The sequence below is a fragment of the Ovis canadensis genome, chromosome 22, assembly GCF_042477335.2.
Source record: "Ovis canadensis isolate MfBH-ARS-UI-01 breed Bighorn chromosome 22, ARS-UI_OviCan_v2, whole genome shotgun sequence".
Classification (NCBI taxonomy): domain Eukaryota; kingdom Metazoa; phylum Chordata; class Mammalia; order Artiodactyla; family Bovidae; genus Ovis; species Ovis canadensis.
In genome coordinates, this window is record NC_091266.1 from 60,408,377 (window position 1) to 60,469,324 (window position 60,948).

Genomic DNA, 60,948 nt, shown 5'->3' on the forward strand with positions numbered 1-60,948 from the left:
CCATCAGCCAATTAGGGCCCTTGGAGCAAATTAGCTCTCTTTTCCCATTGGCCAGAGCAGCTGCAACTTGTGCACGGACAGCCTGGGGTCGGTCCAGCCAGCATCTCCTACTCTGGCCAGTTGTTGCTGGCATCCAAAAAGGCCACCAGGAACAGTCAGCCCCTAGTTTTAAAAAACTGCCTTGCTGAAACCCCTCGGCTCAATTCCCAGGAAGATCCCCACGGTCATCTCTGGAGAGCAGGGTGTTGTCTAAGGTAGAATAATTCCAGCGGGTGGAATAAATAGTTCTCAGTGTCACAACCCTCCCAGAGTTGTCCTCTAGAGAGGAGGTCTCACTCTCAGGAAGGGAGCCGTTAGCTACAGGCCCTCCTTGAGGCGAAATCAATGAGACTGGTTCAGTGGGAAATCCACAAGAACGAAAGCTGACTGCTTGAGCGGCAGACAGCACAGCGCTGTGCTCTCCACTTGGAGGTTGCCTTCACCATCGAGTTTAAAAGAAAGTCATAGGAAGCATCGAACCCTTAAAGACCATTTCATCTGCAAGGAACAAAGAACCACTGGAGCAGAAAGTCTCATCTACAAAGGTCAGCTCTTGGCAACACATGCCCCGCTGGGCAGCCAGGAGCATTTTAGACACTGTCCAACGACGCTGCCAGTATTGGCATCAGGACCAAGAATTAAGAAATTACTATTGGCAGCAAAGAGTAATTTGGTTGCAATAGCTCCCCCAAAGCCTTAAAAATATCCATACTTATGATCTAGTAATTTTACTTCTGAGAATTTACCCCAAGAAAACACCCACACATTTGCACAAAGATGTGTCCCTAAGTATGCTCATTTCAGGATTTGCTAGAGAAAAAAAAATTGAAACATAAAGTTGAACCCAATGCAGTCGTGAAAGACATAGAAGAATGACACAGAAAAACATTTACACTGCATTGTACAGTCAAAAGGAGAGGTAAACACTTCTATAGGATGATCTTCTTTTGTAAAATCATATATACACACTCATGGAAAGTGGAAGGTTACACCAACATTTTAGGATTAATTGAATTTCCTATTTTCTTCACTGGCCTTTTCCAAATTTCCAGAGTGGTGGTTTTAGTCATTAAGTTGTGTCCGACTCTTGCGACCCCTGGACTGTAGCCCTCCAGGCTCCTCTGTTCACGGAATTTTCCAGGACAGAATACTGGAGTGGGTTGCCATTTACTTCTCTAGGGGCTCTTCCCAACCCAGGGGTTGAAGTCGTGTCTCCTGCGTTGGCAGCTGAGTTCTTTACTGACTGAGCTACCATCAGGAGCATGTATTGCTATTGCGGTCAGAAACAAAACTGAAAGAATTATTCATTTATTATTTGTTTGAAGAAGATCGGCTCTGCTGGATCTTCGTTGCTGCATGGGTTTTTTCTCTAGGAGCCACGGGTGGGGGCTACCCTCTAGATGCGGGGTGCAGGCTTCTCACTGCCGTGCTTTCCCACTACAGAGCACAGGTTTCAGGGCTCGCGGGCTTCCGTAGTTGTGACTCCTGGGCTCCAGAGCACAGGCTCAGTAATTGTGGCGCATGCGCTTAGTTGCTCCGCAACTAAGGGAGCTCCCCGGATCAGAGATTGAACCTGTGTCCCCTGCATTGACAGGCAGATTCTTTACCACTGAGCCACCAGGGAAGCCCAAGAATTTTGAAAAAGGAGGTATAGCAAGACAAGTCATGCGTAAATCAATGTCTTGCAAGAGTTCAAGACCCAGACAAGGAGAAGGGCATGTAAATGAAGCTATAAAACATACGGAATCAGCAATGTCTGCTGAGCATGGAGAGTGCTAGATGGACTGTGTTCAAATCATGAATTTACATGTGTTCCAAGAAAGTGTTTTATAGGCTATCCACCACATTGTACTAGATACTGATGGTACCACAGTCAGTTATCAGTGGTTCATACTCTAGAGGGCCCATGGCCTGAAGGAGGAATATTTCCACATTGCCAAAGAAGCATTGCATTCCACCCTGGTGGCAGGCAAAGTCCCCCGCCCCCATCAGCTCCCATGGAATCCACTCTAATAAGCTTTGCATTGTGGAACATACAATCATATAAAGCTTAAAATCTGCAGAGGCATGACATCTGGCCTTAACCCAGACTTTTAAGAGTCAGATCTTGAAATCAAACAAGGAGGAATAATGAAGTTCCAGCCGTAGCCCTGCTGAGATCTTTAAGCAGGAAGGCTAGGATATGCTAAAATGTCTTCAATATCTTCCGAATACAATCTGAAATTTTCAATGCTTCCAACCTCAGGAATCAGACCCTGAAAATGTAGATGAGGTTGATGTGGGGTAGCCCTTCTCTCCACTATTGAAAAGTTTTTCCATGACTTCTTTGATAGCCAGAGTTAATTTTTGTAGTAAATAGACCACCTGGCAGACTTCCACCTGACAAGGGGCTCAAGGCAGGCCCCAAGGGCACTGGCCAAGTGAGTAAGATCGAGTCTCAGTTCTCAGGAGCAGAGTTGATAAATTCCATACCTAGTTTATTCCTTTATTAATCACCCTATCAATATGATTAACATAAAATTACATATTTTTCTGTTAAAAAATAGGCAATTTCATTTTGTATCTTTGTTGACCATGTTTTCTGGATTTTAGTACGGTCGGACTCTTTAGTCTGAAAAAAATTGCCAACTTCTATTCTAACCCAATCCAGTTGGAGTAAAACAGAGTTTTTAAAAAATTTTAAGTGTGTCTGGAAGTGCACCACTTCCATCGTGGTCCAGGGGTTAAGACTTCGATTCCAGTGTAGGGGGTGCTGGTTTGATCCCTGGAAGGAAGCTAACGTTTCCACATATATGGCCAAAAAAACTATGAGACAGAAGCAATGTTGTAACAAATTCAATAAAGACACTTTAAAAAAAAATAGTCCACATTTTAAAATATCTTTAAAAAGAAGTGTATCTAGAGTTACCAGTTGTCTGGTCTCTAAGTCAAACTTTAAAGCAAAAGCCACTTGAATGCTAACACCTCAATATTTCCCTGTATTTCTCAATACTCTCAATATTTCTCTGCAGGACAAAAATCCCAACACTTAGAAATATACTGTTGTTCAGTCACTAGATCACATCTGACTCTGCGACTCCATGGACTGTAGCCCACCAGGCTTCTCTGTCCTTGGGATTTCGCAGGCAAGGATACTGGAGTGGGTGGCCATTTCCTTCTCCAGGGGATCTTCCTGACCCAGGGATCAAACCCACATCTCCTGCACTGGAGGGCGGATTCCTTACCACTGAGCCACCAGGGAAGCCTGCCTGCCATGTAGTTAGGTGTAAATAAACGTTAGCTCTTTTGTGACTATATCTTACCGGTCCCCTAAAGTGCGTGAATTTTGTCAAGAGGCCCCTGGGACCTCAGTGGTGATGAGGGCTGAAGGAGGAGGGGCCTAGGAAGTCAGAGGGACCAGAGCTAAGCTTAGCAGGACCAAGGCTAAGGACTGGCTCTGAGGCTCTGGAAGTCTGTCCAGACAGTAGGGGCTTTGAATGTAAAGGAGACTGTGGCAGAGGCAGGTGTTCCCTAGGCCAACCTGAAAAGCCCACCAGGAAGATATCCTAATTCCCAGGCTTCTCTGGGACTCCTCCAGGCCCTGACCTTGGATTCTGCCTCCGTCTCTTCCTCGGCTCAGACATCAGATCGGCGGCTGTGTTGGCATCTGTTCTTCTCGTGACTTGGAGGTGGTGGGCCTGTGAGGGGGCTGAGGAGTACCGAGCAGGAGGGACACCAAGCACCTCTCCAGGAGCCTGGAAGCCTCAAAGGCAAGTACAGACTCTGTACAGCTTTGCTAATGGAAAGCCTCACTTCAGTCTGAATTGAGGTCTTCAAGAAAAATCACCAGTGATGACAGGCTCTTCAATACAGGATCCAGCCACAGGCCAGAGATCAAGCTTCACTGAACCAGAGTGAGGGGAAAAAGTGACAGTCAAACATTTTCTTTTTCCACACACAGACTGTAATCAGCTCTCCACAATGTCATCCTGGAACTCCAAGGACGGTCCGGACCCCTCCTGGCTCTCCCCAGTAATGGACAGAGGCAATGGTGCAGATAATCCAGCCAAATGGTGGGTAATCCGAAAGCCATTTCCATTTGGCCTCGGGAGAACTTTCCATGCTCAGGCTGAGTGTGGGTGTATGCGAGGCTCTCTGCCAGACCTGGGATGCACATGGGGTCTGGGTGCATCCCAGGATGAGGCTGCACTCGGGGACGGCATCTCCCAGCAGCAGCAATGTAGAGCACAGGCGACGAGGCGGGCCCTTCAGACGGGGTTCTGCACCTGCTCCTCTTCCCTGGTCCGTTCTCCATTCCTGTCTGACCTGTCCAGAAGACCGACCCCACCAACGGTATCACCCGAGCTCTTTTGCCCTCTGGCTTCCTGGCAGGTTGAGCAAGAGGACTCGGGAGGAGAGAAAGGAGAGAAAACCCGGGATGTCTCTTCCCCGCTTCCTTCCTGCTCGGGCACAATTTCTCAGGCAACCTCTACTCCCCTCTACCTCCACCCAGCTTCTGATTTTCACTGTGCTCCAGGACACCACTCCATCCCATGGACCTTCAGTCCCCCGCTGGTGGTGATGAAGCCTTATCCTCCCACATGGGCTCTCAGCCTGCCCACACCTCCATGAGTGGTCTTATCATAAAGCATTACTGCTAAATTGTCTTGAGCAAGCTCTGCTTCCCATTGAAGCCTGGCAGATAGAGGGTGGAACAGGATGGGGCTGAAGTTGGAGCTGGAGCTGGGGTCCTGGGGGGCGGTTTAAACAGAGAGGCAGCTCAGTACCCACTCAGAGCACAGCTCCTCATTAGATCTGATGGAAGCCCACTGCTCCTTTCTGAGTAGAAGCCACTTGGCTCTGCCTAGCCTGCCTCCAGACCAGTGGCATCAGGTACAATCCACCTGGACAATCCTGTGTTGGAGGCCAACCCATGTCTTCCTTGTGGTCATCTAGCACAACCAACTTCCCTTGGAAATGGAGTAATCACATTTAAAAGAGGCAACTTACCCAACATCCTTGAATTTTCCTTCTCCTGAGCCCCCTTGTCTAATCTTGTCCTCTTAAAACTGAGATCAGGATTGTATCAAGGACGTTTGGTTGATCACCCATTCCTTGACCATGACCCTGATCCTGTTTTCTAAAATCACGACCCATGTTCTTTCTCCTTAGTCTGCTTGACTTTCTGGCTTTCCTGTTGGTTGAAGTCACAGCTGCTCCAACTCTGCCTCTCTGACAATCCATTTGCTTGTTCTTCTGCTGATGGACAATTCAGTTTCTGATAGTTCTAACATCTAGTTATTTTGCAGAGTTTCTGGTCCCTGTGAAAGGACTACCATCCATTCATTTCCACACACAGGAGACTTGTTCCATTCTCTTCTCTGCTCCCCAGATCCAAGCCATCCCTGAGTCCTGGCATATCTCTCTAATTCGTCCACCTCTCACAATGTGTGCTTCCAACAACCTGATGTAACCGACGCTATTTCACAACTGAGTGACTTCCTCCTTCCAGGAATCCCAGCATATACCCTGCCCTTCCCACCAAGCCATCTTGCATCCTGTGGGCTTTGAAAACCTGAATCAGACCATGCCAACTCTTAAAATCCCTCAGAGGCCTCCATTATGCTGAGAACAAAGACAGCCCGTACTGGGCCCAAAGCCTCCTGTGGCCCCTGCCCTTGCCTCTGGCGGCATCTCTCACCCTCTTTCCCTCCCTTTCTGCATTCCATCCACAAGCCTTACTCTCTGTTCTCACTGGCCTTTGTGCAACTGCCCTTCCCCCCATCCACCTTGCCCCTTCATCTCCCTGACTCCTGTTCATCTTCAGATCTTAAACATCACGTTCTCTAGACCAAGTCAGTTAGCCCAGGAAAGTGTAGAAACCTGAACCTTCCTTCAAAGCTCCTGTTACAGCTGTTAATGGGTCATGGGTCAACATGTCTCCTCTAGACTATCAACTCCATAAACCCAGGAATCATCTCTCGTCTTGCTCTGACCCCCACATACAGGTGCGTGGCAGGTGCTCAATAGTCTTAAAGAAACAGTAGGTTTTCTTACTTAAAAATATGCTACAGAGAAATTTCTGGGTCAACATGGCCAATTTACCACACGATTCTATTTCTTCTCCTTCTGGAATCCCACCAATAAAGAAACTTTTCAAAGGTGCAGGCCCACAGGACAAAGAGAACTAAAGGAGAGACAATAAGGAAAGAAAAGTTCAGCATATTTTTTGGAACATACAAAGCAGATGGGGAAGCAGTAGCCGAGGCAATGAGGAGCAGCAGCTACATCACAGGTGCCAGTAGAAGTCGAACTAGGCGACACCCACAGAACCAGGAACCCCAAGACCTGGAGACACAAAAACTCTGGAAAGTGGGGGCAGGGAAAAACAGGGGCTGAAAGCAGAGAATTGCTTGAAAATATATAGATGGAAGGATTAAACCCTTGCCCCGTTCCCACCCTGTTTAGCCAAGCAACTACTCCCGTCTTCATTCTGACATCACCAGCAGGCAAGCAGAGGCTCATCCTTGACATGAGACATGAAGGTGAAGAAGCACAGGACTAACAATGCAGTGCAGCTGGAGGCTGATAATTCATAGTTAATCCAGAGAGATTAGGGATGCAGGGATCCTGCACAGGGGTGCAGTTTCTGGCAGTTGCAAGTTGGCCAGAGCTCGCTGAATGATCTCAAGACACGGGCAGGGCCCCGACAGAGTCTATTACAGTGGACACTTGTGATGTGACTGGGTCAGCAAAAGAAGCAAGGCACCTATAAGTGATGATTTGAAACCACTGGGGAATTCAAATGCAGACTCTATATTGGATTTTATTTTATCAGAGTTGAATATCTTGCTGTGACAGTAGTGGTTTAGCCACTAAGTCATTTCCTACTCTTGCAATCCCATGGACTGTAGCCATCCAGGCTCCTCTGTCCATGGGACTTACCAGGCAACAATACTGGAGTGGGTTGCCATTTCCTTCTCCAGGAGATCTTCCCAACCCAGGGACTGAACCCAGGTCTCCAGCTTTGCCTGCAGATTCTTTACCTACTGAGTCACCAGGGAACTCTATGCAAGTACAGATGAATGTCCTTGTTCTTAGAAGAACTGTGCTGAAGTATTTAGGATGGCAGCATTGTGATACCTATACCTTTCAAATATCCAACAAAGAAATTAAACTCATACAGCTATATATGTGAATATACACACAGAAAGATAGATAGAAATTTAGATGGAGGGATGGACTGACTGACCAGGAGAAAGAAAGACGAATTCAGAGGAAGTTGACGTGGCAAATTGTTAACAATAATGAGGCTAGGTGTGGAGTGCTCAGGTGCTTTGTTCTGTTCTTCAGGGTTTTTCTACAGTGGTCTTGAAATTTTTCAAGATGAAACAAGAATCCAAGTAGCATAAATATTTATCAGCAGCGGCACTGAAGCAAAAACCAATAACAAGGGTGCCCTATATGATACTGGGCAATTTTTCAATCCAGCTTTCTATTCCCAGCCAAACTGTCTACCCAAATAGGGAGGGTAAAACAAATATATATTTTTAAAATTTATTTATTTTAATTGGAGGCTAATTACTTTACAATATTGTAGTGGGTTTTGCCATCCATTGACATGAGTCAGCCATGGGTGTACATGTGTCCCCCATCCTGTACCCCCCTCCTACCTCCCTCCCATCCCATCCCTCTGGGTCATCCCAGTGCACCAGCCCTGAGCATCCTGTCTCATGCATCGAACCTGGACTGGTGATCTGTTTCACATATGATAATATACATGTTTCAATGCTATTCTCTCAGATCATCCCACCCTCGCCTTCTTCCACAGAGTCCAAAAGACTGTTCTATACATCTGTGTCTCTTTTGCTGTCTTGCATACAGGGTTATCGTTACCATCTTTCTAAATTCCATATATATGCATTAGTATACTGTATTGGTGGAGAAGGAAATGGCACCCCACTCCAGTGTTCTTGCCTGGAGAATCCAAGCAATGGGGGAGCCTGGTAGGCTGCGGTCTGTGGGGTCGCACAGAGTCGGACACGACTGAAGTGACTTAGCAGCAGCAGCAGCAGCATACTGTATTGGTGCTTTTCTTTCTGGCTTACTTCACTCTGTATCATAGGCTGCAGTTTCATCCACCTCATTAGAACTGATTCAAATGTGTTCTTTTTGATGGCTGAGTAATATTCTATTGTGTATATGTACCACAGCTTTCTTATCCATTTGTTTGCTGATTATTTTTAACACAAGCAAGAACTCAACAGTGTTATAGCTCATGTGCCTTTTCTCAGGAAACCACTGAAAAATGAGCTTCAGACAACACAGATGGGATGAGGGAAGCAGAAGAAGAAAGAAAGACAGCCACAGGATGCCGAGGTGCAGATAACGCCCACTCTAGACTGGAGCAGGAGGATACTAGGCTTCAGCAGAAAGAAGAAAAACCAAACAAAAAGAACTGTGTCTGCCCCAGTGGAGCTTGTTATTGGTAAACGTGTAGCAGAGCATTAAAGATAATTTAGTGATGACAGTACATAGAAAACTGAGCTAATGCAAAGCTGATGTCACTGTTAACTCCAGAAAAAATAAAAGTGAGTATTCCAGAAAGTAAGCAAAGGACTAGAGCATATCTGGTTCAGCAGCTGACAACATCTGTAAAGTTACAATAGAGAAAGCACTGGTTTTTTATTTAACCAAAACTGTGTGGGATAGGGATAGGGAGTATGTAGAAAGAGAGGGAGTTGGTTATAATTAAGTCCCCACCTGTCTGATTTAACATATCTGGAAATTAAAAGATACTGTAAAAAACAGATAAATCAAGAAACAGCTGCCCCCAAGAATTGAGAGCAGAGGCTCTGATGGGTATTTGGATACCCGTGTTCATGGCGCATTTGCAGTTGCCCAAAGGCAGAAAACAACCCAATGTCCACAAGAAGATAAATGGATAAATGAAATTTGGCATGGACACACAATGGAATATTATTCAGCCTTAAACAGGAAGACCGTTCTGACACATGCTGTAACACAGATGAGTTTTGAAGAGTTTATGCTCAGTGACATGCTGACTACAAAAGGACTAATACAATTCTACCTATATGAGATACCTAGAACAGGCAAATTCATAGAGACAGAAAAGAGAGATTACAAGGGGCTGGGGCAGGAGAGTGGAGAGCTGTTGCTTCAAGAGCACAGGGCTTCCCTCTGTGCTTTTTACCTTCCGTTTGAGAAGATAAAAAATTCTGGAGCTGGATGGTGGTGATGGTCCCACAACACCGACGGTGTGCTTAATGCCACTGAATTGCACACGTAAAAATAGATGAAAAGGATAAAGAGAAATACCTGGATAAGAATAATATTGGGGGACTTCCCTGGCAGTCCAGTGGGTAAGACTTCATGCTTCCAATGCAGGGGGCCCAGGTTTGATCCCTGGTCAGTGAACTAGATCCCACACGCCTCAACTAAGAGTTCACATGCTGGAACTAAAGATCCCACGTGCCACAGTTAAGACTTAGCACAGCCAAATAAACAAATCTGATGTTTTAAAGAACCCTATTTGAAGTTCTGTCGGTAACCAGCAGGAGAGATAGCCGCTCGCCACAGGGAAGGGATATGAGGGGATGGGAGGGACGTGGCAAGAGACTGTTCCTTTGCATCACAGTCCTTCTTGCACTGTTTTACTGTAAAAAGTCTAGTGTTAACCTTCCTGCAGTGCTGACTGTGCTCCAGGCCCCTTTACATACTTTCTGTATATGCGCATTTAATCCTTGTATCGCTGTGCGCTGGGAGTCTGTTCCACATTTCAGAGAATAGGAAACAGATCCAGAGGGGCGGGGAGGGGGCATCCAGCCCAGGCAGGCTGGCTCCAGAATCACTGCTCTGAATCGTTGGACTTTGCTGCCTTTCGTGCACGTGTATTACTGTGACACAAGTGAAAAATTAATTTTAAAATATGCTTATATTCACATCTCAGGTGTGAGAGTATCAGATTCCTGGGAGTGAAACACCCCCAATTTCTATGAAAGATGAAACATGGCATTCAGTCCATCGTGCGAGCATGAAAGCTACTCAAATAACACTGACATTATGCTCATTTCATTACAGAACTGAAGTACTGAAGCAAACAACTTGTCTTTGTGTTTTAATTTTTACCAGGTCTCCCTGGTTTTTGCAGCCCCTCCCCAGTTTTCCCTCTCAGCTCCCCTGTCCCAGTATCACCGTAACAGTACCTGTGGAATAAAGCACAAGAAAAATGAACACTGAAGGAGTACATCAAGCTTCCTTTAGAAATAGAGGAAAATGAGTTTACAGTTAGAAAGAATGTTGAACTATCACTTTTACAGTGAAAACAGTTACATCACAATTTTAAATTACATTTCCATTCGAAATGGAGTCGATTTGCACCACCTACTGGAATATACAGCTCTCTATAGTCAGAGGTTTCAAAATGATGAACCGCTTTTAAAATTTTAGCGTTAACATGTCTAGTTATCTTCAAGAGACCAGCCCCTTTGACATGCTGGAGATGCCAAATGCTAATTTGCTTTGGGGACCAGTTTCTAAAACAAACTTTCTTTAAAAGCCAAATGTAATCATCTAGCTAAATTAAAAAATTGTACAACTGCTTATAAAAATAAAATGATTAAGCCAAATACATCTACCAAAGAGATAAAAATGTAAATTAGAAGCAAAGCTGAAATCAATACACATTATCAGTTGCTAACTCACCATTTAAAAAGAAAATTCAAGCAGACAAATGGAAAATGGCAGGAAACATAAGCAAAAAGGATAATAAACAGAACATAACACAACATTAATTAAAAAAAATTCACCCAATGAAAATTTGATAGTGTTTATATCCAAAGTAATAATCATTGTCATGGCTTAATTACAGCTGAACATCAACATACAAAGTATTTGTATTTAGGGGTGGGTTTTTTTTGACATTTTAAAGGAAACATCAACAAACATTTTTCATTTTTCATGGCAAACTACTCCAAGCAATAAATTTCTGAATATATAGTGGCAACATTTATTATTGTGTAATTGACAGAGATTCGGGAAAAATCACATATACAATATCTACTCTTCTAGATGAGATTGGCTTAGACTAGAAGCCTAAATATATTACGTTTTAATTTCTTGAAACCTATTATCGCATTTCACTTATTTTATGGGTATTTTGTCTGAAAATTGATTTTATTTTTATATGTCAACTAAATTAGATGTCAGCTAAATTAACTGGAGCATAAAATATGCCAGCAAGATATATTTACAAATACACACGGCAGAATGATGTGCAAGTAACAGGAATCTGATTTAAAGTCATAAGCACAGAAAGACTCTGTGCGACGATGACCCAGTCATCCATAATCCTCTTTGTGTTGCAGTTGATTTGTGCACGACAAGCCTGTTTACAGTAACAAATGTCATGAGCAAGGTGGCTGGAAGCTTTTTCTTTCTCATTATAGTTCACTGCTGGGGTGATTTCTTTCTTAAGGTTCTCATCTGCTTTGGAAAGCTTGGGTTGCTTAATTCCTACCAGGTGAGCAGTGTGTCCCCAGACATCACATTCATGGACCCTGACCCTAAGGTTAAGGTCGGCTCATCACCTCCATGGAGAGATGACTCCCACACTGAAGTCTGCAGCTCTGATCCCTTTTTACAGCTAGAGTGGTGTACCTTGAAGCCTGCTGAGGGCCATCCTGGATATCCCAAAGGTAGCTCAAACCTATACATATACATATATGTATATATATATATATATATATATATATATATATATATATATATACACACATATACAGAGACAACTCATGACCTCCTATCCAGCCTTATCTTTTCTCAGTTATTCCAGCTCATCCCTCCCATTTATCCAACAGATGACCCTAATACCTATTTCCTACTTGCCGCTGATCCAATCCCCTCAAAGTCCTGGCCATTGTACTTTCTAAATCTCCCTGGAGCCTGTCTGCCTTTCTCCATCTCCATCACCACCCCACTGGTCCAAAGGACCATCATTTCCAGCCTGGACCAATTCAAGGTGGTGTATCTTCATTTACCCTCACCAAAGCTCTTCACTGAGGATACTGAGAAATTTCTTAACAAGGTCACAGCGCCCTCCCCTGGCCAGTGCTCACCTGCCTCCCCGGCCCCATCTCTCATCTTGAGCTCCTGGGGCTCTGTCCCAGTCTCCCCACCACTGTTCTGGGCCTCTCTCCACTGATACCTTTGCCTGGCCTTTTCCTGTTGCCTAGAATTCTCTTCTCTCCCCTTGTTGCCAGGTTACCTTCTCTCTGACTTTCCCAACTGGGTCGATTCATAGTTGCAAATTCACTTTTAGGGAGGAACATATTTGAACGCTTCTGCATGCCCCCAGTAAGCTGTCTTTGCTCACCTCTGTGTTCCCAGCATGCCACCTGTACATAAAACCATGGAATGATTCACTCAACTCTGGGCCCGAGGAGTGCCCACTCTGGCTTCCCTCTGGCAGGGAGACAGGTCCATCTGGAGCTCCAGGGAGCCTGCTCTAATGGTTTCAAGCCTGCTTCAGGGCCCACACAGGCTGCTTCCCAGACCTGGCTCCCAGAGGACCTGGTGTTTTCACCCCTGTGCCCAAGGGGTGGCCAGAGGGCCTCTGTGCAAGGGTCAGATGATAGCACGTTTTAATAGATTCCAAGGGGTGGCTGTTTCAGAAAAAACATCTACTTCTACTTCACTGACTATGCTAAAGCCTTTGACTATATCAGGATCACAACAAACTGTGGAAAATTCTCCAAGAGATGGGAATATCAGAGCAGCTTACCTGTCTCCTGAGAAACCTGTATGCAGCTTAAGAAGCAACAGTTAGAACCAGACATGGAACAATGGACTGGTTCAAAATTGGGAAAGGAATACATCAAGCCTGTATATTGTCACCCTGTTTATTTAACTTTCATGCAGAGTATATCATGAGAAATGCCGGGCTGGATGAAGCACATGTTGGAATCAAGATTGCTGGGAGAAATATCAATAACCTCAGGTATGCAGATGATACCACCCTTATGGCAGAAAGCAAAGATCCTCTTGATGAAGATGAAAGAGGAGAGTGAAAAGGCTGGCTTAAAATTCAACATTCAAAAAACTAAGATCATGGTATCCAGTCCCATCACTTTGGGGCAAATAGATGGGGAAACAATGGAAACAGCGAGACTATTTTCTTGGGCTCTAAAATCACTGCAAATAGTGACTGCTGCCATGAAACTAACAGATGCTTCCTCCTTGGAAGAAAAGCTGTGACAAACCTAGACAGCATATTAAAAAGCAGAGACATTACTTTGCCAACAAAGGTCCATACCATCAAAGCTATGGCTTTTTCAGTAGTCATGTCTGGACGTAAGAGCTGGACCATAAAGAAGGTTGAGCGCCGAAGAATTGATTCTTTTGAACTGTGGTGTTGGAGAAGACGCTTGAGAGTCCCTGGACTGCAAGATCAAACCAATCAATCCTAAAGGAAATCAGTGCTGAATATTCATTGGAAGGACTGATGCTGAAGCTGAAGCTCCGATACTTTGGCTACGTGCCAAGAGCTGACGTTAGAAAAGACCCTGATGTTGGGAAAGATTGAAGACAGGAGGAAAGGGGACGACAGAGGATGAGATGGTTGGATGGCATCGCCAACTCTATGGACATGAGTTTGAGCAACCTCCAGGAGATGGTGAAGGACAGGGAAGCCTGGCGTGCTGCAGTCTGAGGGGTCGCAGAGAGCCAGACACGACTCAGTGAGCAGCAACAAAAAGTGGCTGTTGAGAATGTGAGTCAGTCAAGGAAGGAAGACAGAATGGATTTCATTCAATAGTTTGTTGGCTCAATATATACCTTAGATGGGCTTCCCAGGTGGTCCTAGTGGTAAAGAATCCGCTTGCTAATATAAGAGACGTAAGAGAGAGATGCAGTTCAATCCCTGGGTCAGGAAGACCCCCTGGAGGAGGGCATGGCAACCCACTCGTGTATTCTTGCCTGGAGACTCCAATGGATGGAGGAGCCTGCTGGGCTACAGTCCATGGGGTCGCTAAGAGTCGGACACGACTGAAGTGACTTAGCACGAATATGCCTTAGATATTTAGCCATATCCTATGTAGGCCTCCATTTATAGTCTTCCCCAGGCCCTGAAAAAAAAAAAATCAAGAAGCAAGCCTAGGGCTGGTTTCATGCATATCTGAGAATAAACTTTCCTCTCATTTAATATCAAGATGATCTCCTTTCTCATCTGCAGTCAGAGTTCAGAGATGAACTGACTTTGAAAGTCAACAGAGACAGAAATGCTAAACCCAAAACCTGAGAGCACAATGAATGGGGGGGAGGGGGCAGAGGTGAATGATTGTCGGCATTCAGGATTGAAAACATGTTCCAGAATCATGACACCAAAATATTAAAAATTGTGTTCTTTGGGTAGGGGGACAATACATTTTCTTGCCTTTGTGCACTTTGCTATTGTTTGAATTTTCCAACATAAATGATCCTATGTTTGTAATGAAAATTTTATTCTTTCAAAAAATCAAGTTTCTATTCTGTTTCATTTACAAAACATGAATATTTTGCCAAAACTCACCATCTCCTTTGCAATCCCTTCCATGGAAGCAATGCTTGGAATTTTCTGTCCACGTATTTATTTCACTGGTGGAGACAAAAAAAAAAAAAAGTTTTCTCAGAACTCAGCAGAAAAAGACTGCAGCTATACTTACAATTTATGTAGTGGGGAATCACTATAAGCCTCACTTATAAGTTTTAAAAATGCACTGCCTGGTTACTGGAAGCAGGCTCTGCTTTATTTCATGCAGCTCCCAGAGTTTTCTCATACCACTGCTACTGCCTAATCTCCATGAAGCCCACCTTGACTCCCTTCAATTTCCTGAGTGGTCTGGAGTTTGCTTTCCTAGCCTCGCTCTAAACATCCAGTTTGGGAACTTCTCTGGTGGTTCAGTGGTTAAGACTCTGTGCTGTCAATGCTGGGGCAGCGGGTTCAACTCCTGCTCAGGGAACTAAGATTTCACATGCTGTGTAGTGTGGCCAAAATAAAGTAATTTCAAAAATCCAGTATTGGTTTCCCTTACTTAGAAGTGAGTATTATCTAGTTCCCAGGTGGCTCAGTGGTAAAGAATCCACCTGCCAACGCAGGGGATGTAGGTTAGATCCCTGGGTAGAGAAGATGCCCTGAGAAGGAAATGGCAACCCACTCCAGTATCCTTGCCTGGGAAATCCCATAGACAGAGGAGCCTGGCGGGCTCCATGGGGTTGCATAAAAGACAGAGATGACTTCGCCACTAAACAACAACCGTTATTAACCTGCTGCTGCCGCTGTTGCTGCTGCTAAGTCGCTTCAGTAGTGTCCGACTCTGTGCGACCCCATAGATGGCAGCCCGCCAGGCTCCCCGTCCCTGGGATTCTCCAGGCAAGAACACTGGAGTGGGTTGCCATTGCCCTCTCCAATGCATGAAAGTGAAAAGTGAAAGTGAAGTCACTCAGCCGTGTCTGACTCTCAGCGACCCCATGGACTGCAGCCTACAGGCTCCTCCGTCCATGGGATTTTCCAGGCAAGAGTACTAACCTGGGAAGACCCAACTGCTCTCCTCCCCCACCCACCCTTCATTCCTAAATCTCTCCCACCAAGCCCCTTGCAACTTGGGTTCCACCCAGCCGGAGGACACTCTTGTCCCCACGTCCCCTTCAGAGATTCCCACCCCCACGTTTTGTCAAGTGTTATTCCTTCACTGTCCCAACCCCCACCCAACCCTCCAAGTCCCTCCTCAACACCTCAGGCTCCACGGCCCTTCCTGACCTCCTGCAGCCCTTAGCCCTTCCAGCTCAGGGTGTTCATCTCAACCTGGAATGTCCCCTTCCTCTGTGGTCACACCATTGGTCACACACTGTAGGTCACCTCCTATACTGAGTTCTTGCTACAGCCCTTGTTCTCTGCCTAGAACTGGATCAAAGGCCCTTGAGATGAAGAAGCCTGTCCTGCTGGGATCCTTAACCCACTGTGGAGCATAGGGCCACACATGAGTCTGTTGGATGGAATTGAATTAAGCCTACGTCTTTTGGTCAATCTCAACATTTCTCCCAGAACAGCTTAGGACTCCCTGGAGCCATCGCCAACCCAGCAGACTGACTTAAGAGCGGTTGACAGAAGAAAATGCCCAGAAAAATGCAACAGGGAGCATTAAATTAAAAATGGTTCAGTTCAGTTCAGTTCGGTCGCTCAGTCGTGTCCGACTCTTGGCGACCCCATGAATCACAGCACGCCAGGCCTCCCCGTCCATCACCAACTCCCGGAGTTCACTCAGATTCACGTCCATCGAGTCAGTGATGCCATCCAGCCATCTCATCCTCTGTCGTCCCCTTCTCCTCCTGCCCCCAATCCCTCCCAGCATCAGAGTCTTTTCTAGTGAATCAACTCTTCGCATGAGGTGGCCAGAGTACTGGAGTTTCAGCTTTAGCATCATTCCTTCCAAAGAAATCCCAGGGCTGATCTCCTTGCAGTCCAAGGGACTCTCAAGAGTTTTCTCCAACACCACAGTTCAAAAGCATAAGCTAATTTCAGTAATCATCTGAGGAAGAGTAGGGTCTCTGGAAGGAGACAGAATGGTGTTGATACTTTTTCAAAAAGCACAGTGGCAATGGGCACATGGAGGTTTGTTTTGCTGTTCTCTCTGCTTAGGGAGGGCTTCCCTTGTGACTCAGCTGGTGAAGAATCCACCTGAAATGTGGGAGACCTGGGTTTGATCTCTGGGTTGGGAAGATCCCCTGGAGAAGGCAAAGGCTACCCACTGCAGTATTCTGGCTTGGAGAATTCCATGGACTGTATAGTCCATAGGTCACAACGAGTTGGACATGACTGAGTGACTTTCACTTTCTGCTTAGGGATGGGCTTCTCAGGTGGTGCTAGTGGTAAAGAACCCACCTGCCAATGCAGGAAACATAGGAGACACAGGTTTGATCCCTGGGTCAGGAAGATCCCCTCAAGGAGGAAATGGCAACCCACTTCAGTATCTTTGCCTAGGGAATCCCATGGACAGAGGAGCCTAGCGAGCTATAGCTCATAGGCTTGCAGAGGGTCGGACATGACTGAAGCGACTTAGCATGCACGCATGCACTGCTTAGGTATGGATTTGAAATGCTTGGGATGAAAAGATATGAAGAAGGCGGCAAAGGAGGAGGAGAAGCGGCAGCTGGTTTGCAGACTCAGAGGGGACCCTGGGTGGGGTATAAGGGTCTGGGATATGGGTCTCTGTCTCTTTCAGAACCATCCCCCCTGGTGGCAGCATTCTTTCCCTCCAAGCACCTCTCTGCTTGTATCCATACACGGCCCCCACTACTCATTTACACACCCTCATACACAGACCTTTGACTCAAGAAACACCAACCCAGGCTCAGTCTCTTGGCTAATGCTCCTTGTTCTAGAACATCCCCAGGTAGGCATGGGAGCCCCTCAGAGCCAGGCTCTACTTCGCAACTGCTACAGTTGGCAAACGCTCATGCTGTGTGTGATGTCACATATTGAGATCCGGGGCAGAAAGTTCTTGATGTTTCATGTGTGTGTTAGTTGCTCAGTCGTGTCTGACTCTGCAATCCCTGAACTGTAGCCCGCCAGGCTCCTCTGTCCATGGGATTCTCCAGGCAAGAATACTGGAGTGGGTTGCCATTTCCTCCTCCAAGGCATCTTCCCGGTCAGGGATCTAACACAGGTCTCCCGCATTGCAGGCAATTCTTAACCATCTGAGCCACCAGGGAAGCCCTTGATGTTTCTTAAATCACAGCAGAGCCCCTAAAGAAAGGACCTGCCATGGGTCACAAGGGCCATCTTGTTGGTGGAAATTTCTCCACTCCAGAAGCCAGTGGAGAACTGACCACCCTCTGCTCACAACAGCTCCGCTCTAAATGACCCCTCAGAAGGTCTTCCCTGTGTCTGTGATGCTTATATGAGTCACTGCAATCAGATAAGATACATTCATTGCAGCCAATATGCACAAATCACTGTGTTGATCTCATACTGAGGTCTTTCCAAAATAATTCACGACATCCACAGCAATTACGTCCAACCATTAATGGGAAGAAACCAGCCTGAGACCCTCCAATGGGAGAGCTCACTCTTATGCAGTCCCTCTGCTACTTCCAGACCATTAGAGATATCTGTCATGTAGATGAGGCCAGTCCTTTTGCACAAAGTTGACAGACAAGAGGAAGATTCCAGAGAGAAATGCCACAGCAGCAAGTGAATATAAATGATACTTTTCCACTCTGTGCTTACAAAATGCCTTTTGTACCCAAATCTCAGAGCACTCCAGGACGCAAGGCTTGACTGGCACTTCCACTCAGGGTAACCATGAATGGTCAGAGCTTCTCAAGTCATTTGTGATAAGAAAGAACGAAAGTCCAGATACTTTTAAAATGCAATATTCTCACCTTCTGGGTAGTAAACAAAAGTGTGCAGATGGATAAGGACATCTGTGGATTCTGGCTTCATTTCCCAGATAGGAAATATAAATGAGTATGCAAAAGTTGTCATATGTAGATAACACCCATGGTCCATCCAGTAGTTCACATTCTGCCCAACATTCTCCTGCAATGGATTCCATTCCTGGGTACAGCCTTGTGACTGTATTATACTGAGAAGGTAAAATAGATTTCTTCAATACCCACAGGCAGGCCAATAGAGAAATGTTTAGTAAAAACGTCCAGTCAGTGGGTTTGACCCAGAACACTTCTGCACTAAGCAATACCATCCTTCCGTTCTCTCCAATGGACGCTTGCTTGGAAATGCGCAATGGCTAAACGATTCAATAGGGTCTGCAAAGGCCAAGCCCTTAACTGGAAAGGCAGGGGCCTGCCTGAGGGATTGATTTGAAGGTTCATTTAAGAATTCTCTTCTTACCCTCTATTTAAGGTGCTTCCCAGGTGGTGCTAGTGGTAAAGAACCTGCCTGCCAATGCAGGAGACATATGAGATGCAGGTTTGAGTCCCTGAATCAGGAAGATCTCCTGGAGGAGGGCATGGCAACCCACTCCAGCGTTCTTGCCCAGAGAATCCCATGGACAGAGGAGCCTGGCGGGCTACCGTCCACAGGGTCGCAGAGTCGGACACAATTGAAGCGACTTAGCACGCACAAGGTGCAGACACGGCCTGAGTCACTACCAGTGCTCCGGCCACCAACGAGGGGCCTGTTAGGAACTTTGGAACTGTTCCTAGGATTCATTTCAGGTAATAATCATCTTCAGATGATGAAACTCACCAAGACTCTGAGGACATTTCTGCTGGGAAAGCAACACCTAGCAGAGACAAACTGGCCCTCTGATCACTTGCACTGGATTCTGGAAGTCGAAGCTAGTAGCTCGGGAATGAATCTGAGTGCACTGAGTATCTGGAAAAGGAACTCCTCCAAATGCAGTCGAAATGATTTCCAAATAGTTTCAAGAACGTCATTAGTCTACGGAACAACCATTAAATAATTATCAAGAATAATGACATAAGGTATCCTGTAGTTGTAACCAAGCGTTAGCCTTGCTATTACACTGATCAATCGCACAACAAGGTTTGCATTATCTTATACTCTAAAAATTTTCTACTCTGGTCAAATTAAAGTGTAAAGGAAAATACAGATCATTGCTTGATTGATAACTGTTCTTGAACTAAAGAGTAGCTAGTATGCAACTTTTGGTTCTAAAAGCAGTGGTCTATAAGCTTTTTTAAATGTAGATTTCTTTCTCACTTTTTTTTTTGCCAAGCCAGGCAGTATGTGAGATCTTAGTTCCCTGACCAGGGGTTGAACCTGGGCCCTCTGTAGTGCAAGTCTGGAGTCCTAAGCACTAGACCATCAGGGAAGGCTCTAAATTTTCTTATCATACACTTAATTAGTTGAAAAAATTCTGAACATGTAGCCCCCATATATGCATATAAATTTATTTGCAAATAATATACTAGCAGTAATACATTAGCATAAAACAAAAGTAGAAAAAGTTCAAAGTCTAAAAAAAATAATAATTTTATTTAGTGGCTGCAAACTATTTAATAGTTCTGTTCTCCCAACATTTTTTTAAAGAGAGTGAAGCGGTCAGATAGGTTTATGTTTGTGACTCTTGGCTGGAAACTCTGTGACATAATAGTTTGAAGGGTCCTGAGGTTCAGTTCATTTTGAAACTTGGCTTTAATGGCTGTCATCCCTTAAAATATCTCGGGAGATAAGTAAGCCAGCTAGGAAGAATCACATGTCTTAGCAAGTCACACTGCTCATTTCAGATGTATCCACAAGTTATACAAAGGTTTTAACTGAAATCTGGCTAAATTTCCAGCTTCTCTGAAGTCTATCAATCTTCCTTTTAAAAACCAATTATATAATGTCAAGGAATAATTCAGATATACTTAGCTAGTTGTTTCACGAGCACTTCACTTACTTGTGCATAAGAAGAAAGGTCAATTGACTGTTGTCATGGAACACAATTAAAAACAGGATGTATAAAAGAGAGGAGAGAGGGAAAACCCTGCTGGCAGCTAGCAATAGTGAATCTTACAGGCACATTTTGGGGTAAACAGATCAGTTGGAGACTGACAAGGAGATCAGTCTGCGTGTTGTGAGTAGGCCAAAATTAAAATATGGATTCAAAAACTCTTCATCTGGGAGATTTTTTAAAAGACGTGAGAAATTTCAGTTTGTAAGTTTTGTGCAGGTATTAGTTTTTTTTTTTTAAATAAGCGATACATGTCATTTTCAGCAACAAAATCACAAACATTGGAAAGATTTGCAAACCTCTATTTTCAAAAATGCTCTCTCCATGAGATTCAGTTCTTTTGGAAACCAATGACTTTCTCACTCATTGTTAAAAGATCACTGTTATCTTGAAGGAACAGGTTAAGTCTGTTTATTTTTGTGAAACTCTCCTACAGCACCTTCATGACAGCTACCAGTCATCACGGAAAAGACAAGGAAATGTGAAATATTTTTTTCCAAAAAACTACTGTCAAACTTGATTTTTAAGTATTTTGCCACAATAAATTCTGTGATCTCTGTGTGGTACATGAGATTTTCAAGGTCACCCCTCACCTTATCACAACACTCTGAAAGACTCTCCTAAAGGCCTTGTTTTGTCACCAAATTTTACCATGTGGATGGCATCAAGTGGCCCGCCCAAGCCACCATATGCCATGGTAGACTGCAAAATGGTCCACGGACACACAATGACCCTCCTTAGTGGACCACTAGTCTGTACCTCCACCCAGATGCTAAGCTTGCCAAAATGTATCATTTTGACCAAAAAAAAAGTGAGTGGCGCTGATGTTTGTGACTTCTGAGCAGGTGCTTCAGGAGCCAGTTGGTGGCTCACCAATCTCTCTGTTTCTCTACCACCCCCACTGGCAGAGCTCCAGGTCCAGGTTGCTTCATCAGCCTGGGTCCTCGAGCAAAAACTACCTGGACTAGAGAAAGCATGTCCCAAACGTCACATGGGACGCCTCTACTAAATATTTGGGCATTCTCACCCCAATGTTTTTTCACTGTTCACCTGAAATTTGTTTTATCTGGCATCCTGGGTTGTAAGTCACTGATGTTTGGGGATTGTTTGGTTTGGCTGCAAACCCAATTTTACTGAACTGATACAGCAGCTGACCACAGCCCAAGGAAGGCCAACTGTGTCAACTTGTATATTAAATATATTAACAGTAAGGCTTTGTTGTTGTTATCCAGTTGCTAAGTCGTGTTCGACTCTTTTGTGACTCCGTGGACCCTAGCCCGCCAGGCTCCTTTGTCCATGGGATTTCCCAGGCAAGAATACTGGAGTGGGTGCCATTTCCTTCTCCAGGAGATCTTCCCCACCCAGGGATCAAACCTTCATCTCCTGCATTGGCAAGTGGATTCTTTACTACTGAGCCACCAGGGAAGCCCATAAGAGTATGATAGTTGCTGTCACGTCTGACTCTTTGTGACCCCATGGACTGTAGCCTGCCAGGCTCATCTGTCCTCGGAATTGTTTGCCCCTACTTTTCAGATTAAAACACACACACACACACACACACACACACACACACACACACCAGCAGCCATAGTTTTCCCTGCACCCCAGCCTGCCAGGCTCATCTGTCCTCGGAATTGTTTGCCCCTACTTTTCAGATTAAAACACACACACACACACACACACACACACACACACACACACACACACACACCCCAGCAGCCATAGTTTTCCCTGCACCCCAGGGAATTATTTTAGGAGATCGCTGTTCTAAGGTGTGGTCTGTAGGGCAAGGTGGTCAGATGCTAGTAACTCACTAAAAACACAGATTGCTCAGTACTGCCCCAGTGATACCATCTTAGAATCTGGAGATGGTAGAGGATCTGCTCACTTAATAAGTTCCTTGGGTGATTCTAAAGCAAATTAACATTCCACTGGCTGGTGTTTGCAATTCAACTTTTTTAAAGGCTAACAGTACTAACTAGTACTCAGAGACCTGGGTACTGGTCCTGTCTTTGCTATTTACACGAGCTTTGTACGATGTTCAATGGGTCAATTCTATTCTCCTTTCTGGATGGCATTGCTCTCATCTAAAGAGGAATGAGACTGACTCAGACACCTCAAATCTCTCTTCCAGCTCAAAGTCCAGGAGTGGAAGTCAGAAAATCAGGGCCTTCCAAGGTCCAGCAGGCAAAGGACACCGTGAGGCTGCGGAGGTGTAAGACACTAGGTCACGGAGGGGCCCTTGGCAAACAGAAGGGCCCAAGCCCATCTCAGTGCTCCTTGGAATTTTGTGTAGGCACAGCTGCGAATTCGGGAATTCCTAGGGCCATAGGCATACCTGCCTTACATATAACTGTAAAAACCTGGTGAAAGACTTCTAATTTTGCTTTGGTAAATACTGTGTTCCACAAGTAACTAAATGAGTTTGTGATTGACTGACATGTCTCTGAAATCATCATGCGGGCCGGGAGGATTTTTGTAAGCAGAGAAAATCGAATGTACCATTATTCTAGAATGGGACAAACTGTGTGAATACTAACTTTAGTAATTCAGGACATTGACAGTGCGATATACTGGAGACACACTTTCATTAACATTTTTAGCTTTCTTCTGCGAGATTATATATATCTTGGAGCCAACAAGGTTTTCATGTCTGAAACATTTCGATAAGCATTTTAAAAGCCTGTTGGCACAGTCATTTGATCTGCATTAGCTTAAGGGCTAAAACACTCGTGGGCTGATGCTGCTCTGGTACCGGTAAAACAGAGATGATCAGACAGGACATTATTGAGGAGCTTGTTCAGCAAGGGAGGCAGACACAAATAAGTAATTTTTCTATAGGCTTCCCTCGTGGTTCAGTGGTATAGAATCTGTCTGCCCTGGGTTGGGAAGATCCCCTGGAGGAGAAAATGGCAACCTACTCCAGTATACTTGCCTGGAGAAGAAAACGGCAACCCACTCCAGTATTCTTGCCTGGAGAATTCCATGGACAGAGGAGCCTGGTGGGCTACAGTCCATGGGGTCGCAAAGAGTTGGACATGATCTAGTGACTAAAGAAACGACAAAAATAACAATTTTTCTGTTAAGGGGCAAGTGCCAGATAAAGCTGCATACAAGTTTCAGGAACAAACCCCATGAGATAAGGAGAGGGAGCGAGGTGTCACAAGAGACTTATTAGGGATGACACATGCGACCGAGAGTCTTCACGAATAAATTAGCCAGGTGAGGAAGGGAAAGGTACTCCAGGCAAAGGAAAATCACCAGCAGACACAGATTTATGGGACAACGTGCTGAAGCAGCAACGTCGCATAACTGGTGATGGCATCAGGCACTGGGGAGGCAGGTAAACAGGTGAGAGCGCTGACTGGTTACAAGGTCCAGGATGCGGCTCCTGCAGGGCAGAGGCGGCCACAGAGGGTGAAGTGTACTTGAGGGGCTGGCCGCTGGGGGCAGGGAAGGAGGGGAAGGCAGACACTGGGAAAACGTAACAATGAACATACATGTCTCAAAATGTCAAGTTCTGGAAGTTATGGTCCAGGTCTTCCCACATTACATTTCAATCACACACATTAAAAACGATAATAACTTAAACCCAAAGCACATAAACATTTTCGAAGCGGGAAAAGAAAATAATAAGCACTTAAAACCAGCCATCAGGGATCCTCCTCCCTTAGTACCTAAACCTCTCTAGTCCTGCCCTGTTAAGAGACCCCAGAAACCCGGCCCCTCCTCAGGCTTCCCTCCACAAACCGTTCCTGGGCATCCTCAGTTCCCCCGGCCCGAAGTCCCCTCTGGGGACTCTCATGGTCCCCTCTGCTGCTGACTCTCTGTGTGCTGAGTTCCTGGTTCTCTCTCTGTTTGATTCTTTGCCTTTTCACAGGCTGTTTCCAGCACATTTTCTCCCTAGGCATCATCAACATGGGTTCAAGCACTTAGCTCTCCAGTACTTAGTCGCTCAGGCGTGTCCGACTCTTTGCAACCCCATAGACTGAAGTCCGCCAAGCTCCTCTGTCCATGGGGATTCTCCAGGCAAGAATACTGGAGTGGGTAGCCTTTCCCTTCTCCAGGGTATTCTCAAGAGGCATGCAATATATATGAGTCTTAAAAAAAGAATTACAGTTACCTCAGGAAATCCCTTCTTACAAACTACAGAACTATATAATAAAAGAACAGAATTTAAGGATCATTAGATGATAAATTATGTATGTATAAAAGCTTAATGATGTTTTACTATAAAATAATGCATAATAGGAAATAAAAATAGGAAAATGAAGCTTTAAGAATATTAAATCACTTCATTTTACCCCTCAGAGATACATTTTTTATTGACATTGACACAGAAATAGATATGTTTGTAAAATCAAGGTCTTATCACAGGCGTGCTTTAGATTCTTTTTCTCACTTAACATCATGCACAATTTTATAGTACAGGCACCTTTAACAGAGCCTATGGAGTTTACATGTTCTTGAAAAATAAGTGAATTGTTGCACAAGTTAATGATATTATGTACCAAAAGTAGACTTCACCATTCTCCTAATGTTAAACATTTGTATTCAACTTACTACAATGTAAAATAACAATGTATTATGGGCAAAAACACAAAGCAGTGACTGCAAAATCCAAACAGAAAATTATAAATATCAAAACCAATACATGTTGACTTAAGGGTCTACACAATGTACTATACAATACAGTTATATTTAATTCATAAAAATATTGTTATAATTGAAACAATTTGTAAATTGTTTGCTAACAGACACAAGGACTTCTAAATCTGCAATTAGTGCCTTATCAGCACCTGATGTAAATTACAAATTGAGACAAATAATTGCAAAGGCAAAACTAATTTTTTAAAACCACTCCCAACATTTTACTGCAAAATACAACAGACATTTTAAGGAAGGCTGCAGCTCCATTTAACTACATTTGATAGGTTAGATATTGAGTATTCCCTCAAAGCTCAAGTTGGTAAAGAATCTGCCCACAATTTAGGAGCTGCTGCTAAGTCACTTCACACTTCTGTGTGACCCCACAGACGGCAGCCCACCAGGCTCCCCCATCCCTGGGATTCTCCAGGCAAGAACACTGGAATGGGTTGCCATTTCCTTCTCCAATGCATGAAAGTGAAAAGTGAAGTCGCTCAGTCGTGTAGGACTCTTCCCGACCCCATGGACTGCACCCTACCAGACTCCTCCGCCCATGGGATTTTCCAGGCAAGAATATTTAGGAGACCTGGGTTCAATTTCTGGGTTGGGAAGATTCCCTGGAGGAGGAAACGGCAACCCACTCCAGTGTTCTCGCCTGGAGAATCCCATGGACACAGGAGCCTGGCAGGCTACAGTCCATGGGGTCGCAGAGTCAGACACGACTAAAGTGACTAAACCGTCACCATATTGAGTGCTGGCTCAGAGGCTAACTTGGTTTTGCTGTTTCTCCACCTTTTTGCAGCTCAAGGGACTGGCATTATCTCCTGGGGTCTGGTAGAGATTCCAAATCTCAGGCTCCTTCCAGACCAACTGAATCAGGATCTGCATGCCAACTAAAACCCCAGGTGTCTCCTGGGCCTTTTCAGGCTGGAGAAGGCCCTGAACCACTACAATACCCTTTGCTAAATCCCTAGATCCTAAAGGAAATCAGTCCTGAATACTCATTGGAAGGACTGATGGCTGAAACTCCCAATACTTTGGCCACCTGATGCGAAGAACTGACTCACTGGAAAAGACCTTGATGGTGGGAAAGATTGAAGGTGGGAGGAGAGGGGGACGACAGAGGATGAGATGGTTGGATGGCATCACCCATTGGATGGACATGAGTTTGAGTAGGCTCCGGGTGTTGGTGATGGACAGGGAGGCCTGGCGTGCTGCAGTCCACGGGGTGGCAAAGAGTCGGACACGACTGAGCAACTGAACCTAACTGAGATCCCTGGGGGGCGATAAATAAGGGGGCTCTCCGTAAATGCTCCACTAAGTCACTAAGTAGCAAACTGCACCTTTGGCAGGGGTAGGGGTGGGGGGGGGGGTGCCACCTCCTCTGAAATCGATCTCCTCCCCTCAGCAAAGGCGGAGGGCCTCTTCTACGCCCCTCTCCCTGCACTCGGGCCCGCGAGGCCCATGCACACATTGTGATGCGCCGGCAGGACGCCGAGTCCAGGAGGGCCTGACTCTGTGGACGGCCCCTCACCTGAGCACGTCTTTCCCTTCCTGGGCCTGAGAGCCCGCCGGGAAGCCGAGGGGTGGGGCGCACTGGAAGCTGGGGAGGGAAGAGGGCTACCGCTACACTGCTTTACGTAACAGGAGCCGCTGGTTACACCTACGGCAGCTTTCCTCCGCCCAAACGCAGAGAGGGACGGGGAAAACCCCGACTCTATCCCGAGCCCAAGTCCCAAGGACTGTTTGCCAACAAAGAGGACCGGCGTGCAAGGGGCGGAGCCTGGGAGTCGGATTACCGCGAGACGTAGTTTCCGAAGAGCCTTTGACAGGCGCAGGCGCACTACAGTTCCCGCCCCCACCCCTACCGCCTCCGCGAAGGTGGCCGCCACCGGGGGAGGCGGGGCCGGGCCTCTGGCACGAAGCTCGCGAGATTTGAACGCGTCCGCGCTCGTTCTTCCTGTCAGAGGCCGGAAGTGCGGGGCCTCGCTAGCGCTCCCTCCGCTGTCTGCGGCGGCGCCGCTGGGCCCCTGGTATCCGTCTCGGCTCCTCGGGTCGAGCTTCGCCTGGCCTCCCCTGGAACGAGCTGATGGCGGACTCTAAGGAGGCCGGGGCCGAGGCTCCGCCGGCCGGGGCCGCTGCTCGGGGAGGGCTCAGCCTCCTGTCCCAAGGGGAGTCTGAGGAACCTTCTGCACAGGTGAGTCCTCCGTGGGGGCGGGACCTGCAGGGCTCCGGCGGGGGGCTGCGGGTCGGCTCGGCCCGGGAGGGATGTCATGGTGCCCGGCGGCTGGTGGAGCCTTCTCCACGCTTCCCCGACGGGGCCCCTGAGGGAACAAAGTCCGTGTGCCTGTGGACAGGTACTCTCGTATTTACCAGGCAAGTCATGTATGTCAAAAGCGACCCTGGCCTCCCAGTCCATGCTAGCCCACAGGTGAGTTTGACACGATCCCTTCTCTCGAGGAGGAGCGCAGGTCGGAATCAGTTAAGTTCAGTCGCTCAGTCGTGTCCGACTCTGCGATCCCATGGACTGCAGCACGCCAGGCCTCCCTATCCATCACCACCACCCGGAGTTTACTCAAAACTCATGTCCATGGAGTTGGTGATGCCATCCAACCATCTCATCCTCAGTCATCCCCTTCTCCTCCCACCTTCAGTCTTTCCCAGCATCAGGGTCTTTTCCAATGAGTCAGTTCTTCTCATCAGGTGGCCAGAGTATTGGAGTTTCAGCTTCAGGATCAGTCCTTCCAGTGAGTATTCAGAACTGATTTCCTTTGGGACGGACTGGTTCGATCTCCTTGCAGTCCCAAGGGACTCTTGAGAGTCTTCTCCAACACCACAAGTGGCTCCAGAACTGACCCAGCCTTGCAGAGCTGGAGGGGGACAGAGAGTGCGTTCACTGAGATGGGACTGAGCTAGTATTTGAAGGGCGCAAACTGTTTGCCTGGCTGAAAAGGGACTGTGTGAGACAAGGTTGGAAGAGTTAACTCAGACCCTGAGCCTTCTTGGAGGTATGTGGGTGAAATCTGTGCAGATCCCCCGGTAACTTGCCTTGCTGTGAATTTAGACATTCAGAGTATTTGTGTAACAGACTGACCAGTGAATTACTAAACACTTAAAAACGAAGAAGGCCCAAATATTACCACAAACCACTTCCTAAATGATGCATGCTATTGAAATTAAAATACATTTAATATTGAACTGAGGTTTTATTACGTTTTGCGTTTAGTTACTGGGGTATTGTTTACTCCCTGGTTTCTGCTTCTGCCCTTATGGATGTTTTAAAAGACAGTTTGATTGTCCTGTTTCCTAGCTAATAACCATAACCATGATACTCCTTGACTCATCTTTTTTCTTTGAAATTATGTGAAAAAGAGCTAAGTAAATTGTACAAATTTATGCTCCCATTTATCAACTGCTGCTAGTTACATGTAGCATATTCTTGTAAGCCTGATGTGGTAGGGTTTTTATTATTATTATTAAGATGGGATTTTTTTAAATTCCTAGTAATGTAAATTAAAGTTTCATTTAACATGTTAATCAGGGATCAGCTTTATTTCTCGGAGGCAATGAAGTGAAGAGCCGAGCTGTGGTGAAATACTCTTCTGCCCCTCCTCGGACGGCATTCGCACGCCTCGAAGAGAAAACAGACTTGAAACTCCCACCTGCCAACTGGTTACGAGAGAGTGCCAAGCTAGGACCGGCAGGAACTACCATTCTTGGCAACAGTAGGAAAAGCAAGCCATTTTCCAGGTAAATATTAATTAATGGCATTTTTACCTGTTCCTCAACCCTCCACCGTAAAACTCTTAAGACTTGCTTTTCAGCGTAATTTATAATGCTCATCAACATGCCAAGACTTCGCTTTAGAAAAAGATTATATTTGACTTTCATTGTGCTTTTTCACAATAATAGGATTCTGTTAAAATATGAAGATATCAATTGCATATGCTTCTTTCAAGTCTGCATCATGTTATTAACAAAGATGAATTTTGACCACTAAAATTCAAGTAGCTAGTTTCATTTTAGCCAGTTTTCATACCTTTTGATTATGTGAATATGGAGTCTCAGGGGGGAAACCCTTAAAACTGCCTAACCTGTCCCGTGAAATTTTCCATTAAATGGTGGTGGATTGTCTGGTCTGAAACAACAGTGATGTAAAAACACAGCATGTTTAGATATATACCCTTGATTTTGACACTTGCTGGAAATTCTGCTGGTGGTATTTAAGGTTGAGAAAGAGACCTGGGTCTTACAGAGAAGAATGTACTGATGTCCATATTTTTATTGACCTTTTAATGTGGGGGGTTCCCTTTTTCCCTCTCAGTGATTGAGCCTAAAGTATTTCCACATAAATACAGAAGGAGCCATAAATATATTAATACCTTATGTGCCAGTGATTTGGAAGTTATCCTGATGCCTCAAGAGGTAAAAGTTATGTTTGCAAAATGTTGCTTGTATGTAGCATTCTTTATACTAGCAGAAAAATGGCAAATAATTCGCATGTCTTCTTTTAGAAAAATGGCTTAATAAAGCAGAATTAAATGTTATAAAGTGATTTGGCTGATAATTATATTGACAGTGTACAGACACTGCTGAGTACTTTTTGTGCTTATCTCGTTTCATTCTGTCAACAGCCTTTTGAATTTGGTGCTGTTAACTTTCCTGCAGAAAAGTGAGACTTGGAAAGGTTAAGGGCTTGCCTAGCCCATGTGGTAAATCATCAGCATACTTTGAAGTGAGGCAGTCCTATATAAGTGTTCTGACTCTGCCACCTCCTCACTAAAAAATGGTGACGGCAGCTGCTTTCCATGCTTGCAGATTATAGATGTGCCTCATGTGGTACCTGGCACAAGTTTGGTGTTCAGTGAGCTATTTTTTCTCCTTCTGGTTGAATTGGTGGTGTGTGCATTTTTTTCTCATACATTTTTAAAAACGGTACTAGTGTATATATCACTGGGAACATGATCCCAGAGACTAAAATCCTTATAAATGTTTCTGTTGTTGTCTGTCTTATCTCCCCATCTAAAAAGAATAACTCAGACTGACTGTTTTCTATTGCATATTTTTTTTAGATTTCATGACTACAAAAATAAAAATGATTGTAATTGTTTTTATTCTAAATATTTTCTATTATTGCTTCTATTACTGTTTTATTATTGTCTTGTATCAAACTTAAGATGCCATTGATTTTAAGTTGTCCCATTATTTTTATTTGTTTTAACAAAATTTTTAAAAGTCTGGTTGGCTTATAATGTGTTGTTTTCTGGTGTACAGTAGTGATTCAGTTATATGTATATATACATATATGTATATTCTTTTTCACATTCTTTTCCATTATGGTTTATCATAGAGTATTGAATATAGTCCCTTGTGCTATACAGTAGGACCTTGTTTATCCATCCTGTATATAATAGTTTGTATCTGTTAATCCTAAACTCCAATCTCCCTCCCCAACTGCATTCCTTCATGGCAACCACAAGTCTTATTTTCTGTATCTGTTAAGTGATCCCATTATTTTATGTACCACTAAGAAAGAAAAACTAGCCAACTGTAATGGTGATAGGCATGCTGTTTTCAGAGATGTTAAGAGTGTGGAAAATGTGTATCTAAGAAGTGCTGAAATATAGTATTCTGTTATAACAACACCTCCCCCACCATGAATGTGATTTTTGTGGCCTTTGTTTTCTCCGTTAGTTTTGGGATGGCATACGACTTTATTGATTCAGTGGGAAACGATGTGGATGTTGTCTCTGACTCTGAAGTAAGTGTCCTCTTTGTGACTATAATTGGGATGTTTGTGCTGGGGATTTATAGCCTGTTCTTTTCTTCAGCCTGGAAAAATTATTGATGAAATAAGCTACAACTGTCTGATTATTGAACACGTTTTTAATTAAAGTAACACTGTTTACTGCATCATTCCTCAAAGAGGAGGGAACAACTCGCAAAATACTGGCATTGGTATTGATGGCTGTATTTTGATGATAGCAGTTACAGTATTGGGTTATGTAATGTTGCTGGTTGAGAATTAGATATGATACTTGTAGTAAAATCTGTTGATGCTTAGTTGGCCGGTTTTTTCTGAGATGCTAAAAGCTTGGGTCAATACAACAGTGTGACCTATATATACTTTATGAAATTCCATCGTGTAAAAGTAAATCTTTGTCATTTACATGAACGCAGGGAGACTGGTTAGTGTAGGTGATTCTGGTTTTAAGCTCTGGCTTCCATGTGTTTGTAGGTAGCTCCTTAAGGTACAGTTTGTATGAACTTAAAGGAAATAAGGTTTATTATGCTTTAAAACTGAGTGAAGTTAAATTTGAAAGATTCCAGATCATACCGCAAAGGTGTTTCTAAACTGTTTTTCCTTTTGTATTTTTTAAGAACATAAAAAAGCTTCTGAAGATTCCCTACAGCAAATCACATGTGAGCATGGCTGTGCACCGCATAGGAAGGACTCTCTTGTTAGACGAGTTAGATATCCAGGAACTCTTTATGAGATCATCTCAGGTAATTCTTGAGAAATAACAAAAAAGCACTGTTATAACAACTTATGGGCACTAGAAATGTGATTTTGTTTCAAAGAAAGGACAAAGTGAAAACGTGGTTGAGTGCTTCCACCAAGAAATGGAAAGTTTAACTGAAGATTAAAAAGCTTTAATAAAGAAAAAGGTAGAAAAGAGAACAGTAGAGAAACTTATTTTATTGATACCAGTAGCCAGAATTCTTATAAGTAAAAGGGTGAAGTGAAGAAAGTTATGAAAAATATGAAGTTTAAGGGACTGGTTTAATTTTTGAAAAATCCTTTCATGCATGTCTGTATTAAAGAGATTGTCATGAAACATTGCTGCCAGGAAATGTGAAAAATGTTTAAAAAATTATTCCTTTGAATATATAGTTATGTCAGAATTAATTGGTTCTCTTTAAGCAGAGCTTCTCAAACCATGTGTGGTAAATGACTGTTGTCCTGCACCATGTTTTTGTGGTGGTGGTTTAGTGGCTAAGTCGTGTCCGACCCTTGTGACCTCATGGACTGTAGCCCGCCAGGTCCTCTGTCCATGAGGATTCTCCAGGCAAGGATACTGGAGTGGGCTGCCGTTTCCTTCTCCAGGGGAGCTTCAGCACCTAGGAATCGAACCTGGGTCTCCTGCATTGCAGGTGGATTCTTTACTAACTGAACTACAAGGGAAGTCACCATTATTTTGTAAAATGTAATAATGCAGCTTCTGAAAGCTGACTCTACATTTCTGTATTTACCTTGTTGTTACAAATAGTTGTTGATTGCAAATAGTTCATGGTCTTGCCACTCACTCCCATAGGCTACTCTTAAAAGACTAGCCTTGCAATGCTCTGATGAAGGAAAAGAAGTGATTTAAACTGACATCTATAGTAAATGTTTTCCCATTTGTAAAGATCACAGTTCAGTTCAATCCGTATGTGGTAGCCACTGGGCAAGGTCTTGAGAATCACAGCCCTGCTCCCTTGTAGCTTATAAACACACAGATAATTTTAATGCTTTGTGCATAGTGGGACTTACCCCAGGCACTAATTATCAGTTTCTTATGTTATCAGACTGGTGATTGGACATGGTTAAAAGAGTTTTATCAAAGACTTATTGATCAGAAATGGCAGAGGAAGAAAAAAAGCAAAGAACACTGGTATCAGAAGGCTATTCTTTCGAAGTTTTTGTATTACAGGTACTTAGCTATTTGTTTATTTTTATTTGAAGAGAAAAAATGAAATTCTGATATAAAACTTAATTTGAAGCCAGTAAAGGTAATTTAAGTTTGGCTACCGTTATTGTTGACATTTGTCCTGTATTCCTTTTTTTAATGAGATTTATGCTTGGTTATAGAATCTAGTTTTTTAAAACTGGTGGGCTGTTACATAAAGTTAAGTAACAATGTGGTGTTTTTTTGCTTCTGATTTGGCCAGTATCAATGGTGATGGAGCTGCTCAGCCTGTCCCGTCTGCCGCAGAACAGCAGGAGTCGTCCAGCTCTGATCAGACCAATGATTCAGATGGGGCTTCGTGGCCCGCCCCCTTTGAAATGCCTTCCTCAGTCTCTGAAGACCCCAGTGCTTCCAGTCAGGTTAGACATTGCTTAGATGCTAATTCAGCAAAATCATTTAAGGAGACAAAGCCAATTATCCTGTCAATAAAAAATAGACAAATAGGAATGAAAAATATTCTATCAATTTATGTCTTCACAGGTACAAAAAGTCCTTTTTTAGGTTTTCAGTATGGAATTTACAGGGGTTATTATGGATGTCTAGGTCAGGTTTTTTTTTTTCGAGAAATAATTCAAAGATATTTTTAAAAGTTTTACCACATTTAAAATAGCTTATTAATATGTTTATCAATACTGATTTATCTCATAGTCATAAGGAGATATGGTGTATTTAAACTGAAAATATTAAGTGCCTTTCAGATATTGAGACTCACAGGCCTGTTTGTAATTTAAATACTAGCCTTCTACCTTAACTTTCAGTCGGATTTATTAGTCCTGAAATAGCTCTGCACATTTTCTCAGTGGAGTTGCTAAGACTTAACCTACATTAATGTTATAAAGCTTTTAGAAAGAAGAGAGAATGGACTGTGATCTCTTATATTCTTGGTTTCTTCTTATTGTTCATTTGTTTTTGTCCTTATTGTGTCTGTCAACTAACTCCATAGATGTAAATGGTGCATGTTTATTTTTTAAGAAAATTGACAAGCTTGAGGTAACTTGGTAAATTGCATTTCTCCTCTGACTGTGTGCTCTCACACTGAATGTTCATTATTAGATTATTTCTATCCTTGCAAACTATAAGGTCATAGGAGACAAAATACCTTTAACCTGTTTTAGTTTGGTAGGTTTCCAGATAGAGATGCCTCACTGAACTGTGTAGTGAACTTAATTTTTTTCCAGAGTTGGGAAAACTGTAAGGAAGAGTAAGGGAGTAATTAGCATCCAAGTCCACATAGTGATAACCCAGGAGGTAGGGAAGTTATTAACATAGAAATGAGAAGGGACATGGGTGCTGGGTGCTGGCAGGGTTCTATGTCATGACTTGGGTGGTGGTTACATGGATAATTTGTTTTATAATTAGTCATTATACTGTATTCTGTATAATTGATGTGCTTTTCTGTATTTGATTATATGGTTAGACAGCATCACTGACTTAGTAGACATGAATTTAAGCAAACTCCAGGAGATAGTGGAGGACTGAGGAGTCTGGTGAGCTATAGTCCATGGGCTCGCAAAGAGTTAGACATGACTTAGCCAACAGTTGGCCAACAGCAAAATATGTGATTATACTTTACTGAAGGAGTTTTTAAAAAATTATTTAGTATTGCTTGACTGCAAAACACACACATTATAAAAAGGCCACATAATGAAAATTCCAGTCTCCTGCTGCCCGTCTCCCCGTACCATCCTGTCCTTCAAAGGTCACTTTGAAAAACTTTGGAGGCTTTTGAGAATCTATAGACTTGCCTGTGAAAGAAATGGCCTGGACTCTATTTAATGCTTCTGATGCCACGTACTTTATGCCATGTATGGTGTGTGTATTTTTCATCCCTTTAGCTCCATATGTATTATGTTGATGGTATCATTTTACAAATAAGTAAATAAAGCTCATAAAAAGTAGATGTTTGTCTGTGGGCACACAGCTGGTGAAGTTCAAGCTAGGGTTTAAACTCTGGTCTTACTGATCAGAGGCCTGTCCTCGCAGCAGTACTCCACTGTGTCTGTATATTCCACACATTTAGAAGGGCCCTATGAGCAGTCAAGTTGTCTGGGCAATGGCATATCCCTAAGCAGAGCTACCCTGCCTACAAATAATCTTTTACAGAATGCTTTCTGTGACATATATAAATCTCTAAACTTCATGAATCCTTGCTCCCAAGACTAAATCGGCAAGTTTGAGGCCCATGTTAAGCAATAATAGAGTTTAAATAATTCTCGGGTCTGGCCTTGGAGCCAAACTTTTATTAAGAACATTATAACCTAGAACCTATAAATCCCACTAAAGCAATACATGGCAAATATAATTTTGGGAACGGATCCATAGGTCGATAACTTGTCTGTATAAATAAACAATACAGTACATGTTTGAAATTCTTTAAGGACCTCTGTGAAGAAGACATGCAAAAGCACTGGAGATCTCCCACTGCTTACCTCAGAAAACGGGTGCTAAGCTTATTAGCACACAGATAGGAATAAGCAACACGCATACGTGCTCACACGCACACACACATGCTTGCTCGTCTTGGCTTAATGTTTCTTAATGGTTTTTAATGGCAGCTGCCCTGATGGTTGGAAAATCAGTGGACTGTGCTTACTGTGTCAAAGGTTCCTCTTCCTATGTGTTTTCCAAAATATATTCCACAGATAATAATACGAATAATTATAAGAATAATCTGTAATAAGAATAAAAAGTGTCACAAGATCAAATAAATTGGAGAGTAATGGATTTTGTAGAGGTCATGTAGGCTTTCCCAGTGCAGGACCTCTCAGGAGCCTTTTATGGTAATAAGCATTGTTATTCTCCAAAAGCAAATCCTTGTAAACAGTGTTTTGCAGATCTGACTCTGGGAATTTTTCACCAAGTAACCCAGAGACTAGACTTCTGTGAAAAACACGTTAGAATGTGTGAAACTGAGGCCTGTTCTGATGACCAGTGTCACAAAAATATGGCTGAGATTTCTTGGGAAATTTTTAATCCAGTAGGGATGGAATAGGCTTTGAAAGAGCAGTGCTGTTCCAGTTCACCTCAAAAAAAGAAGAAAAAAGGTTGGAAAGCTTAAAATAAATCTTCAGTCTTGATTTGAGCAAGATCTGAATGTGTTTAGCTTATTATAGTGACTGACAGTTAGGAACTGAAGTCTGCACCCCGTGAGGAGAGGTAATGATTCATATCAGCTGTAATTTACAAGAGCAGGTTTGAGCTGTATGCCTTGATGTGTGGGTGATACTCTTTAACAGTAGGCCATCTGTAAGAAGTTATGACAGCAGAATCACTCCTGTCCTTGCACTTTTCACAGGGAACTGAGCCTCTTGAACCCTCATACATAGTGGGGCATGTGGCCTCAGCGCCTAAAGAACAAAACCTGACTCCTTTATTCAATGACGGGGAGAACAGTCAGGTATGCTCTCTGTGGGGTCCAAATCGAGACACCACATCCCCAGTCTACTTCGTCATCTAAGAGCTAGTCTTAAATTGGAATTCATAGGGAAAGAATCCACTTGGCCCTAAAAATGTCTTCCTAAACATCTCTGTGATCTTCTGGCTCTGCAGCTTCATTTATCTTTTCTCCTTTGTCTTTTCCTTCTTCTAGTCTTTTTGTGGATCATGGGGGGAGATTACAGATCCCCTGTTTATTATATAATCTTTCTATTTTATTTCAAATCAAAGGGTCTTAAAAATGATTTTGTTCGGAATATTTTATGGACGTTTGAAGACATACACATGTTAGTTGGCTCCAACATGCCTATCTTTGGAGGTGGCCGATATCCAGCAGTCAGCTTACGTCTCAGGTAATTAGACTTATGTTCCTTTAGAATCGTGTTCCAATTTGCTTTCACCTGCGTATTTTGGCATCCTTTCTTCTTTCTAGTGTTTTTTTCTTTCACTTCCCTCCTTCCTCCACCAGTTGAAATGGCCACAGTACAGGAGTGTTTGAGCAAGTGCTGAAAACCCTGTGGCTGGCTTTTCATTCTAGTCTTCGGTAGTGGAGTTAGAGACCTGCGGTACTGACTGAGTCTTAGGTCTGAATCTACGACTTGTGAGGATAGAGTGCAGTTTATTTAACTAGTTAAGAAGGTGGTTTACTGGCTTCCTGCTAACTACATGTGAGCATTTTGTAATGTTCCAGTTGTAAGTGTTCACGTCGTCCATCCTGTGTGAATCCTGCCTTGGGCACTGTGATGTACGCTGGTCAGTCTTCACCTCAGGTTGTATGAGGAGCGTGCAGTAGGCTCCCAGCCATCTATGTCATAGATCCTCCTTTTGCTCCTGAAAGCTCTTAGGACACCCATTAGGAGTCCCGGCAAAGCTTATGGGAAGATGACATACCCCATGAGCTGCGTATGCGTGTCTCATCAGAAGAGAAGCATAAATGGCATTCTCCAGCTAGGGAGAACAGATTAAAACATTCTAACGAGGGCAGTAAGCCTCAGAGGATTTGCAATGGAACATCTTCATTAATCAAATAACACCAGAAATGTGTTTTTAGGGATAACAACAAACCAATCAATGTGCTAACTGGGATTGACTATTGGTTGGACAACTTGATATGCAACGTGCCAGAGCTTGTCATGTGTTTTCATGTAAATGGGATTGTACAGGTAAGCCTGATACAATGTGACTTTTGAACTAACCTCTCAGCTACAGATTGGGGCAGAAAGTATCTCACTAAAGTGTTTTAACACCCTTGAGTAAGGTGTATTTTGGGAAGGAAGATAATGATGGCTAAACTGAAATTAGACTGCTAGTACATTTGAGTTGGTGCTGTCAATTCTGGATGTTACAGGAGTTTAATTTATAGGTAATTTGTGAGCAGGTCATAAATATACTAAAATCTCCTTTTTTAGCCGGAGAACTATAATTTTAAGGCAAGCACCCATAGTAATTACTTCAAAGTATCTGAACAGTGAAGGTGTTTATTCAGTATCGTATAGTTATTCAGTATACAGATATGAATACTTAATGCAGCATGTTGAGGAAAGGCACCAGCAGCAATTGCATAAAGTAGATAGCTTGTATAGCAAATTGTTATAGAGCGTTTTCTATTTATGAGGGACTTTGTCCCCATCAGAAATGTTGGAGTTTGGAAAGCAATAAGATTGGTCACTACTCAGAACGATTCAATCTAATGGGAAATAAGAACATGCAAAGAGCAAATAGGGAAGGGTGGGTGAAGGGTTAGAAGCATACACATGGAAGCCTGGGTGACCAGAGAAGGGTGTGGTCGCTTCTGTTTCGACCTGGTCTGTTTTCTGGTCGAATTGCAGTTTCTAGCCTTAGAGTACTTCAGAAAATACGCTTAGAGGCGTTTAGGGAAGTGTGAGCAGAAGACTAGCAAGAAAAAAAATGAGGAGGCGCTTTAGAGATTGTAATGGTAATAGCTTTGCAGCCTTTCCTCTTTCCTGCTTCCTCCACACACACCCCACCCCTCCCCACCCCCGTGATCCATTTCTTTAAAGGAATAGTCCAGAGCTCAAAGGAAAAGCAGTGTACGCTGGAAATCCTGCCCAGGTGACTCTGGTGTCTGGGAAAACAAAAAGCCAAAAATAACGTATTTTGAGAAAGCTTACTGGGTGAAGTCTGCCTTGATTTATCACCTTCCCAGTTGAAAACCATGAGGGCAGAAAGGAAGAAAGTGTACGGTGTAACTTATTCTGTGGTTGGAACAGAAATGAGATGTGCCTAAGTCTGTGGTTCAAAGTATGGTGATGACTCTCCCTTAAGAATTATTCCTGTGGTAAACCACCACATTGCTGGCAAGGATGGGTCAGATTCCTTCAGAGTATCAGAGCAGAGAAAAGACCGAAAACCAGTGCCTTAAACTCTCATGCTGTGTAGGTCTCTAATTGCAGGGTTTGTATATGTGGTCTCTTTTTATAAGAGAAGTGTTGCTGTGCAGGTTTTCTCAAACTGTCTTGTCTTTGTTTTATAGAAGTATGAAATGATAAAGACAGAAGAAATTCCCAATTTGGAAAACTCTAATTTTTCTACTAAAGTCATAAAAGACATTGCACAAAATATTTTATCATTTTTGAAATCTAATTGTACCAAGGAAGGACATACCTATTGGCTATTTAAAGGTAAGCTAATGTTGAATGAGTAATCATTGATTTGAGTGGCAACTGTAAAATGAGGTTTATTTGTTTTTTTGTTTTGTTTTCTTCCCAGCAAGTGGCAGTGATATAGTGAAGCTCTATGATCTCACTACTCTTTGTGAAGAAACTGAAGACAAATACCAAAATCCATTCACAATGCCAGTGGCTATTCTTTTATATAAGTGAGTGCTTTAAGAAGTTAAGATGAAGTAGCAGCCTTATTTAAAAGTTTTAGGTGTATGGCCTCACTATCTATGCCAAGGTTTTAAATACCTTTTAGATTTTCATAGTTTAAAAAATGTGTATGTATATACATCTATATACTGTCGCAAAATAAATAGGGAAAGGGAAAAGAGCAGGGGTGTAAAACGCAATGTTTTGTTGTTTCTTATGTCCTTATTCTGCTGGAAGGAAAGAAGAGCATGCCTAGGCTTGAGTCTTGAGAAAATGATGAATGGGCAGTAAAGTTGATGTAAACTCCTTTTAGGGTTGCTTGCAACATGATGATGAAGAAGAATCAAAATAAGAAACACTACGGGACAGTTCGAACCCTGCTTCTGAATTGTGTTAAATTGCTGGACAAAAGCAGACATCCTCAAGTAAGATTAATACACGCCCTCTAAAAGAATTCTGGCATTCTGATAGAGAATGGTTGCCCAGACATTAAAGCTACCTAATGCAGAGTCTGCAACTGCCTGATCTGGTTTGCTAACCAGTTATACCACATGTTGTGCCTAATCTGAACTGAGATGTGCTTTAAATGGAAAACACACACTGAATTTTCAAGAGTCTGTGTGCGTGCACGTGTACACGTTACATATTGAAATATTTTGTGTTTATTGAATCAAATATATTAAAATTGATTTTGCCAGATTTTGTTCTATAAATTTAGAACTCACATAATTTTAACAAAGTAGTGCCATTTTTCCTTTGTATTTTCATTGTTAGAAAGTGGAAAACTATTTTATAGTCTGTCTTGAAAGACCCATTTAAATGAATGTCAGTATAAATAAGGTCCACATTCTGTACCTCAGTATATAAAAGCATCTCTTAAAAAAACCTCAGTCTTGCACCCCATGGTTTTACATCACCCTTATTACAAACCTCAGTGGTCTGAATTTGATAATTGTATGCCTCAGTGTAAGGCTAGTTGTTGAATCCTGTTTAAATCAGAAAAGATATGTAGTATGATTTTTTTTTTTAAAAGATTCAAGTTAATTTTAATTGTAGCCATATTCAGTTTGGAGATAAAGATTTTCATGGAGACCAAACCAAGAGAAACTGGTTTCAAAGAAAAGTGGCAGAACAGTTTTTGGCTTAAATATCCAATTGCAGATTAAGGTGGTGTTTAGTAAGTTAGAAAATAATGTTAAGGCTATTGAATGTCTGTGATAAAGAATTACTTAAATAATAAGAGTAGAATAATGCTGATATGTAAATGCTAATTTTAAGGGAAACCAGAAATTTCTGGACTTTTTGCTCATTAAGCTCATGGAGGTTTTCCCCCCAGAACTGTAAATTGTATAGTAAATTCCAGTTTCTTAGTTGATACGGAGTGATAGCTTGCTAATATTTTAGTTGTGACACTTTACATGTGAAAGCTTGTCTCCAGTGAGATACAGTTGCAGTTTTTTCTTAAGCGAGAAGGCTGGGAATGGATAGTTTCAGGAAATAAACGTGTCAACCCATGAGGATTTTACAGTGCATTCAGAGCATTGGTACTTGGAATCAGGAACATTTCTGTACGTATGCCTGTCTGCAGATCTCCTCAAATTTGTTAGTACGATAGTAAAGTTCATTTCGTTTTAGAATGCTCAATTTTGGTGAGTCACTAATATATTTTTTTCTTTTTGTAAGATTATTGCTTCAGCCAATTACATGCTTTCAGAACTTTTTCAATTGGATGAACCTAAAAAAGAAGAAAGTTCAGACTCTCCATTAAATGAGAATTCTGATGAAAGTTACAGTGAAGAGGAGGAGGAGATGCCAGACAGCGATGAGAACGGGCCCTACAGCACTAGCTCTGACCCATCAGATGACAGCAAAGCAGTGGCTATAATTAAGTCTGTTGGAGAGCTGTCCGTTCCAGAAAAATACAAATCCATTCATCAGATCAGGGTGAGCATGTTGACATTTGTATTAAAATTTCATCAATGCAATTAATTGAGTACCGTTAGCCTCTCAAAAGATGGCGTTACTTCAACTAATCCTTCACGATATGGGGTCTAATAATCATTAGCTCTATGAAATCTGAAACTCAGTTGTATGATTGTCCCAGGGTCACTGACCCACATGTAAACCGACGGTGGGCAGATGTGTAAATGACACATCAGCATGTTAATTTCCACGTGGGAGATTTTTCTTCCCAGTAACCAATGTGCAGCCCCCTCTCCTCATCAGGGTGCCCCTTCCCGGTTGCTGTGTTGCTGGGAGACAGTATATGTTGCTTGGTGAACATAGAATCAGAGCGCATGGGCAGCTTGTTGATCCGAATGTGGAAAGACCTGGCACCTTGTCCCTGTGCTATAGGACAGCACCTTTCAGTGACTGCGGGCATGTCAGCTGGATTGGACATGTCCTGACTGGTCACAGCCCAGTGGACCCTGACAGCTTCCTGCCCATTAGGTTTCTGTTGGTGTTGATCGCGTTGACTGTCGTACCATCCATTTTTTCTAGACTGTTTTATTTTTCCAAATTATTACTACTTTTCAGTTGTATTTATAGATAATCTCTTACTTTAAGCTCTGATGTTAACTTTCAGATGGAAGTTTTATATTCAAATAGGTTTTTAGAGGATCTCTCTGTCATTCCAAAACATTGCCTGTCCTTCTGACCTCTTCGTTTCCCCTGTCGTTTACCTTAGCCCCACTGCCTTTTTCTCTCTCTCATATGCAGAGTCACGCCCACCTGCGGGCCTGTGCATCTGCTGTCGCTTGTGCTCGGAACTTACCCTTTCCCCAGACCTTTCTGTGGCTGGCTTTTTCTAAGTTGCTTGAGATGTCACCTCTAGGAGACCTTCCCTGACTGCTCTAGATAAAACATGCACTGTTTTTTTCTCCTCCATGGGGCTGGTAATCTGTACCTGAAATTCCCGTGTGTCTGAACTGTAGGCTCCCTGGAGGTACGGGCTCCCTGGAAATACAGGCTCTCCTGTGTCTCCATGGCTACAACCCATAATGCTCCTGTGTGCTCAGTCGCTCAGTCATATCTGACTCTTTGCAGCCCGGTGGACTGCAACCCCTCTGTCCATGGGATTTTTCAGGCAAGAATATTGGAGTGGGTTGCCATTTCCTCCTCCAGAGGATCTTCCCGACTAGGGATCAAACGTGCATCTCCTGCACTGGCAGGCGGATTCACCACCATTGCACCACCTAGGAAGCCCACAACACATAATTGGTGTTCAGTGAATATTTGACTAAATGACCACAGGAAAAAGTCATTAACTATCCATCTGAATTTTAGTGCACTTGGCAGCTTGAGCAACTCCCAGTACAGTAAAAAAAAAAAAAAATGTTTCTTACTGTAAACAAAATCATTGGTTGTAAAAAGTACCTTGTTTGGGAAACTGCTTTGTCAACAGAATGCAGTTACATTTGGTGAGTGGTGTGTTTACAGATTTTTTTTTTTTTTTAGCAGAGAACTTTCTATCAATATTGAAAGCACTCAGAAATAGCATTCATATAAACATGTCTTTTGTGTTAGATCTACCGTATCTCAGTACTTTCTGGAGTACAGACAGTATGGCTCCAGGGCCCCGGTCTCAGCACTCGCTCACTGCAAGCTTGAACACAGCACCTAACATCTGTGTTTACTTCTCTGTATAATGAGAGTGGTAATTCCAGCCTGTAAGATTCACCAAGTGGAATGCCTCACAGAACTGCTTACACATCATATCACCTACTAGGCAGAGGTTATTAACTGGCTCTGCTCCTAATTAAGTGTATGCATTATACATGAGACCGTGGGCAGTGCTGGTTAACATTGCTAAACTGCTGATATTGTAAACTGTGTGTTAGCAAGCACTCGTGTTCGTCGGGGGTGAGCTGACCCTTCGGATTAGGTGTAGATTTATTTAAAACATCTCTTGCTTGCCTTTTTTGTTGTAATAGAATTATTTTTTTCAATTTTAAGTACTTAAAGCAACATATACTAGAAGATCTTTTTAAACAAAATTTTTGTTGATGCTTATATCCATTTACTCTGCAATTAAAACAAGATTAGTGTGTAATTGAAACAATTCATTAACCTTGAAACAGATACCTCACTAAGCTGAATACACAGAAAAGTTCAAAATTTATTGATTTGCAGAATTTTAGTAATTCCTGGGAGATGGAATTTGTTGTATTGGCAGCACGTTAATAATTTTTAATGTTTGTTTCTGAAGCCCAGTTGTGCGTTTCCGGTTTGTCATGACACAGAAGAGCGCTGTAGGCTTGTGCTGAGCTATGTTCTGGAGGTAAGTTTCCGTTTAGACATCACTCTTTCAGTAAAGCTTGTACTTGATATGCAGATGGCACTTGTTTGCTGCTGCTGAGTCGCTGCAGTCGTGTCCGACTCTGTGTGACCCCATAGACGGCAGCCCACCAGGCTCCGCTGTCCCTGGGATTCTCCAGGCAAGAACACTGGAGTGGGTTGCCATTTCCTTTTCCAGTGCATGAAAGTGAAAAGTGAAAGTGAAGTCGCTCAGTCGTGTCCGACTCTTAGCGACCTCATGGACTGCAGCCTACCGGGCTCCTCCGTCCGTGGGATTTTCCAGGCAAGAGTACTGGAGTGGGGTGCCATTGCCTTCTCAGTTGTTTATTGGTGTCTACATGTTAATCTTTCATTTAAATAAATTTTTATTGGGAGTATAGTTACTGTTACAACGTTATGCTAGTTTCTGCTGTACAGCAAAGTGAATCTGCTAAATGTTATTCTGAGTGATATTCTACTGTGATTTTTTTTTCCCCCTTAAAGCATGAATTGAAAATTAGTTTTTCCTAACTTTCAGGCCAAATGTAGTTTCTAAAGTCTGTTTTCAAAATATAAATTCTCTTAGGTGTATCTGGTTGTCCAGATACTGTGTTATATTTCATTTCCAGTTGATGTTCAGTGACATGTATAGTAAACATTTCTCCTTTTTTTAAAGGGTTTAAAGTCTGTGGACAGCAGCATCAAAAAAGAAAGTGACCTCCCTGCCGCTGACCCCAATACCCCAATCCCATTAAAATATGAGGATGAATCCACAAGAGGGGGTCCTGAGGGTCTAGAGAAGCAGATGGCCTTGTTTTTGGACAAAAGTAAGTTGAATTGAAGTGCAAATAAGGCCATTTCAATGGAATAATGTACTGGGCCTTTATCAGCAGCAGATTTGGGTCAATTAAGGCCTTCATTGAAAGGAATTCAAATAAAGGCTACATATGAATGGAAAGTAGGGGAAGATATCGTTTCATTCAAAGTGTAAAATAAAGCTGGGTGATTTCGATCCTTGGTAGATATTTCTAATGAGAGTGTGAGGAACCTGCCTCCTCCTGTCACCCGCTGTGAAGAACTAATGCCCTCAGCCCTTAGGCTTCTCCTGAGAAGGCCCTGCTTCAGTAGGAGCAGTCAAGGGCTTAAACACAAGTACTTAGGAGCCAAACCGCACAGCTTCAGGTCCCAGCTTCACTGGGGCAGGTCGTTTGACTTTGCTGAGCCATGTTTTCTCTCCCAAAGTAGAGACAAAAGCAGGGCCTCCTTTAAAGGGGTGCTGTGTGGATTAAGTGAGTCGGTGCAGGTAAATGAGCTCAGAGCGGGGCACGTGATGACCAGAGCAGTGGCAGCCTGTTCCCCTCCCAGTGCTGGAGTAAGCTGCACGTGTGCTTAAAAGCGTCAATCTGGTCAAGGACGCCATGTCACGAGGAACTTGTGGGCTTCAAAGTAAAAGTGCTGAGTTTCTCATTTTAACCTAAGTTGTATTTCTTTTCCCAACCCTATCTCCCCTCCCTTTTTTGAAACCAGTTTCCAGCTAATTTTAAAAGTATTTTGAAAGCCCGTATGTTTAAAATCGTACCAAGAGCTTTCTGAAAGGTTTTCTCTTCATGAGCATAAGTGGGGCGTGGCAGGACTCGCTTCCCCAGCATTTACGTTGTGCCTCCTGTGTGCTGGCCTGAGCTTCTACACACCAGCATGGAGACTCCTGTCTCTGCTTTTCTCACGCTGTTGTCTTTTCTGAAACGCCTTTTCTGTCTATTCCTTCCTCCCCCTCTCAACTGTTGAATATCCTGCTCTTGTTCAAGGCCTCTGTGTTCACCACCTCTGTCTGAGTCACAATTCCTTGGTTCCCTCACCACTTTGTCCTGTAAGCACTTCCTGAAGCCTGCCTTAGTCATCCTCAGCTGTGCTTAATGGTTTTATACACAGACACAAATACGCTTGTGAGCAAAACCTCATCTTTGGTTCTCTGAAGATGCCTCACACATCGAAAATGCTTACAGTAGCAGAGGAAAAAGAAATACAGGCATGAATAAAACCATAAAAGAGCCTTAAATACTTTTCATTTGTATTTTGAAAGACTCAAACATTAGAGCTGATCAAAAAAGGAGAAATCTTGAACCTGGGAGATGCTGAGCATGACATAATAAGTGGTGAGGAACCATTTTAATGTTTAGAACAGGAGTTTTGTGATTAAAGCTGTGCTTCAGGAAGGTGCACTTTGGGGCAGGTTGACCCATAGGCTAGAGAAAGGAAGTAGATGCCAGTCATGAACCCAGGGATGTCAGTGAGCCCCAGAGGGAGTGACAGAGTTGACAGCTGTGTGGAAGGAGGGCTTTGGAGATCTCAAGGGGATTGAAACACTGCTGTTCTAGTAATACTTCACCGCATTTAAGTAGCATAGCATTTACCAGTTTTGTTGTACTGTTAATTGTACTAAAGCCTGGTGTGTTTATATCAAGAAACAATTTTTTTTGGTACAGTGAGACTTATATTCAAATAAAATGTACGTCTTCTCCCCCTCATGTTGTAGTGGGCTCCCTTCAGAAGGGTAATTATTCCAGTCAATCTGGAATGATCCCTGGTTCTTGGCAACATAAAATGAAGCTCCAGCTGATTCTCAAGTCATCGAAGGCCTATTACGTCTTGTCTGATGCTGCCATGAGTCTTCAGAAGTATGGAAGAGCATTACGATACATTAAATTAGCTTTGCAGAGCCATGGTAAGTCACTGCAGATGAATATGTTCAGTAGCTTTGGGAGAAGAGATCAGAGAAGGCATCTGAATCACAGTGAAATTTTGCTCAGTGAAATGTTCATGTAAAAATTTTTTTCTAACCTTGTATGTTTCCTAGTACTTTCCACTCTGGTTTAATAGCCCTTCATTTTGAAATACATGAACGATCTTCCTAAGTTTTACTGTGTCCCTTCATTTTTAATGTGCTATGTTTTCTCTCCCTCCTGCTCTTTCCACATAGATACTTACTGCTGCCTCTGCACCAATATGCTTTCTGAAGTGCTGCTGTTTCTTTCTCAGTATTTGACGCTCTGCGGTGATATCCAGCTAATGCTGGCCCAGAACGCAAGCAACAGGGCAGCACACCTTGAGGAGTTCAACTACCAAACGAAGGAGGACCAGGAGATCCTGCACAGCCTCCACAGGGAGTCCAGCTGCCAGGGTACGCAGGGAGGGGCCTGCTCTGTGGCTCAGAGAAGCGCCAGAAACGTCAGGGTGTCATCATTTCTTAATGTTAACGTTGAACACAATCCTGTGTATTTGTGTCTAAAATGGTTTTGGAATATTTTGTAATTACTAATTATACAACTGGAACTAACTAAAAATAATCTGGGGGGCGATCATACTGACCATTTTACACTTGTCTTTCTGTAATAACCCTTTCGTCAACTGACCAACCCATGATTTTCTTTTGAAAAGGAATTAGCAGTGCATAAAAGGGAATGTGTTACCTTCTGAATGGTTCCTAGGGGCTAAGATACAGAGGTCATTATTTTTTGAACGTGGTTCACGGCTGTCTTTTTGGAGTCGTCAGATTTTAAGCCTGGGAGATGGGAGAATTTAGTCCACAGCAGCAGTATTCCTCCTCTTAGCTCTGTCCAGTAGATATAAGCACCTGCAATTTGGGCAGTAAATGAGATGTAAGGTGCTTTTGTAATGTATCATGAAATTGTTTATTATGCTCGAGTTGTTTATATCACTTGATACCCACATCCCAAAAAGTTTTGGACTGTTAACATCTAGAGAGTACACAGAGGGAGGAAATGTATAATTTCCTTGGGGGTTTCTGGCCCTCTTTCTTCCCTTCCTCCCTGTCTGAATTTCTCAGATGACCATTTTATTTTAATAGATGTGGTGAGAAAATCCATAGTTTGTTTTTGCAGCTCCCATCATGCTGGTTTCACTTAAGGTACCTCTTTGTAAGAGTGATGTGCTCCCTGAAAGTTAGCAGCAGGGGTACTGCCCTTTTTTCCCTTGAGTTTTTGGGCCCAGCCCCTGAGTTTACTCCAGTCTCCACTAGATGGCAGGTTTAAGTCTTTAGAGCTTATCAGTTAGCTTCTTCTGCGACTTAAACTTAACTATTAATATAATGGGGCTTCCCTTGTAGCTAAATAGGTAAAGAATCTGCTTGCAATGCAGGAGGCCCAGGTTCGATCCCTGGGGCGGGAAGATCCTCTGGAGAAGGAAATGTACATAACTAGCTTCTGGTAGCAGTCAGAAATTTATTTCAAGAACGGTTTTCAGTAGTTAAAAAGGAAAAAATGGTTTACTTCGTATCAGTGGACAACTTTAGGTCTGTACCAATAAGCAGCGCATCTGGTAAAATCTGGGTCTTGGGAATTGTTTGGTATTTTTAGGCAGGAAAATACTTCTCTTAATCAGATGTTAATGTTTCAACAAAACACAGTTGTTTAAATAAATTCAGAGACCTTCTGAAATTTAAAAGTTTAGTGGTATTAATTGAATTTTAATATGTTTATGCTATATTGCATCTATTTGTTCTTTTGTCTTAAAAGTATTAGATTACTTAGATGCTAAGGAAGAAGGGTTCATATGACTCACGGTAATGTTTCCTCTTTTTCTTTTAAGGATTTGCATGGGCCACTGATTTGTCTACAGACTTAGAAAGTCAACTTTCAGTTAGTTGTAAATGTTATGAGGCTGCTAATGAAATCCTGCAGTTTAGTGACTTAAAAAGCCAAAACCCAGAGCACTATGTACAAGTATTGAAGAGAATGGGTAACATTAGAAACGAGATCGGTGTCTTTTACATGAATCAGGCTGCTGCGTTACAGAGCGAGAGGCTAGGTGAGTATCTTTCTGGGGTCCCCTCTCTATCACCTATCCTCTTAGTAAATCATGCTGATTTTTTACATGGTTCAAGCCAGGAACTGTGGCATTTGGTGTAATTTCATAAAGGGATGCACTTTTTATCTTTTATTATTAAATCCTGAGGAAATAAAAATAGGAAGAGACATTATTTTCCCTTGGGAGTTATTTCGGTGTCCTCTGTCCTCCACCTGATCAGTTCAGAAGTGAGTTGGACAGTCAGCCATGTGGTAGGCTTTGTGCTGGATATAAAGTCAGCTAACACGTAGTTCTCCAAGTTGGGAAGCTGGATATGAATACAGGTCTCTGAAAGATGCTGTAAGTACCAGTGCAGTTCAGTAGAGGAGTGGGGAAAGGAGACGTTTCTTCAAGTTGCATGTGTTTGGAAGGCTTGTGGGAAGAAGATGTAGTTTGGGCAGATGGCACATGACATGTAGGGCGTCAGCAGGCAGACGTGGGAAAGGTGGGATGTCCTGACCAGAGTAGGCAGAAGGAAAGAGCCAGAGATACCATGTCAGAGGGCGTTGGGAGTAGCAACGAGTGGTCTTCGGTGATTCAGGCAGAGGGTGTTGGATTCCTCTGGACCCGTGTTGAGTGTGAGAGGCCAGTGGACATGTGAGTGAATGGTCTGGTTTAGTAGTCAGAAATGTGTGGGTCAGCAAGAGCTCTTTGGGTTAGCGAAACTTAGACTGGGAACCATTCACATCAGGGTGATAGTTGAACCCATGAGAATGGGTGAAATTGTAGAGGCTGTACACACAGCATGAGAAACAAAAAGGGCTGAGGGAGAAAGCGGGGGACAGTGCATAAGCTGAATAAGTGAGTTACCGTATGCCTGTGCCCTGTGAGTGGTGCTTGGCACCAAGGTACGAGAGGTCATTGCTGGTGGGAGGACCTGAGCTTTGTTATTTATACATATATAGTCTGTTTTTTTAAGTTGAGATACAAGAACATGTGCTTTTAAGGTGCTTCTGGAGGAGGAAGTCAGTAAAGGCATATGAAAAGTGGTAGTCAGAAAGGAGAATTCGAGAAGACACAGATTGTGCCTCTTAAAATTCATGGGACCATGTCTCTAGAATCTTTATAAAATGGTGCTTTGCTCAGATGTTCTTATTTGCTTGCTTTAATACCAGCTGATTAATAGAGAAGAGGATTCAGAATATTGTTTTAGCCTGCTTGGCTGCCATAACAAAATAGCACAGACTAACCTACTGTATAGCATAGGGATGTAGTAGGGAGCTCTGCTCAGTGTTATGTAGCAGCCTGGTTGGGAGGGGAGTTTACGGGAGAATGGATACATGTGTGTGTGTGGCTGAGTCCCTTTGCTGTCCACCTGAAACTGTCACAGCATTGTTAATCGGCTGTATTCCAATACAAAATAAAGAGTTAAAAAAAAATACAACGGACTAGATGGTTTTACAACAGAAGTTGTTGTCTCACAGTCTGGAGCTAAAAGTCCAAGGCTGGATTTCTCTGAGACTTCTCCCGTTGGCTTGCAGGTGGCCCCCTTCAGGTGGCCCCCTTCTTGCTGTCTTCTCCCCTGGCCTTCTCTCTGTGCACATTGCTGGCATCTCTTTTATGAGGACAGTCATTTTGGATCAGAGTCCCACTTTATGACCTCCCAGGTGGCTCGGTGCTGAAGAACCCACCTGCCAATGCAGGAGACACGAGTTCAATCCCTGGGATGGGAAGATTCCCTGGAGTATGAAATGGCAATCCACTCTAGTATTCTTGCCTGAGAAATCCCACGGACAGAGCAGCCTGGCGGTCTACAGTCCAGGGGGTCGCAAAGAGGAGGACACAACTTAGAAACTGAACAACAGCCACAGATGACCTTAAGTGAATCGCAGTTGTGTGTAGGACCTCAGCATAGGTTTGGGGGGTGGGGAACAGAGGCGTGAAGAGAGTATAACAGGTGTGATGAGAACAGCGCGCTGCAGTTGGTCCAGGTGGCTGCTGCTGCCCTGGGCACCCTGTCACTGCCACGCTCCTCTCATCAAGACACACTGGTGGGCTTACACTGATACCTGCTTACGCAATTGTTTTCTTTCTTTTCTGGCAAAGTGAGCAAAACTGTGTCCACTGCAGAGCAACAGTTGTGGAAAAAAAGCTTTTCTTGTTTTGAAAAGGGAATTCACAACTTTGAGTCAATCGACGATGCCACAAATGCGGCCCTTTTATTATGTAACACGGGACGACTCATGCGGATTTGCGCACAGGCGCACTGTGGCGCAGGTGATGAATTTAAACGTGAATTCTCACCAGAAGAAGGCTTGTATTACAATAAGGTAACACTTGCATATGGGGCTTCATCTGTTCACACTTGATTGTTGTTTCCACTTTGCTATAGCACCACTAAAAGGTGATAAAACCGAAATAGTTAACTTGGTGATGGCATAGGAAGAGACATCAGCATCTAGCCTAAGAGTACTAGGGATTCAGTAGTGAAGACGACAGGTTGAATTGATAGGGAAAACACAATCGTTCAGTAAATTGCATTGGTGTAACCAGATTAAAAAGCAGAGACTTTACTTTGCCGACTAAGGTCCGTCTAGTCAGTTCAGTTCAGTTCAGTCGCTCAGTCGTGTCCGACTGTTTGCAACCCCATGAATCGCAGCATGCCAGGCCTGCCTGTTCATCACCATCTCCTGGAGTTCACTCAGACTCATGTCCATCGAGTCAGTGATGCCATCCAGCCATCTCATCCTCGGTCGTCCCCTTCTCCTCCTGCCCCCCAATCCCTCCCAGCATCAGTTTTTTCCAATGAGTCAACTCTTTGCATGAGGTGGCCAAAGTACTGGAGTTTCAGCTTTAGCATCATTCCTTCCAAAGAAATCCCAGGGTTGATCTCCTTCAGAATGGACTGGTTGGATCTCCTTGCAGTCCAAAGGACTTTCAAGAGTCTTCTCCAACAGCACAGTTCAAAAGCGTCATTCTTCAACGCTCAGCCTTCTTCACAGTCCAACTCTCACATCCATACATGACTACAGGAAAAACCATAGCCTTGACTAGACGGACCTTAGTCGGCAAAGTAATGTCTCTGCTTTTGAATATGCTATCTAGGTTGGTCAACACTTTTCTTCCAAGGAGTAAGTGTCTTTTAATTTCATGGCTGCAGTCACCATCTGCAGTGATTCTGGAGCCCAAAAAAAGAAAGTCTGACACTGTTTCCACTGTTTCCCCATCTATTTCCCATGAAGTGATGGGACCGGATGCCATGATCTTCGTTTTTTGAATGTTGAGCTGTAAGCCAACTTTTTCACTCTCCTCTTTCACTTTCATCAAGAGGCTTTTTAGCTCCTCTTCACTTTCTGTTATAAGGGTGGTGTCATCTGCATATCTGAGGTTATTGATATTTCTCCTGGCAATCTTAATTCCAGCTTGTGTTTCTTCCAGTCCAGCATTTCTCATGATGTACTCTGCATATAAGTTAAATAAGCAGGGTGACAATATACAGCCTTGACATACTCCTTTTCCTATTTGGAACCAGTCTGTTGTTCCATGTCCAGTTCTAACTATTGCTTCCTGACCTGCATACAGATTTCTCAAGAGGCAGGTCAGGTGGTCTGGTATTCCCATCTCTTTCAGAATTTTCCAGTTTATTGTGATCCACACAGTCAAAGGCTTTGGCATAGTCAATAATGCTATGGTTTATTGGTTTTATGGTTAGCTAGTCAAGGCTATGGTTTTTCCAGTAGTCATGTGTGGATGTGAGAGTTGGACCATGAAGAAGGCTGAGCGCTGAAGAATTGATGCTTTTGAACTGTGGTGTTGGAGAAGACTCTTGAGAGTCCCTTGGACTGCAAAGAGATCCAAGCAGTCCATTCTGAAGATCAGCCCTGGGATTTCTTTAGAAGGAATGATGCTAAAGCTGAAGCTCCAGTACTTTGGCCACCTCATGCAAAGAGTTGACTCATTGGAAAAGACTCTGATGCTGGGAGGGATTGGGGGCAGGAGGAGAAGGGGACGACCGAGGATGAGATGGCTGGATGGCATCACTGACTTGATGGACGTGAATCTGAGTGAACTCTGGGAGTTGGTGATGGACAGGGAGGCCTGGCATGCTGCGATTCATGGGGTCCCAAAGAGTCGGACACGACTGAGCGACTGAACTGAACTGAACCAGATTAAAGCCACCCCAGTCTGTGTGGTGCCGTGGTAAAGAATCTGCCTGCCAGTGAAGAGACACAGGAGATATGGGTCTGATCCCTGGGTTGGGAAGATCCCCTGGAGAAGGAAAAGGCAACCCACTCCAGTATCCTTGCCTGGAGACTCCCATGGACAGAGGAACCTGGTTGACTACAGTCCATGGGGGTGCAAAGAGTTGGACACGACTTAGCAACTGAACAACAACTACCACCAGAGTAAATGTCAAATGGATGAAAGATCGACCTGGAGAAGTGAAGCTGTAGAAATCTCAAAGGAAAACATAAGTAGATAGTTAATCTGATGAGATGGGATTTTCCCTTCATAACACAATGAACAAAAATCACAAAGTAAAAGATGGATGTTCAGATGCATAAAAGTTGTTTTTTAAATGCACAACAGAAAGCACAGTTGCAGAGTAGTCCAAATCTAGGGAAAACAAAGCGCACATGACAGCTCAGAGGTTAATAAACCCTTAAGATAAAAAGAAAACTAAGAATCCTTGAAAATAAGCTGCCCCAGTAGCAGAACAACTAACCTTGAACAAAAAAACTGGTTCATATGTAAGAACAATTTCAAAGTTTTATGAAACTTTTAAACTGAGTTTCTTTTATCAAATTGTAAAAATTTTTTGGCAAATGGTGATATCTAGTATTGGAGAAGGTATAAGAACTCAAGAACACACATTTAGTCAAGAACTTTGAATCTGTTTATATTTAGTGAGTAATGTTTGTTGCATATTGAGCTTTAAAACAAAGTGATCTTATTTTTCTTAAGTTTACATATTCATAGAAAAAGTGGATAAGTACACACCAGAAATGTAGAAATTATTGGTGGGTGATGGAATTCAGTGAGATTTTGTTTGGCTGAATACAATGACCATGCATTTCAGCATTATGATAGAGGTGGGAAGGGTTGCTTCTTTAAATACAGTCAAACCCAGCAAATTGTTCCATCTGTAGACTCGTCAAAAAATATTTTATCTAGTTTGCTAGTTATATAAGCTATAATTTTTATTTAGAAAGGAGGGGACAAAAATGAAGGAAGAAATGAATCCTCATGGGTTCACATGAGTTGTAAAACAGCTTGCCTGATGACACTTAAGAGGAAAGGCGGGCGAAATGCAGTCCACTTGAAATCACTTCCGTCATTGAAGAGTGTCATTGATTTACTTTTTTCCCTTTCTTCATGACACTGTCCTATAAATTCTCTCAAGGAAAGTTGCTGTTGGGGTGACTATGAGGCATGTTTTAGTTTAAGGCGTGTACTTAAGCTGAGTCACAGTGGCCCTCTGCTCCCTCACAGGCTGTCGATTACTACCTGAAAGCTCTAAGGTCCTTGGGAACACGGGACATACACCCAGCCGTCTGGGACTCGGTGAATTGGGAACTGTCCACTACTTATTTTACGATGGCAACTCTACAGCAAGATTATGCTCCGTTATCTAGAAAAGCTCAAGAGCAGGTAATAATATTTGCTTGATTATGTAGAAGTATTAACCTTATATATTCCTTTAACAGATACATAGCATCTGTTACAGTCTTTTCCTTGACAAGCAGTATTTGTTTTTAAAATTCTTACACAAGATTATGAGATGGTCATTTTTCCCTTTCCCTTAAAAAAAAAATACACAGATTGAAAAAGAAGTCAGCGAGGCGATGATGAAGTCGCTGAAATACTGCGACGTGGACTCGGTGTCTGCCCGACAGCCCCTTTGTCAGTACCGGGCTGCAACCATCCATCACAGGCTGGCGTCCATGTACCATAGCTGCCTGCGGAACCAGGTACTGCCATTCCGATTCAGTCCACTTAGAAGTGTTGTTTGTCTTGCATTTCTGTATAGATTTTAAATGCCATCTGTTCTTGTAGCCATTTCAGAAAAGCTTGAAGGGTAAGTGTTTCCCCTTCCCCCATGTTGCATATTTTTTTCCATTACAGTTGATTAGGCCTTAGTTTGCAAAATTAGACATTTGCCGGAGTGTATTATTTAGTCTTTTTTTTTTTTAATGTAGTTACTCTTTATAGAAAATGGTTCTATGCCAATTTAAAGTATCCATCACTCAGTTTAAAAAAATTTTACTGTGAAATAGAGCATGCATATCAAAGGACACAGGGGATACATGTGAAGCATTTGTACAGTTTAAAGAATAACAAAGGAAAGCCCTGTGTACCTCGCCTCAAGGTTAAGGAGTGGAAGGGTCCTTCAGGTGCGCCCTGTGTGCCCCTTCCCCTGCTGAGTCTCTCTCAGTACCCGCCCAGATTAACTCCTGTCCGGGGCTTTCTATTATGTCCATACTTTTTCTGTGTTTTATCACTTAAGCAGTATGTTTATATTTTATCTGGTTTTGACCTTTATAGAACAAACCATACTGTATATATTCTTCTTTGACTTACTGCTGTTTAGTTAACATCACATTTTGGAGATTCTTCCAGGTGGATGCATAACTGTTCATTTACTTAGCTTTGTAGGATTCATTAAATGAGTATATCAGTTTATTTATCCATTCTGTGATAGCTGAACTTTGGGGTGGTTCTCATTTGAGGCTGGAAAGTGAAAGTGAAGTCGCTCAGTCGTGTCTGACTCTTTGCGACCCCGTGGACCGTAGCCCACCAGGCTCCTCTGTCCATGGGATTCTCCAGGCAAGAATACTGGAGTGGGTTGCCATTTCCTTCTCCAGGGGAATCTTCCTGACCCAGGGATCAAACCCAGGTCTCCCGCATTGCAGGCAGACACTTTAACCTCTGAGCCACCAGGGGGCTAATTAGAAACAGTACTATGAACAGTCTTGTACGTGAACCCTGGTGCTCAAATCCATGTGTTTCTGAGAATAATCTGAGGCCTGAGGTCGAGGTGCCTTCCTTCAGAGAGGGTGACCTGCTTCTGCCTGGAGTCTTGTGCCTATATAGTTTCTCAGGGATTTTTTTTTTAATGGTTTTGTTGTTTTCCCTTCCTTAGCACCAAGGCAGCTTACCTTGCAGTCCCTTGGGTGTGGGTTTGCTTCTGGGTTGCCTTTATCCCAGGAATATTGTCCTTTGAGGCCCAGCTTAACCTGGAGAGGGTTTTTCTCTCTCCTCTGAGCTGGCCCTAGACTCTTTCACTTGCCTCAGGGGGGCCCCAACCTAAACTTATATTTGTCCAGATGGCCTAATATCCTCATGGCACATGCCAGCATGAGAGGGTTCTGAGGCAGCTCCCTGGCGCCGGGACAGCTGGACTCCTGCACACAGAAGGATGGAGCTGGCCTGCCTTCCGCATGCAACACCCAAAACCAGTGAAACACAGACCCAGATGCAAGAGCTAAAACCCTGGGACTCAACAAAATGCTGAAAAGCATTTAGTGATCCAGAGATCTGGTGAAGTAGTTGCTGTGAAGCCCAAGCCTTAGGATTTATCTTATTTTTGGTTCTAGGTTGGTGATGAGCAGCTTAGGAAGCAGCACCGGGTGCTGGCAGACCTTCATTACAGCAAGGCTGGGAAGCTTTTTCAGCTTCTGAAAGACGCTCCGTGTGAACTCCTTAGAGTACAGTTAGAAAGAGTAGCCTTTGCAGAGTTCCAGATGGCCAGTAAGTCTTCTTTATTTCTCAGATTTGTATGCATTGGCTTAGTGTTGGATTGTCTTAGAGTGAGGCAGACCTATGGATCATCTTGGATGTAAGTAATGCTGTCTTCTTTTAAATTTGTCTATAGTTAATGTCTTTGGATAGGGATGTTTTTTTGAAATGCTGTTTAAAACATAAATGTGTTAGATTATGTTTAATGACTAGAAATACTGGAATACAGCCCAGGATTTCTTATTTGAAAAAAAAAAAAAAATTCTGACAAGTTACTTTAGACAAAGATTTGAGTCATCATGAACAAGGTGGGGGCAGAGAAGCGGTGGTGGCGGCGTGGCGGCCCCACTGAGTCCCTCTGCACGGTAACCACAGAGCCTGACAAGGTGCAGATGAGGTGGGAGGGCAGGGAGGGGTAAAGGGAGACGTGGTATTCTGCCATTCGCCTCAGCTTGGAGTGGGCTGGCTCTCCACCACCGGGTGTGTTTTTCTAAACTCACTCCTCTACCTTGTTCAGCTGTTCCCTTTCTGCAGAAGCATCTTGCGAGAAGTATCTCTTGTCTGGTAAAGAAACAAACATTTATTTGAAGTACAGCAATCCTACTGGTTTCATTTCAGTTATTTTCTTCTATAAAATTAAAAAGAGTTTAATGTGTACCTGTTTATACAGTGTCTCTGGAAGGATGGACACGAAACTGATGGCACTGTCTCTTCTGGGGAGGCCGGCAGGGCAGCTTTCAGCGTATGCCCACTTGAACGTTACACGTTTTGAGAACGTATTACCTACCCAAAACAGTTTTTAGGAACACCTTTTACTAGGGGGACTTCCCGGGCAGTCCAGTGGATAAGACTTCACCTTCCAATGCCAGTGCAGAGGTGCAGATTCAGTCCCTGGTTGGGGAGCTACGATTCCACATGCCTTACAGCCAAAGAAAGCAAAACGTAAAACAGAGGCCATATTGTAACAAATTCAATAAAGACTTTAAAAATGGTCCACATCAAAAAGATCTTTAAAAAAAAAAAAGGAAGAAATACCTTTTACTAAAATCATCTTCTTAAAATTCTGGCAGCATGTGCAGAACTGAACGTCAAGTAGCTCTTTCTGGGGGTGGTCTGGGGAGGTCTTTTCTAGTTTGCATCTTTGAATTTTCCATGTTTGAATTCCTTAGAATGAGCAGGATTCATTTTTTTTTTTTTTTTAAGTAGATACTAGGAACAGATTTGCTATGATGATCAGTATGGTTAATTCCTTTTTAAACAGTGTTTACTACTCTTGAGTATGAAACCAGGTAGTGAGGCAAGAAAACAATGATTGTTTATTGTTTCTCTAGTTCTGTTTTTCTCTAGGGATAACTACTGAGCAGAAGTTGGATTTAGATTTCTTGGGATTTTCATGAGCTGCCTTCATAATGTTTGAAAATCAGAATTTTCATTAATACATTGGATGAGTTTCTCTGTATTTAAAGGAATGATCATTTTGTGTTTGCCACTCTAGGTCAGAATAGCAATGTTGGGAAATTAAAAACGCTATCTGGGGCCCTTGATATAATGGTGAGAACTAAGCATGCATTCCAACTTATCAGAAAAGAGCTTGTGGAGGAATTTGAACAGGTAAATGGAAAAACAGATTTATCAGTTTTTTATGTCTTAAAGTCAGTGCTACATGGTGAGTATGTACAGTGGGCATATGCATGCATGCGTGGATACAAATACAGAAATATCTATGCTTTGCATGGGCCTGCCCTGGTGGCTCAGATGGCAGAGAATCCACCTGCAATGCAGGAGACCCGGGTTTGATCTCTGGGTTGGGAAGATCTCCTGGAAAAGGGAATGGCAACCCACTCCAGTATTTGTGCCTGGGGAATTCCATGGACAGAGGAGCCTGGCAGGATACAGTCCATGGGGTCAAAGAGTTGGACACAACTGAGCGACTAACACTGCATAAAAACACATTAACTGATTTATTTTATTTTTTTTGGTGGAATTATTAAACAGTTCTTTAACTTGCAAGTGTATCTTTTATATTTTAAAATTGTTTCTTTAAATAACCACATAGACCTTGGTTAATAATAAGGCCCTGGGAATAAAGACAAAAAAAAAAGGTCTGTATCAGTTTCCACTAAACTGCCTACAGCTGAACGGTGAGTGGGCTTACGCCGGCTCCCTGGGAAGGCCTTTCAGTTTCCCCAGCATCCGTGTATTCATGCTGCCTTCTCTGTGGCTGAAAGCTTCCCTGAGTTCCCGTGGTGCCTCCATCCTGCGAACTTCCGGTTCTGGTTCTCAAACCACATGGGACCAGTTTCCATCTGTTCCTTGAGCATGTGGTGTTGGCAAGTCAGGAGGGTTTCGTTCAAGCTTAAGTTTCTTCTACATAAGTGCCATTTAGGTTTGAGACAGTTTTTTCACATGGTTTGGTCTATCAGAATGTTCTCCCGGAGGCAGAGAAGGCTGAGACAAGGCCGCCAACAGGGCTGTCCCTGGACAAAAATCCTCTCGATTTGCTCTTTGTTTTGGTTAAAACGTTTGCTAGATTATTCAAACTGTGGCTCCAACACTTTAGTATGAAGCAGTAACTGTGGGGTGACTGAGCTGAAATCTCTTTTTGTTGTTTTTAGCCTAAGAGTGAAGAGAGCCCTCCAGCTGCTGATTCTCCTCCTAGTCTTAATCGAGAAGAAGTGACAAAACTGCTCAGTATATTTGAATCTCGCTTGGCATTCCTTCTCCTTCAGTCCATCAAGCTGCTGTCTTCAACTAAGAAGAAAACAAGGTATACAGTAAATGGCTTGGGGGAGTTTCTTTCCCCGCACCTTACCCAGATCCTCGTATACCCGCCCAGCTTGCCCTCAGGAGAATGTGGCTTCCATGAAGGCTGGGAATCCAGGTCTGTTTCGTTCATGACCAGGAGCAGTTCCTGGTACATGGTAGACACTCAACTATTTATGAAAAGAATAAGTATTGGCTTTAATTGATGTTTTAAAATAAGTGTTTAAAACAGGCCTGTGAACAGTCGGTTTAGGAAAGTAAGTATGAAGTCGGCATTAATAGGACCCCTGCTTCCATGAAAAGTGATGACAGGGCCATCAGTGTTTAGTTTTGGGTCTCTTACTGTTCTTGGTGGGCACCACTATTCTCTTCATCTCTTGCTCTTTTTTTTTTTTTTTTACCCAGTAGTATCCTTGATGAAGACGTACTCCTCAAAACCAACAAGCAGGTTTACTCCCAGCTCCTGAGAGCCACTGCGAACAAAAACGCCTCTCTCTTGGAAAGAGTCGACCTCCTCATCCATTTGCTGGACCAGCTGGCTCGCGGCGGAGGCGGCAGCACCGCTGTCCAGTGACTCCCGCCTGGGGCTGCGTCCACAGATGCTGTCAGTGCCTTCTGCACTCGGGTACTAGCGTTTCCATTCGGTGCTCCGTGTCATTAAATATGAGGGAAATACCCACTTAAAACAGGCACAGCGATGGAAACACAGAGTTCTCATTGCCCACGACAGACAACCGTGGCAGAGTTCTCTGGCTTCTTCGTCGGAGGCGCCAGCATCACAGTCAGAGCTCCCACGTTCGTTTCTTTGAGAAGGACGTGGTACCTCAGTATTCATAGACTTGCTGTAGGGCAGTTAACACTTTTAAATATTTTTGAAGTATGTTAAGCTATGTGGGTTTAAGAGATACTTATCTTGGAGAAATGTTGCTTTGGTCAAGGGCATTTCTATCCAGATGATTGCAGTGGTTCAGGTGGGTTAGAGAAACTTCTGGTGCATCCACAGTGTTTCCTTCTCAGTCGCACAGAAAAAGCCTACCCTTTTCAAACTTCAGTACGGGATTTTTCCAAGACCAGCCATTGTGCAAGTCTGTCTGTAGTGCATGTTCTGAACAGATCTGCTTTTCTTTGACTTTGTATGACAGTTGATCAAGGATAGGTACCTCTCCCCTTCCCCCACCCCCTTATTTTTTTTTTTCATTTTAAACTTGAAACTGTGAATAAGGTTAAGAAAACTATTTTGAATAAATAAATTATTTATTTAAAATGTCTTTGTAGTTTTCCATTTCACATTCTTCACACTGAGTTTTGATTTGAACTGGTTTAATACATTTTACAAAGTGACGATTAAAACATTAATAAGAAGTAAAATTTATGCCACCTCCTGAATTCTCACTAGATTATACTCATTACTTGCTGCTATGTGGCTCTTGTCTAGTTGCTTACAACACACTGTGTTTTTTCCACTGCCTGGAGCATGCAAGGCTGTCCTTGTCATAGTTAACTGATCTCAGCTTCGAGAGAGAGGACGCGATACAGAAGTCAGGCATGTGCTCCTTCCCGTGGGGCTGACGGTCTGCATATATGTGTGTGATGCCGCTGTAGATGAGAGCTTGCCCAGCCGTCGCTGCTGGCCTGGCCTGGCCTGAGGGCGGGAGGAGGTGCTGCTGCTGACAACCCCTCCCCCACCGCCCTGTGCAGCATCTGCATGTGAGTCTCACCATGCAGTCCCTCCACTCACCAGCCACACCCCTCTGAAGAAATCCGGACTGGGCTAGAAAATTGTCTGGAATAAACTTGTGTTTTGGGCTTCTCCAATAGCTCAGTTGGTAAAGAATCCGCCTGCAGTGCAGGAGACCCCGGATTGATTCCTGGGTCAGGAAGATCAGCTGGAGAAGGGATAGGCTACCCACTCCGGTCATCTTGGGCTTCCCCTGTTGGCTCAGATGGTGAAAGAATTCGCCTGCAGTGCGGGAGACCTGGGTTTGATCCCTGGGTTGGAAAGATCCCTTGGAGAAGGGAAAGGCTGCCCACTCCAGTATTCTGGCCTGGAGAATCCCATGGACTGTATAGGCCATGGGGTCGCAAAGTCAGAAACAACTGAGTGACTTTCAAGCTGAATTTTTATAGACTGCTTTTTCATACACTGAGATTTCCAGGTGTTTTCACTGGTGAGTTGACATCTGTCATAACTCGGTAGAATTACCACTTGCTGTTTTTCCACTTCCT

The 60,948-nt window shown here is 43.3% G+C and overlaps 1 protein-coding gene across 4 annotated transcripts; it reads left to right on the top strand.

Annotated features, from left to right (window-relative positions):
• Positions 1–27,072: 27,072 nt before the first annotated feature.
• On the top strand, positions 27,073–59,986 carry EDRF1 (erythroid differentiation regulatory factor 1). Of its 4 annotated transcripts, none has more exons than XM_069566846.1 (25): positions 27,073–27,339; positions 28,684–28,892; positions 30,837–30,903; positions 31,524–31,649; positions 32,712–32,836; positions 33,075–33,231; positions 36,168–36,269; positions 36,539–36,660; positions 37,359–37,470; positions 38,802–38,949; positions 39,038–39,146; positions 39,452–39,563; positions 40,822–41,082; positions 43,349–43,420; positions 44,093–44,243; positions 45,950–46,138; positions 46,394–46,594; positions 48,022–48,240; positions 50,326–50,549; positions 53,713–53,871; positions 54,042–54,191; positions 55,818–55,971; positions 57,455–57,570; positions 58,575–58,726; positions 59,128–59,986. In XM_069566846.1, the coding sequence occupies exons 1-25, from the start codon at positions 27,232–27,234 to the stop codon at positions 59,294–59,296; spliced, it is 3,714 nt and encodes a 1,237-aa protein (XP_069422947.1). In that variant the 5' UTR covers positions 27,073–27,231; the 3' UTR covers positions 59,297–59,986. The 4 variants fall into 4 exon arrangements, with proteins under 4 accessions (XP_069422947.1, XP_069422948.1, XP_069422949.1 ...); XM_069566847.1 differs by having other exon boundaries at positions 59,131–59,986; XM_069566848.1 differs by lacking the exon at positions 36,168–36,269.
• The last annotated feature ends 962 nt before the right edge of the window (positions 59,987–60,948 follow it).

Coding starts and splice junctions, on each gene's coding strand:
- EDRF1 (XM_069566846.1), top strand. CDS start 27,232: ATGGCGGACTCTAAGGAGGCCGGGGCCGAGGCTCCGCCGGCCGGGGCC. Junction 27,340..28,683: donor CTGAGGAACCTTCTGCACAG/GTGAGTCCTCCG, acceptor CATGTTAATCAG/GGATCAGCTTTATTTCTCGG. Junction 53,872..54,041: donor CTAGAAAAGCTCAAGAGCAG/GTAATAATATTT, acceptor AAAAATACACAG/ATTGAAAAAGAAGTCAGCGA.